The sequence below is a fragment of the Gallinula chloropus genome (genome assembly GCF_964237585.1).
Source record: "Gallinula chloropus genome assembly, chromosome: 21".
NCBI lineage: Eukaryota > Metazoa > Chordata > Aves > Gruiformes > Rallidae > Gallinula > Gallinula chloropus.
In genome coordinates, this window is record NC_140106.1 from 8,102,673 (window position 1) to 8,174,567 (window position 71,895).

The 71,895-nt window shown below is 45.5% G+C and overlaps 2 protein-coding genes across 2 annotated transcripts in view; both read right to left on the reverse strand.

Moving 5' to 3' along the window:
- BNIP3L (BCL2 interacting protein 3 like) overlaps positions 1-9,272 on the reverse strand; it is a 10,601-nt gene extending 1,329 nt beyond the window's left edge. Inside the window, exons 1-5 of the mRNA XM_084273801.1 lie at positions 9,099-9,272; positions 4,153-4,339; positions 2,764-2,836; positions 1,020-1,123; positions 61-210 (exon numbers count right to left, since the gene is read on the reverse strand). Of these exons, the coding sequence (XP_084129927.1) occupies positions 61-210; positions 1,020-1,123; positions 2,764-2,836; positions 4,153-4,339; positions 9,099-9,189 (605 nt within the window). The 5' untranslated portion in view covers positions 9,190-9,272. The remainder of the gene's footprint in view (positions 1-60; positions 211-1,019; positions 1,124-2,763; positions 2,837-4,152; positions 4,340-9,098) is intronic.
- A 4,037-nt stretch (positions 9,273-13,309) lies between these two features.
- On the reverse strand, positions 13,310-47,929 carry PPP2R2A (protein phosphatase 2 regulatory subunit Balpha). Its single transcript, XM_084273804.1, has 10 exons — positions 47,764-47,929; positions 45,315-45,389; positions 21,667-21,764; positions 18,947-19,112; positions 18,351-18,463; positions 17,937-18,114; positions 17,187-17,351; positions 16,459-16,628; positions 15,613-15,704; positions 13,310-14,384 (listed from the first exon to the last, which is right to left on the reverse strand). Exons 1-10 carry the CDS (start codon positions 47,768-47,770, stop codon positions 14,105-14,107), a joined length of 1,344 nt encoding a protein of 447 aa, XP_084129930.1. The 5' UTR covers positions 47,771-47,929; the 3' UTR covers positions 13,310-14,104.
- Between the last annotated feature and the right edge of the window lie 23,966 nt (positions 47,930-71,895).

The following is a 71,895-nucleotide window of genomic DNA, read 5'->3' on the forward strand; positions in this document are numbered from 1 at the left end:
GTAAAGTAGGAAGGCAAAGCCAGATGCAAAAGTTGAAGTCAGAATTAGATCAATACTTACCCTAGTCCCAAAGCCAAAACATGAGATATGAACAGAGATGGAATGAAAACCTTAAGAAATTCTGCAGAGAAAATGCCACCTTTTTTCATTGCTCCACTTTTTCTCATACTTAAAGAGACTGAACGCTTAGGATGTCTGAAATGGAATTCCCTGAAAGAAGAGGGGAGGGAGGGAAAATTCAACACGGTGTTTTTGGGTTGTTGGGTTGTTTGGTGGTTTGGTTTTTTATACACAAATGCACAGTAGAAACATTTTTTATTTATTTAGAGGTAGAGATCAAAGCAAGAGATCCCTTACACAAGGTAAGGAGTCAGAGAGAATAATAGGAGGTATTGTGGAGAGACCACTTACACAGACAGTACAGAGACAAAGGGAGCGGTTGCTGAAGAGAGAGGTAGGTCCGAGAGAGGGAAATTCAGGATGTGATTTGTTAGCAAGAGCCTCATTTTTTGTTCCAAACAGAGATACAGAAGTCTGCCAGATTTAGACAGCATCCTCTATTATAATAAAAATGCTTTGCATTCAAGGATCTCAAGGTTTCCCCTTCCGTGGATGAACATTACAGATTTTACATAGAAAGAAAAAAAGGTACAGAGGATTTAGGAGACTTGCTGAACACTGTCCCATTCAATATGCCAAAACTAAATCCTAGGAATCCCAGCTCCAAGTACCCAGCTCTCCCAGTAAGTACAATTTTGTCCAGAAACCTTGTAATCAGCTTGCTGTGGATTTGTAGTACTTTCAATAGAAATGCAATTCTGTTGCTATTAAGATTTTCATGCTTTGTTGTTTTGACTTTTTATAGCCTCCCCAAAGGAAAAAATCCACCTTTTTCTAGGATGAACTTATGTGGAGAGCCAGAATAATTCCATGCAGTTATAAACTATGAGTCTCTTCTCCTTCATATAAAAGGATACTCATTTAAAGAAAGAAAGAGAGAAAGAAAGAGTTTAACTCACTTGGGAGGAATGTTTTCAGGCCTACTTGACCAGTCTGACACCCAGTCAGCACTTTTCTTCAAAACTTCCAACTCCTTCTCTCCTTCTACTGCTTCTTCTTCAGACTGAAAAGACACATGGGACCAGCCCTGTAACACTCAATTAGCTTCTCCTTATGGTCTTATATTGAGAGCAACAACAGTGGTAAATTGATAAGCACCAAATGGTGGCACCTGATAAACAAGAGGTGTTCCTGGAGCACCACAAGAGATTTGATATGCTGACAGCAGGGCCTGCAGAAGCCAGCATGCCACATGTTTTATTACTCTATCCAGGACTCAGACATCACTGCAAGTTGTTTGGTTAGGGTTTATTTAAACTAACAAGGGATCCTTTTAATCCCAAATGCTATAAACCAGCATTATGCAAGAAGTACAATGTTTACAACTGGACAACACACCAAGCTGATGGCATTCTATGTAAAGTGTCCAGAATACAGACAAAGCCCAGTGAGACAGACACAGAGGTTTCAGAAGAAGTATCCTGACTTCTTTAAAGGTGTTATTAGTCATTTAATTTTTTTATTACTAGCAGCTTCTCCTGGGTGCATCCCAGGGGAGGCAGGGAAAGGCAAGTGCTCACTACAATTACCTTGATCCAGACATTCAACAGGACATCAGTAGATGAAATGTCACCATGTAGGAAAAAATACATTAGACAGACCAGAGACCACCACTGACTCGGGCACACGCTTCTCCTTAGCGCTAAGCCAGGTTTCTGAGAGACCCTGAGGGAACTGAGGTAAAACCACTGACACTGTCACCAGGAAGCAATCGAAGAGGAGGGTCACGGAAGGCAGGTGGCCAGCCTAACCCACAGCCTCATGCAGGGCAGAGCTGTGGCAGCCCTGCTGCTAGCCAGGTCTTTGACAAAATTAAATGCAAGGTTTCACTCTTCCAGGAATGCTTTTATTTATACTGCTGGAGACAGCAAATTCTATTGAGTATTCAAACTAAGAGCTCAGCATTCGTCTCCTCTCTGCTTCTACTATGGAGATTACTCACTATCATGTGAGCTGACTTCTCTGTAAGGCAGTAAACTGAACACCCTGAAATCTTGGGCAGAAGCACCACCTTTGATAACACAGAGCAGGTCTGACACACACAGTGCAAGCAGAGTGTTAAACAGGGACTGCTACTCAGCAGGGCATGTCTCAGTTTTAGAGGAAGCCTCCTTTTTCCTCTCACTCTAAAGTTATTACACTCTACAAGTCAAATTTTAATTAATGCACAATGTCAGCCTGGAAGGTTGCTAACCCTGCCTTGCTTTTAAAAAAGAATTCATTAAAACAACCTCTTAAAAGAAAAGATAATTTAGTTCACCTGGCATCGCTTGAATTTACCCATTTACAGGGAGGTACTATATAAAGTCCTAATAAAGACTGAGTAAAAACCTGGACCTACAAAGTACATGACAAGTAAACAGCCTCTTACCCAACTGGGACACCTCCAACTCTTGAATAACTGAAGTTTTATATAATTTATCTGCCTCTACTGCTAACAGCGACGTCGAGAGTCTCACAACAGAGAGGAAAAAAGTGCCAGAAAGCAGCAGTTTAATGCATTTTGGACACATAAAATATGCAACACTTGAGACTTTTTGACATGACAGAGAGCTTGCTCCACCCCTCAAATACTCCTGGTACTGATCTATATAAACAAATGATCTATATACAATATATTTTAAAGATTAATGAAGAAAATACCTGAGAACTACTGTCTTTACTTGTGTGCATTTCCACATCGAAGGTTATCTGTCCATCCTCTTGAGGCGAAGGGCTGAGGAAAAATGGATTTCATTGAGTCAGACTCTGCCACCCAAAGAATCACCAGTGCAAACAGCATCTCAGGAGAACCATTTCCACCTGCACACTATCCAGACAGGCTACAGACTATGCCACCCTTCAGATCACAAATATCAGTAGAAGAAAACCTTCCAAACCTCCTCAGCTTTTCATTGTTTCCCCATCTACAATCCTATCTTTCTCAACAGGGTTCACCACCTCTCCACTGCAGCAAAGGCAGCCTTGCCCAAAGCTTAACTGCTACACAAAGGATTTAGATCTCCTCCTGCTTTTAGGTAACACCATCAGTATTGTGAATTGCACCTCGTTTTTACATCGCTGCAAGTGGGAACATCACACATCACCACCTTTAATTGCTGGCAGGAACACGTGTTCCCCTTGTTAGTCTTACTTTGAATATTAAAAAATTGGTTATCTACTCAAGAAATGAATCCACTATCACAGGAAATACTGGTGAATTTAAACCAGGAACAACACAACACACTGAATGATGCACTGATGCAGGCCAGTCTCATTAAAGTGCTATGGGCATCTTTTTAATCTGACTTAAGCTTTCATAAAAAAGGTGTATTTTAAAAAGATTAAAAAGGAACCTGAAACACCACATTTACAAGCAACTTAGTGTTTAGAACTTTTCAAAAAGAATGCTAAATACCAAAGTAACACTCCCCCCCAGTCCTTCTTGTGTGTTACTTCAGCAATCAGAAGGGGAAAAGGATGAACCAAAAGTTAGTAAATGGAGTGGAAAATTAAGCTTAAAAAAAAAAAAAAAAGGGAATCTGCCTTCATTCACTTAAAACATGGGAAGTGACTGAAAAAATCCTGTGCTAGCAAAAGAAAAAGAAACCATCGTCTAGCAAACATCCCTGGTTGGACTGGGAAGTACTAACCTACTGAGAGCTGGTTTCTTAGCAACACAGATGTAACAAGATTTATTTTCTATAATCGTAACCATTCTATTTGAAACCCTTGTTTGGATCATCTTCACACAGTCTACTACATTAGTAATAACCACCCAGTAAAATTAGAAGGGTTTTTTATACCATGTGCATTTCATGACAACGTGAAATCTCACTGTGATGTCGGCGTGGGGTTCCCACTCCTGGGCTCCTCAGCTCTGTGTAGCAACCATGTATTTTTCAAGTCCTACTCGACAGCCAGTAATGGTGAGGCAGTGAGTACTCCAAACCCACGACAAACTGGAGCCTGAGGAAAAGCTTTACCCCTCCTTTAACACCTCCAGGATAAAAACCGTGCCAAACTCCTGCAGGACAGCAAGCATTCCTTTACCTGTCACAGTGGGAGCTACCTCTTGAACTGCTCTGTCCTGATTCATGCTGGGCATCCAGAAGAATCTTCTCCATGTCTCCGTTGTGGATGGAGGAGGACGAAGGGACATGCTCCAGGCCTCCGTTTTTCCCGTTGCCATTATCGTTGCCGTTGCCGTTGCCATTCATCTGTAACTCCACCCAGGAACCTGTTGAGCAGCCACAAGTCACTTCATCAAAAGCACTGGAAGGAAAACTCATTCTACCTTTATCGTTTACACACAGAAACAACCCACAGGAATATGGTGAATTCAGATAAGGTCGCTGCTGCTGGGAGAGCTCATAAACACGCTCTGCAGCCCAGAGTGACACGTTTCTTCCTCTCCCATTAACAAGAACACACACAAAAAGTTACATTCTTTGCTACCTAGCTTAGAGGGCTGGTAAAACAAAGCTTTCCCTCTCTCAGCTAGTGATATTTACTAGGCCACATCTCTCCCCGCAGTTTAAAGCTCCAGTTATCTACCTATCACTCAGCTACGCCCCTCACCCCACTTCCCTGTTCTACTTCTACGTCCCTTTCTGAAGCACAATTTTCACCCCCATGGCCCCGTTTCCCCACCTCAGTTCTATATCCTCCTCCTTCCCCCACTGCCAAAGGCCCCAACCCAAACCCGGGTGTCACAGGCTGGAGGCAGACTGCCCTTGCCAGGCCTCACACCCCTCCCACTCAGGGCCAGCTGCACCCCCCCAGCCTCAGCAAAGGGGTCACACTGCAACTCCAACCCTCGGGAGCTGCAGCTGCATTGAAACATCTCATTTCTGCTAAGCCAAACTACAGCCTGAGTAGTGTGGAAGACCCCGAGTTCCCACACGTGGCAACAGTTGGTAACTCCAGCACCATTACTCCAGCCTCTTCCTTTTCCCTGCTTTCCCCTCCTTCGCCAGGGAAGGATGCACAGTCGAGATTTACTGTCCCAACACCCTTTTCTTGGTGGTTACAGCTATGGGACAGTCACTCATGCACATGTTTCCCTCCATAGGCTTTTAAAAATATTCTTAACTCATAAACACACAATTTAACGTCCTGACAGGCAGAGACACAGATTCTTCGCGCTATCCCTTCCGAAATCTTAAACAAACTCCCTCTCCAACTGCAACCTGGCTTCTCACCAACAGGAGTAACAGGAATCACCTGGGGGTGCAGACACCGACTCCCCATCACCAGACAGGTAACGCTTTCACACACGTACACACTGTGTCACCACAGCACCCATGGAATCCAGGCTACACCACCTGCACACGGGCACTCTCAGGTTTGGTTCATGTTTTATTTTGTGAAGTTTTGACATCTTTGCTAATGAGGCAGAAATACTCTAGAAAAAGACCCCTAAAACAAGCCAAACCACACAAACACGCCAGCTGAAAGGGCTTTGCAAACACCCTCTGCACAGGTTCTAAATCTCAGCAGTGATTTCCTGACTCCCAAAACACACCTTTGGGTGCTGCATGTGTTTCTAGGGCAGGGCTTTGGCCCCAGGAGCTTTATTGGCAAGGCAGGGAGGGATGTATGCCCAACAAGTTCACCTATTTTCAACTTGATTTTGTGAAGCTGGAGCAGCGTTTATCCTTCCTACCAATTATTAATGAGGCCATTATACTGATGACCACGGCACCATCATGCTCATTAAGAGTCCTGGCGGTTTATGGTCTGGTTTCCCCGAGCTGCATCCACAAACAAGGAATTCAGGGTGTGCACAGAGCTCCTGAGCACCATCACAGACGTGCACAGCCCCGTGCTGCACGCTGGCGTTTGGGAGAGCCAGGTGTTCCTTGGGCAAAGGTAGACCAGGCAGTAGAGGGGACAGAGAGCCCATTATTCCGGATCTACAAGGACTGCTGGTGTCAGGGTTTCACAATGAGAAGGCCACGCTGTAGGAACCACACCAGGAGGGCAGATCTGCCTTGCAGCAACACCTTCACAGCAAGAGGCTGCACCTGCAGAACAGCACATGGCAACCGCGGGCAGGAGACAGGCTGGAGAGCTGCACCACCCCAAACCCCATGCTGGGGTAGGGAGCATCTGCTGGGAGAGTTATATGGCTCAGGATACACAGAGGCACTTGTTATAAAATCATCAACGTGCAGCACACAACACGCAAAGAGAGGGCAAAGGTGCACAGGGAGGTTTCCCTCCCACACAAGCACGGGCAGAGAAAACCCCAGCAGGAGATGACCATGGCTGGGTGCTCTCTGCAGCTACTGATACCTCCCCAGATCAGTCCAGATTACGTGCAAATCAAGATCTTCATGAGGATGGACCAAACTTGCTGTTTATCTAAACTGTGTTGTGGCTGCCGCAGGAAGAGCACAAATTACACTGTGAGTAAGGAGTCCCAGCAGGTCGAGCAGTAGTTTACATGGCAAGCAGCACGTTCTCCATCTGACCTCACTTTTAATGAGTCAAAAATACATCCAAGGAAGCACAATCTGACATCAAGCTAAAACATGCTGCATACTCCCACTGGCAGTCACAACCGGTTTGGGAGGGGGAGCCAGAGAGCCCTACTCAAAGGCTCCGATTAGAGGGAGGTAAACCTCCTGCCTTTGAAAAGATGCCCAGGAATATATTTAGGAATAAACTGCCCGAGTAATAGAGAGTGCTTCTTGCCCAGGGCTTCTTCAAAAACAGCTCAGGAAGTCACACGAGTCGCCCATAGAGAACTCCCAATTTCACTGTGTCTCCAACCTGCCGGTGGAGAGGCAGAATCCCCAGTGATGCAACTCAGGAACAGGGCAGACTCCTCCTCCTCCACAACTCAGCCCTAACACAGGCCTGGGAAGAAGGAAGAACCCAAACCCCACAGCTCTTTATACCACTGGTATTTTTCTTCAAAATCGTTTGAATTTTGGCCATGTTTTAGGGCTACTCATTTCACTGTGAACTGATATGCTGAACTCAGTGGTGAGTTTCCCCATAACTTGTGGGCTATTTCAACAGCAGCTAAACATGAGGGGGGAGAGGGGTCTCTCTTTATTTGTTGACTCTGGTTTCACCTGGGCAGGTGGGGGGATATCAAGAACAATATATAAATGATATACATTTTCATATGTATAAAAATACTCCAACTTGTAGCTCAGAAGCAGCCTGAGCCATGGTGAACTGCAACAAACTAAGAAATATCACTTTTACAGTGAAGAAAATAGAAACAGGGAGAGAAAGCAAGCTGTTCAGATCCCCATAACAGTAATTAATAAGCAGATTTGCCATGACAGAGCTAGATGAGCTCATGCCTGAGGTGGGATTTCTTCTTTTTTGTCAGTATGTAACCATGCTTTATAATAATTATAATGTAGGAAGCATCTAGAATTCACAGAACAAGGCAGGTTTTGTCCATTTGTTTCCTGTGAACCCCACAAGGCACAGGGTCAGTCACTGGTTTTATTCCCAAGTCTCCTGACCTCCCGTTCAAGCGCTGAGGGGCCTCTGAACGAGATGCCCTAAACACACACAAGCCACACACAGAACAAGGTGAAGGTGCCTACACTCGACAGCCTGGAGAGGTTCACCGGAGAGCTGAGAGGATGGCAGAGTGTGTACCTACAGCAGCAAAGCCCCGTGGGGCAGCCCAGCCTCCGAGGGCAGGGCTGAGCCTGCACAGAGGGATGGGTCGTGTTTGTTTGGCTCACCAAGCAGCAGGTACCAAACATCTCCCCTCACGCCTTGGGCTCCTCACCTTCAGCAATCACCCCGATTGTGCTGAGCTGCCTCGGACACAGGGCCTGGGTGGGCAGACCTGGCATGGGCAGACCCAGAACGGGCAGACCCAGCGTGGACAGACCTGGCACAGGCTCACAAAGCCTCTCCAGGTCCCGTCTTAGAGCAGATTAACGCGTCCCACTGAGCGAGTAAACACAGCCCCCGAGAGCAAGCAGGGAACACCGAGGGGCAGCAGCTGAAAGGTGGCAGTTCCCGGGCGTGTTGCGACTCCAAAGCGGCACAACAGTTGCCCGGGGCTGCTGTGTGCTGGCGACAGCACCTGTTTGCCGCTGTCCCCCGGTGCCGCCCCTCGCTGCCCGGCACAGCGGCGGCGTTACGAAACGCGCAGAGTTGTTTCCTCCTGAACGCGATTCCCCCCGAGTTGCGGGGGATCCGCCACCCAGCGCGCTGCCTGCTCGGCTCAACTTCGCTGCGAGCCGCGCCGGGAGCGGTTAATGATTAATGCGATTTATTCGCCTCCCCGCCCGCGGGGCCCTGGGCGGCCACGGGCAGGCGACAGAGCCCGGAGCTGTTTCAAGGAGGGGAAAGGGCCCGCCGGGCCGGGGGAGCCCACACGAGCCGCCGGAGCGCCCGGCGAGCCTTATCCCGGGGACAAAGGGATGCGGCAGCGCAGCCGATGCCGGATGCAGAGAAAAACAGCTCACGTCAGTGGCCCTGACTCAGCCGCCGAATGAACTCGTTCCCACAGCCACGCTCCTCCCCCTGCCCCGCTCTATCCCCATCTTGGCCGCCGGCACCGGCCACCGCACGAACTCGGCGCGACCACGGAGCAGCCCCGCTCCGCCCGGCCCGCGCCCACCGCCCGCTCCCCCGGCGGCGCTGCCGCCGCCGCGCCCGGCTCCCCTCAGCCCAGCGAGGGGCGGCCTGGAACAGGCGCCCCCCAGCCCCGAGGCCCGCCGCGCCCCGGGCGCCCGCCCCGGCTCTGGCAGCGAGGCCCCTCCGCGCACCCCCCGCCCCGCCCGGCAGTCCCGGCCCCGCCGCTCCCGCCGCACCGCGGGCCCCCGGCCGCCGCCGCGCCAGTTCCGCCCGCGCCGCCGCCGTCACCGCCGATTGGCCCCCGGCGGCTCGCGCGGCCCCGTCCTCCGCCAATCGCCGCCCGGAGCGGAGGGGCCGGGGGTCGCGGCGGCCCCCGGGGCAGGCGGCCCACCCGCCCCCCGCCCGGCCCGGCCCAGCCCCGCCGCGCTCACTGTTCAGGCCCGGCTCGGCGCGCGTCCCCTCGGCCGGCGGGTTGTTGTTATCGCTGAGTTGCTGCTGCTGCGGCTCCTGAGGGCCGGACATGGCGGCGCGGGAGCGGCGGCGACCGAGGAACCGCTGGGGCCGGGGGAGGACGACGACAACCCCGGACTCCGCTCCGGGGGCCCGGCCGCCCCGCCTCCCGGCGCTGCGCAGGCGCGACGCGCGCCGCTCCCGCCCTCCGCCGCCGCGCACGCGCCGCCCGCCCAGGGGCGCGTGCCGCGCCGCATGGCGCTCGCCGGCCGCGCGAGAGCGCGTGCGCGGGGGGAGGGGGGGGGCGCGGCCAGGGGGGAGCGCGAGAGCACGGCGGGCCCGGGCTGGGGCCGGGTCAGACCCAGCGCGGGCCGGGCAGGGCTCGTGTCCCTGGTGGGGCCGCACTGGGGCTGTTCAGCCTTGAGAGAAGCCTGAGAGGGGAGCTGACCAATGGGTATCAGCGTCTGAAGGGTGGGAACCAGGGGGCCATGGGCAGCCTCTGCTCAGTGTCTGTGGGGACAGGACAAGGGGCGATGGGCTCAAGTTGGAGCACAGGGAGTTCCCCCCCAATGTGGGGAAGAACTTCTTCCCAGTGAGGGTGAGGGAGCCCTGGGACAGGCTGCCCAGGGGGTGTGGAGTCTCCTTCTCTGGAGAGATTCCAGCCCCATCTGGCGTCTTTGTGACAAAGCCTGGCCTGTTCTTACCTGGGGTGTGAAAGCAGAGCCAGAACAAGTGAAATCCTTCGGATTCCTCAGTTGTACATGAGCAGCTTCTGTATCAGTTATCTGTTAGAAGCAGCTTTCATGAAGCGATCACATTCTCAGTTGCTAATTTCGAGATAAAAGGTAATTTTGTCTTGGCACTCAAGTGAGCCGGTTCCTGGAGGCAGCGTGGCTGTCACAGGTACCTGGTAGTGTGGTTAGCAGAACCTTGCTGCTCTTTCTGAACTCCTTTTTCATCAACATTCTCTACCAACACAACTGACCTCCTCAGATGAGTTTAATTCCCCTTCACAGCTGGAGAAGTGAACTTCACTGACTCCACGCCCTTTGACACCGCTTAAACTTCGAAGTTCTCTCCGAGGCCTGGAGCCCTTGGTGGAACTTTGTAAGGAAATTCCCATCTCTCACACGTACATGAGCATCTTGCTTCCCAACAGCGGTCAAAGAGCCTTTTGTATCGTAAACCCCTCACACCGGCAGCCAAAGGGATATAAAGTCTGAGTTTTTTATAACACTGTACTGCAGGAGGAGTTGGGTAACACCCTCAGACTGCAGTCACACAGCTGCATCTCCACTTTCTTTCGTTCTGCCCCCATTACACCTGTAAAAAATCTTTTTTCCTGTTCGTGTCAGAATAATTTCAAGCTTGAGAAGAAGCCTGGGTGAGTTTCGGAATGTTTTTCCCCTCCTGTCCATCTGTCTTGACAAGGGTCCAGCGCTGAAGAGCAGACATGTGAAATCTGCCTTTCGCAAGGCTTGACCTTTCCCACCGAACAGGCTGCACACCCAGCGTCCCGTCTGCGGGACACCCGGACGTCCCTTGGACAGCCCTGGAACAGGACGAGCTCCGTGCCCCAAAAACAAAGCAACAACCTCTCTCACTTAGTAAACCAACTGCTTATAGGTAGAAGGGCCCCAGACACAATCCAGAATGGAATCAGAGCAGTGAGCTACTCATGATTTTGAATAGGAGACGTGCCTGGGTAACCTGATCTACCATGCAACCCTAACAATCACAGGGTAGCATCATGAGCATTTGTCATCTCCATCATTCAGGAAGCATTTGCCATCATCCTCGTGGCATGAATATTTATCAGTAAAGTGGGATTATTAAAACATCTGAGTCAGAAATAAATTGATCAAGATTATAGCGTGAGTCAAAGGCAGGGCCAGAAATAGCATTCACAAGTCCTGACTTTCAGCCCTGTGCACTAACCACTATGCAGGTTCCTTAAGGCGGCTGAATGATGTAATTAATGTTTGTAAAGTAATTTGAATCCTTGGATGGAAAATGCCATGACAATAGCAAGGTTGGAGCGACAGAAAGCCACATGTTAATAGAGGAGAAACAATAGCTGTAAACTCCTGGGAAAGGTCTTTTGTACCCCAGCTGCAGTAAAAAGGCTTTTCTTCTGGAAAGGTATGAAAAGCCTTCAGGTTGAAGGAGAGCAAGTAACCAGCCTCCTGGTTTACCTCAAAGAGCTGAGCCCAGCTAATCCCACTGGTTTATTCTGTATGGAGGGAAGAGCAGGAAAGAAAAAGCCAGCTGACAAAGTGTATTCTATGCATACTTTTATTAATAAAATATAAGATTTACAGCATATGTCAATGGACAGTGTGCTTAGAGAATTACCTAGCTGAATAGTATGACACCAGAGTCAGTAGCTGGTTTCGGTGAGGATAATTAAGCCTCAGATGACATGCCAGGGAGCGCTGCTACTGACAGAGCTGAACATCCTTCCCAAGACTAGCTCACACCAGCCCGGATCCCATCCCAACATGCACAGCTGAGGTCTGAGAGGCAGTTTCTCTTGGATGTAGTATTGCTAGAAGGCTGCGCTGTGTCCTGCACAAGTCTCCTGCTCCGCTCAGCGCCATGTGCTCAGCCCGTCCTCGCTTCCTTCTGCCTGCGCTACGCAACTGGGCAGGGATTCTGTGTGTGGCTCAGGACAGGGGTACCCACAGGAGCAGCAGTCTCAGCGCCACGACCCTCAGTCCTCCCCCAGCAGCAGTGAGTGAAGCTGCTGTTCTTCACAAGGTGTGGATGAATCGTACCAGCTCTGATGCACATGAAGCGTCTCATCACCTCTTCACACCCTTGGGGTAAGAGTAACCCCTGGCCCTGATCCTGTCACACCGATACGCCTGATGAACGCTACTGAACAAGTTGGTTCCTGAACTATTAAGCAAGTACAGTCATCAGAGTAGAACCCGTCACACGCCGTGTAAGCAGGAGTAGGGCCTCCTGGTTTATTCACCTGTTGGAAAACAGTTGCTGTCCCTGGGGCAGGTAATTTTTTTTTTAACAAGGCTAACAGGTGAAAAAAAAAGAAGGTAAAATCCTTACAAAGGCTCATGGTCAGGCATGCATGTTACAAGACAAATACTGTATTCAAGAGAACCCGATCTAATAAATAGTAGAATTTTTACATTTTCAAACCACTGCACACAGACTCTTAAAAGAAATTAAACCATGGTTGCAATAGGCTTGTTAACAATCTCTAACCCAGCCATAATTTTACAGCAGAAACAGTATCTTAGTCGATCAAATCATAGAGGCATTATAATCACTACCTATAACTAAGCCACAGAAATAAATACAGGTAACTGAAAAGTGAAAATTCTCCCAGGCACGGTAAGTTCACGATGACTTTAAACTTCATTCTGAACATTCCCATGAAGGAAGAGTCAACCTAAAAGCACAACTGGCAAAAATACCCAGAGGTTAGAAACTCATGAGCCTTATAAAGCATCAATATCTAGGTCATCTTTGGATAAGCCTTATTTGCTGAAGAGTTTAAATCTCTCAAACGACTATGAACACTTATTTCATGCAGCTTCTGTACTCCACTGACTGCTGCACCAATTGACATTTCTGTAAGTGCAATAAACTCTGCAAAGCCAAAAGCCAGAAGAAACACTTGCATGGTAAAACTACATTTCCACTCAGGTACTGATAGCAGTAAGATACAGAGAACAGAGCATCTCCAAACGCAGCGGGGTAGGTACCCAGCCGTGCGGCCACGGGCTGTTTCGTGCTACAACATCACACCGCCAGACAAGAACTCAGACAACTTTTTAATAAGCCAGAGGGGACTTTGTACTCTAAACAAGGCAGTAAAGGTATTGTGTCCTAAAACAAGGCATTAAAGAAACCAGGATGAAGCTCAACATTAAGACCTTAGTCCCATAAGATGGGTTTTAAAACCTGAAAATTCTATTCCTGTTCCAATTTAAGCAATAGGGGGGGTTTATTGTTAAAAAAAAAGCGCCTTCAAGGATACTGGAACAGTAACTGACCTGTTCAGATGATGGCAAAACCTGACAGCAGTTTATGGTTTGGAAATGGAAGTGGTCAATGCACACTACAGCTGGTGGTGTCATCCATGAATGAATGCAGATACTTGTGAAATCCCTCCCTCTTCATTCCCGTGAAAAATAATTAATACTGGTTAAAATCATTACAAAAAACATCATTTTATTTTCATGCATCTAAGGTAAAACACAGAGTATTTGTATAAAGAGGTAGATTAAAAAAAAGAAAACAGATTCTCCATTCTTTGTCACTTTTATTCAGTAGTTTGTTTGTTTTTTCCTTATTTTCTCTTTTTTTTGGTGCCAGACATGGCAAGGAGTGATTACAGTCAACTGTTTATTAAAACATTTGTTGCAACACAGACCCCCTTTACCACTGACCCCAAACGGACCCATTTCATGTGCTTTATTTTGTTTGTTTTTCTATACACCACCACCAAGGCTAGGTGGAGGGGGATGAAGGGGAAAGGGGGAGTCCAGGAGGCCAGAAGGAGGAGGAATGCTACAAGCCACAGCAAGAATGAGCTGTATTTAATAAAAAAGGGGGGCCACGAATGATACAGTAATGAGGTTACACAATTAAATCCCATAGCATGATTGAAGGCTTTCCCTGTGTTTGACGTCATCACAATGGAAGGCATAAAAAGTGGAGTAAACCGATGTCGATACAGTCCAATCTAGTCCATTAGGCAAGATGGTGCAAGTAGTCATTTAAATTAAAAAGTGCCCTATCCTCACCTAAATGGCTAGCAGACATGGAGAAGAACGCAGTGACGGGGCGACAGAGCGCTCTCCATGTAGCTATAAAAGTGTGTTGTCATATGGCACGTTTTAAACACTGGAAAGGGGTGCCATAATGGACCTCATCCTCTCTCCTTTACAGGTACAAATGCTAGGTTCAACTATTTCAACTATGCAGGAAGTGGACTCTTCAGTTAGGAATGCCAACCCTAATTCATCTTGTCTTGAAATATATACAAGTTGTTTGTCGTGGCTACAGCGATGATGTTCTCCTTGGGGTGCCAGGCTGTGTGCAGGATCTTCTTGTTGAAGTCCAGGCTGTCGACGCTGATCTCGTCCTTCTTCCGCTTGCCGCTGGCGCAGACCTTGCGCGGCTTCAGCACCGTGCGGGGCTTGTTGTTCTCCCGCGACGCCTCCAGCGTCACGTCGCGCTTCGTGTTCCTGTCGAACATCCTGAAGAAGTTGTTGTAGGATCCTGTCATGACAATGCTGCAGAGGGAGAAGGGGAGAGTGAGGGTTTGGTCCACAACAGCCTCTCTGTTTGTTAAACCGGAGGGTCCCCGCCAAGGCCATGCCTCATGGGATCAGTGGACAGCAGGCACCCCAACCCATGCCTTCTAGAAACTGAGGTGGAACTACAACATCTGAGGTGGTTCATAGGTTAAAGCAACCAAAGGTATCTTCTTCCTTAGCTGGGCCTTTGAAGGTACACCCTCTGAGATGTCACTATCCAGTTTCCTCCTCACACAACTCAGGGAAGTGATCTAATGGAAACCAAACACATCTGATTTCCAGCCCTGCAGTTTCAGACACAAGTTGGGGGAACTCAGTTCCTGGCACACCTAGCTTGTGGCAATGCCTCATGACAGGTCCTTCATCCAGATCAGCTTTTCAGTAAGACCAAACACTTGTAAGCTTCCCTGTCCTTCCTCTGCCTCATAAAACATTTGAGCAGAGGGATACTATGTTAAACCACCCCAAGCTCTGACTGTACTGACAGGGATGCCACAAGCTGATAGAGAGATCTGGCAAATGAGCAGTTAACGACATGATAGCTGCCTTCAGTGGCATTATTGATTAGTCAGGCACCCCAGGCCAGGCCAACCTGACAGCTCCTTGTAAGAAAGATGACTGGGAGGCTTTTCCCCTGTGCTCCCCCTTCTGACAAGGCAGCCTAAACAGCAACACCCTGCCAGGTTCCCCAGCCCACTGCAGGCAGCACAGACCATCGCAGGGTTCCCTTGTTCCCATACAAAGCATTCCAGAGTTGAATCCTAACAGATGCCACAGCAACCCTCCCCCACAGCCACACACCCAGGAGAGATCAACACAAGGGATAAGGAACCCAGTGGGTCAGGGTACCAGTAGTGTTTCACCAATAAAGGTGGTGGAAAACCCTCTCTCACACCGTACTGCTTTGTGTATCTTTCCAGTTTGAGCAGCAGGAACACTGGTTGAATATTTCCCTCTGGGAGAGTGAGAAAATTTCTCATCCAATTCCACATCTCTCTGGAACATTAAGGCAATTCTCTATGGGCCTGTGCTACAGCATCAAGGGTTAAGAGCTAATGTACAGACGTTAAAGCCCCCCAAAAGGACTACAGTATTACCCAAGCCAGTCCATGAATCAAAACAGGTACTTGAGGCTGTGCTTCAGGCTGCCTGCTTTGAGAGTACCTGGGAAGAGTCTTAGTGCACAGAGAAGAATCAAACTTGCCTGTCTGATCCGTTCCAACAGCATTCAAATTTGTCAAAAATGCAATCGTTCTCATAGAGGGAGCAGAGTTTACTTCTGAGGTATTCATGCACCTGGAAAACAGCAGTGAGAGGAGCTGAATGAACACTGAGCCCACCTCCTGGTACAACCACCTGCACAGACCCCAGCTGTGTACAAGTCCTTGAGGACTGGCAGGGCTTACAGCCTTTCCACAGGAGCACAGGCAGCTCCTGCAGCTCCCTCCTCTGACCACAGGGGTAAAGGGCAAACTGAACAGCAGTGTCAATTTTCCAGTGAGCCCCAGCAGCAGCCAGTCACTTGGCATGGGGAACGAGGCATTTCCCAAAATGCAGCTCTGCAGAACGCTGTCCCTCCCCACTCTGTTGTCATACCCTCACTACCCTGAAAGGATTTATCAGATTTTGCTTATAAAAAAATAGTCATTCTTTGCTGCCTGATCTTCCTCCTGTGTGTGATGAAGATCCCTCCACCGATAAAGCAGCACCACAGCAGCTCCCAGTCCTGGTAAAGGCATTTCCTGTGAACATGTTTTACCTCCCACTTTCTCCAGGAAAGAACAGGAGGATATAAAGTCAAATGGCAACTCAGAGATGCTGCCTTATGTCACATCTCCACTGTGCAAGATGCAGGTCTTCCTACCCCAACGTGGGTTTGGGTTCTGCAATTAGCAAGATCCTTTAGGATGTGTGTGGAACCCTGGACCTCACTGATTCTTTCCCTGGACTTAGTGCTCTACAGGCAAACCACCGCCACAGCGACCCTGTGAGCACCACTCAGCATCCTTCAAGGTTCTAATTTCCTGCCCATATCACTGTCACTGAATACCTGGTATGTTTCCACAGGTCTGTTTTCCATATTTAAATCCCAGATCTTCACTGACAGGTAATCTCTAGTCATCATATATCGACCACTATGGCTAAATTTGACATCAGATATGGAAGAGATGATTTCAGAGAAAAATGATCTGTTGCTAGGGTCTTCTGGTTCTTCAAACACTGAACAAAAACAAGACAGACATTGCAAGAGGTGAGTTCATGTGTCTTCCAATACAAGATACAGCCAAACTGGCTTAGCCTTGCCTCAAGAACCTTCCTTGCCCCAGTGGGCCAGTCTGCCTCCCTTATACACAAGAACATTCACCTTCTCCTAAAATTGCACAACTCAAACATATTACTTTGGTTCTAAGTCAAGCCCAGCTTCTAAGTAAGCCAACTACTTGCTAATATTTGGAGTCTTCTCTCCCACCTGTAAGATACATCAACTACAGACCAAGCTTGACTAGTACATGGTCCTGCAGCCAGCAGAACACCAGCCCCTGCCCTGCTGTCCAGGCAGCCTCCCCACACTGCGCTGCCCAGAATTTCATTCACTGCTTTTCCCCTGGAAAAAAATCCATGTATTTTTAGGATATCTTTAATTTTAGCTTTTAGAACTACCCAATACACTACAGAAACCCAGCACACACAGTCCAGCGTTTACTGGAGATTCCTAGGGAGTGCTTAGCTCCACCTGACAGCAAGGTATCACACTACAAGCAGCAGCACAGGACTTACACTTCGAGTGCCTGTCACAGAGCGCTGACGCCCTCATATCACAGAGGCGAATTGTTCCTTTACTGCTGCTGTACACAAACGTGTTGCAGCTGTTTGGGTGGAACTCAGCAGCTGTTATCACCTCTGTGAGCTCTTCCATGTTGGCAGGCTTAATATCTACAATATCTGTAGCGTTTGGTTAAGGAATTTTCTCCCAGGTTTCATAAGATACCTGGCAGTTTTAAATGTGTTCAGCAGTGTGTCTTCAGTTCAAAGTGTATCTGAAATAGCCAAACAGAATTAACACAAGCCCATAACAAGCAAAATAATGTTCAAACTTTGGAAGGAGGCCAATACTTCCATGCCAAGCACTGTGGGACTCGGGCACCAAAAGCTCCAGTTCCCCAGTTTGTATGGAATGCACGACTGTAACCCTGCCCTCTGTACCAGCCTGGATACAGGTATCAGTTTAATTCTTACTGCCTGCAGCACTGGGAGGTGCCCACAGGAGAGGTCAGAAGCCACCAAATACCAGCTGCTGAGGTAAGGCTGGTACTGCTGACTGGCTTCTTATCCAGAGTCAAGACCTTCCCAGCCCCGCTGCCTCCCAGAGCTGCTCACCTCACCTGAAGCCTTTACAGCTGCTAGGGAGAAATAACCAGGATCTGGAGAACTGTGTTACACAGAGAGCTTTGTGACATGAAACTAAACCCAACAGTTTTGCTGTAACCAGACTGTTTGCATCACACAAACCACCACAAAAAAAGATACTGAAACTCCTGTCTGTAATTTCTAGGTGCCACAGGTTGATCCGCAGGTCGTCTGCAGACAAGTACGTTTCGTAGTCGCTATTAATGGAGATGGAATTGATGTGATACGTGTGAGCATTGGCAAATATTCTTCGTGGGCTAGCTTCAACCATGAGGTCCATGGGCCTGAATACTGGCACCTGCAGAAAACAAAGCAAGGGAAGTTTGAGACACAGATGTACCACTCACAGTCCTTCAGCATGCTAAGCTGACTGAAAATCACAGAACTGCCCCAGAACTACACGTGTTGGCCCACTGGCATCCCAGAAAACACTGTGGTAAGGATCTGATGGGGCACAGGCTAATCTGTGCCCAGGGAGGGGGGGAAGAGAGGAGAAATCACTTGTATATATCTAACTCAGAGTCAACTACTCACCCGTAGTGTTGTAACTGTAGTAGGATCCCTATACCGTCCATCTTCTTCCTTTAAATTATAACCCTCTGGTCTTTTGTCCCTTTCGCTGATTTTCCATAACTTTATTGTTTTATCTGAAAGAAACCAGCCACAGTTTAGAGACCAAAGCTCTGGCTAGCAGAGATCCTCATCTTCAGAGCTGATGTGCTGAAACACGAAGCCTTCAAACAAGACAAGACCACCCACATGTTCCCAAAAAGACAAAAATACTGCTGGGAGAAAACAAGAGGAATTAAAAAGACCTCCTCCACAGTTTGTTCTTTTTATAAAAGTTACAGCAAGCTTCATTTAGAGTCAGGACTGTTATGAATGACTAATGCAAGCTGCACACAGCTACACCAAGGTACTACAGAGCAACAGGCCAGAAAGAGCTCGTGCAACACCCGACGTGGTGGGGCCTCGGTGTGCAGGTCAGGCTGCAGCAGACAGTTCAACAGCAGCACTCCCACAGCCTGTGTTTAGCACAGGTTTCCTCCCAGCCTTCTGAAAGCACAGAGGGTTAGACAAGCTCCTGACTGTGAAGCTCTGTGCACAGCAGCTGTGGAGGCAGAACTTACCGTTTGTAGACAATAAAAACTGAGCAGCATTTTTCTGGGGTAACCACCTAATTTTATTGATCTTCTCTTCAATTTCTAAACTTTTCAAGTAGTCAAACTCTGGTTCATGGCTTTGAAAGGTACTGTAAACATTGTATTCTCCTCTACTGTGAGACTGGATTTTGTTCTAAAAAGAGAACAAGACATCAATTAAATATCAAGACAGGGATGCAACACACAGAATGCTCTTCAAGGCTGCAGGCAGAAGCCAGAACTAGGTGTTTATGCAGCAAGATATATAGGCAGGCTGCCAGGCAGCCTAAGAATAGGTTAAGACTTCTACACTCTCTTGTTGGCTCCACCAGATTTTCCTTTGGTGTACAACTTGCCTTATTTTAACGAGCCTGTAGAACAGATGAAATGAGCATCATCTCCTTTGCAAGAACTCCATTAGGGTTCCTACTATTTTGGCTAAGAAAGCATCAGAAAAAAAACAATTTTTCTAACTGCTTTTGATTCCTAAAGCTTCCAGAAACTCCCATCGGCCACATGAACAGTGTCTCCAGCAAGTTGTCATTAATTCTGAGCAGCTGAATTACTCAAAAATCTTCAGCATTCCCCTTAATTCTTCCACCTCTGTTTTGTTTTTTTTTTTTCTTAAGAACATTCTCCAAGAGAACTACACAGCCACACATATGGCAAACCTTCTCTGTGGGCAGGTTTGGCTTCCTAGGCACACTACAAAAATCCCACATCACCTCTAAATTTATAGAAGCAGCTCCACTATTCTGGTTTGTAATCTCCACCTTCCCTGAGACCTTCTGAACTGCTTAAGCTGCTGCTTCTTCCTCAGTCTGGAGATTAGAGGAAAAACCTTAAGCCCTCTTCTGAATACATCTTTGACAGTAGAAGGCATACCTGCAGTTAGCCTGTTCAGGATGGGACTGTTTAGAGAACTCTAAAACCTCCAATCTTCCAGAACCTCTCTTGTTGAAAGCTTGGCTTAGGCAGTGGTTTCCTAGCACTAATGCTGCACCACACAGACTGACCCTAAATTCCCTGGAACCATTTCCAAAATAGCATTCACTAGGTGTACTTGAAATTAATTCAAGCTTAATTCTGCTATATTTATATGTTCTGGTTTTCCACCCATTTCAAGGGGTTGCACCATCAGATGCCTTTCCTGTGACATGTAAGGTGCTGTTAGGAGCATTCCCTCAGCCAGGAAAGCCCTGAGCCCCAGGGTTAGTGTGGCTGCTACTTGGCTGCCTGGGGAGGTTTCAGGCCAGGAACATCTGTCAGCTCTCACAGCTTTGGTTTGGGAGCTATTGCTGGATGTTTGGCATTTTGGGAGGTGGGCTGTCATAGTACCTGAACATGAAGTAAAGGCACTGTTAGGACAGGTCTGTTCCCGTGGCTAGGAAAGCCTTGAGCCCCAGTTTCACTGGGGCAGCTGGTGGGCTGCCTGTGGAAGTTGCCTGGCATGTGTCCCATCAGATACCTTTCCCGTGACACAATGAGGGACTTGGCTCCTTCCTTGTCTCATGTCTTGAGTCCATCCATTTGTTTCATCCCTTACTACCTCACTACACCACACTCGCCGATAGGATACTCACTAGCCCACACTGGCCACATTCCTCACATGGCTTTCTCTTGCTTCATACCCTCACAGGAACAGTGGGAAGGAATTCTTGTATTTTACAATAAGCAGGCAAACACCCTGTACCATACCTGCAATTGTACTGGCTTGGCTTCAGCTAGACCTAACCAGTTCAGCAGTCACTGCACAGAACCAGCAACTTGAAAATCTGTTGTGCTTTAGGAAGCACTGGCTGTCATTCTGGGAGCTTTCCTTCAATTCCATATTGACCCATAATGACTGAGACTTAAAACACTTCTTGTCTACTCTAGTAAAACTCTACAGGACCAGAACAACATAGAAAAGCAGTAACATATGAACATCCATCCTTGGGATAAGAGCAAAGCTTAAACCACCAGACCATCTCACTGCACTCCAAAGCAAAACAAGAAGAGGTGTTGGCCCAACTGCTTTATGTTAAATTCCCATTTAGGTAATTACAGGCTGCCTACACAAATTCCTCCTTCAGTTTCAATCAGATAGAGTATTCATTTCCTGGCTGGTGCCTTGCAGAGGGGCTGCTGCACACTAACCCAGAGGCGGCAGCATCCAGGCAGCAGGTGAAGCTGCACCAGCTCCTGTAACTCCATACAGACTGCTGTGGTGCAGCCTTTTCCTTCTGGTGTGTAGGGTCAATAAAGCACTTGAATGCAGTGTGGTAGAAGGCAGCACATAATCCAACCCACACACCTGTCTGTTAGACCCCCCTTTCATGTAAAACCTGCTGCAGACAGTTGTGCATACAGCGTGACCAACTGCTGCACAGGGGGGGATGGAGTCCCCGTGAAATGGAAAGTAACCACAACTGAGTAGAGCAGTTGTAAAACAACAGACTTGTGCTTCCCCAAGGTATTATTGTGTTCTACTCCCCCCTTTCTGTTTTCTCTTTTGGCACTCTAGACCATAGCTGAAGAGTGTTTAAAGATAAATCGATTTCTACCAGTGTCACCAAGTTAATAATCTATTCACTCTTAAGTCTCATTAATCACTTACTACACAGGTATGGGCTTTGTGTAAAGCTTCTGAAAGCATGTGCCTTTTCTTTGAAGAGACTGGACAGGAACAGAGAACATGAAACACATTTTATGCAGTTAGCACTCACCTCCTGCTCCTGTTGAAAGATGACAACTCTACCTCCCTTGTCTCCCGTTGCCAACAGCTCTCCAGAATGGTTAAATTCTACTGTAGAAATGATATCCGCTGCACAGGAACAAAAATAACCCCACAAGTTCGTTAATTAAGTCTTCTAAACACTACCAGCCAAGAAAGCTACGAATTAAGTAGAAAACCAAATGCAGAGCTGGATTCAGTGTAAGTATACTTACCTTAGAAGTTACAAGCAGGGATGTCTCCACATAGAGGGGAGAAGTGTTTTAGAGCTATCCATCTGAGAGCCAGCCACTCGCTCACCGTGCCAGTTACCAGTTCAGTGCTGTGCACCAAACTGTTCTAAAAGGTTTTATATAGTCACTCCTCAGAATTGGGTTTGTTGTGACTGCTGCTCTAGCACAGGAATGGATTTTCAGCAGGCACTCTAACAGCAGGGGCTGGGTATATAGAGTTCTACCTTTATTTTCTCCGTTCTTTCTGATGGAAGAGTTCCACACAATCATCACCCACGACTGCAGAGCCTTTATTTTTACTTTTTAAGGTAACTGCACACCTCTGACAACTTACAGTTTGCCCTTATTAGGGTGGAGATGTTCAGACATCAGTGCCTGAGGCATGTAAGGATGTGCAACAGCAGCAACAGAAAATGAGGAAATAAATGGCCTCTAAAACCAGACTATCTCCTGGATGAGGAAGGTTTACACTACCACAAATACTTTTCTGTGGAGTGCTACAATGAAATTGTGGATGTTCATTGACAAAAGTCACGCTCAGTATCAACTGGACCTGGTCATCAAGCAAAAAGGGTGAATTACAGCTTACGCTCAAGGACATGAGTTCTCATGTTCAAACACCCACACCCCCCTCATCCTTTCCAATGGAGGAATTGGAAGCTGAACCATTCTTTGGGCACCACCTTCAAGTTGCAATAAAACTGATTTTCTGCAGCAAAAAGTACTGAAGATTTTTACACAAGAGCCTTGAGGCTATTCCCTTTGGTGCCAGGCTAACACAGGTAAACAACCTGTCCAGTGGAAGGTTTTCTTCCTTCTTTGTGAGTTGAACAAGGTCTGGTCCCTGCCCTACAGACCCAAAGTGACTGCTAAACTATCACCACTCAGTGTGAATTTGAGCAGACCCCTATCACAGGCAGCGAGGGGGTGACTTTGTGTTGGAGAAGTGAAAGGCAGGATGTTCCTCTGATGAGAAGGCTGGGAGGATGTTAGCAAGCCATTCTTTAGGAACTGCACCACACAGCAGCTACAGGCAGGCAGAGATGTGTCTGGACACAGCACAAAAAGCCCAGAGGAACAGGCCAAGCTCGGCCACAAACTCCCCAGGCAGCACTGAGAGGCGCAGAGTCAGACACGCAGCACGGACAGGACGCACAGCTCAGCTGTGTCCTCTGATACACAGCAAACTGCCACATGAGGGGAAACACACACCACCCACCACACCTCCATCCACAGCCCGTGCCATGGTATCAGGCACTGCTGAGCACAGGAGGCTGAAATGCCTCAACACTGTGTTAAGGACCGAAACATGACCTCAGCTCGTGTGCTGACAGACCAGGATCCGGATCACAGGTCGGAAAGCCTGGATTTCAGTGCACTTGGTTTCCTTCCTGGAGGGCAGCAGTTACCTTAGCCCTTCATTAACAGATTTGTTAACACAATGAAGTGGTTTGTCTCCTATCTGTAAGGCTTAAGACTGCACACAATGCAGATATGGCACTCAGTATGTACAGCCTTCCCAGGCAAACGAGGTGTAAAGGTAACATGGAGTTATTCAAACCCAATGGAAGTACAAAGAGTGAAGTGTCAACCAAGCAATCCCAGTATTCCCTTCACTGCAATCCATGTTGCAATCCTGAGAGGAGGAGAGCTAAGGCAAGTTATCAAATCAAGGAAAAAACAGGTAACTCACCACTCACTAGTGAGATGTATACAGAGTAATTATTATTTTGGAAAACCTTTTAAAAGGTCTAACACTGCCAGCTAAGCCAGACTTAAAGCTGAGAAGGTAATACAGCAAATTCTGCACAGATCTAAAGCAGTGCATGTATGTGGAAGGAGAACAGAAAAAATGCCATAAAGATCATGTATATCCATCTAACAATAGATGGATACATTAATCACAGCACTTATTTGGTGAAAGTCACAAGTTTTACAAGGTCAAAAGCCTTAGACTGGAAACCTTACAATTAGAACAGGCAGCAGCACAGCCAGGAAAGCCTGAAATTAAGGGATAAACCCTCCATTGTCTTAGGTCTGCAAGGTAATATAGATGAGACTTGTGCAATTATTAAATACAACACTGCAGAGAGCAAACCCCTTTTCTGTAAGGGTTCTAGACAGTCTCACTTTGTACAGTTAGTTCAACGTGCAAGATCAGCCAAGCCTGGTATCAGAGCTTGCCTAGCAGATACAAATCCCACTCTGTCTCTGGGCTCAACAGCATGAAGGAACTTCCAGGACCGAGGTCACAAGGCACTCCAACCATCCAGCACCCGATGGGCACTATGCAGAAGAGCTTCTCAAGTACCTCCATCAATTTTGAATTCCCAATAAAACACATCCCTTAACAGCAATCACAACAGAGTATTATTAATTAGGTTAGATTGACATACAGCTACAGAATCTGATGTGCTTTCCACACTGTAACCCTGGACTGTTCCCTCCCCAAGGGCAAAACAAACGTGCTCGAGAAGTACAGAGAAAAATTATTTCTGCTTAAGTCATCTGGAACCAGGGCTGAGAGGCACATTGTACACAGGTATCAGTATGGGAGAGTAAAGCAACCCATCATACATCCAAAATCCAGGAACTCACCATTCAGAACATCCCCATACCTTGGTCAAGGAAGGAGACAGACATGAAGGCACTGGTGTTGGACTGGGGGGGTTTCACAGCCTGTGAGAGCTGACAGGGGAAGCACCTCATCCTCAGCAGTGCACTGACTCGCTGGTGTGTTTTCATCTGTATGAACACCCTCGCTGCCAAATGACATCAAAGCAATCCTTTTCCTCCCAAACCCAGACCCTAACTCCCGTGGTAACTGCATGGAGGGTTAATTCAGTCCCCCAGCACCGCACGGGCAAACGAGCACCTACAGACCGGCTGCCTCCTCTCTGCCTCCTCCCTTTCGTGGGTGTTATTTTTGCTACAGTCTCTAGGTGGGAGTCTTGCAAACACAGAGGGCTCTGCTCACTGCCCAGGAGCTTGGCAATGATCCCTTCTGAGGGAGGGGCAGACAGATAGACACTCTATTGTCACCAAAGGTTTCTGGAAGTATGTTGTGTTCTACTGCTTACCTCTGAAGTAGGCACACTCTCCTCTTCAAGCACCACTATCAGAGATAAAGAACCACCAGAACCTTATCAGATAACCATAGCCATCCCAGGACACAGTTAGATAGCATTATCTGTTAGTGCACTTCCACGAGTCACCCATGCCTTGACACCCATTTGTCTCTCTTCCCTTCGCCCCAGCCCAGCATCTTAAGTCATCTTCGATGTCGAGATGAATCATGACATTTCAAGTGCTGAGATTTTAAAACACTACCAAGCAGCACCACACAAGATGAAGACATTCTGACAAAGGCAAGCAGCAGACAAACGTCTATCTAGGTGCCTGCAGTGTACCTCCAATACCTGTACTCAGTTTCTTCCTCTTGGGTAACTCGGGGCAGCAGCTCAGGGGTCACCCCAGCATTTAAAGGTATTTATTTCTCTGCACCAACTTCTGTGGCTGCCCTTTAGTTCCACTTCAATATCCCTTCACAGGCACTTACTGTTAACACTCTAGAAACACTACTGAGACTACTAAATATCCCAAATAATGGTGTTCAGTGACCTGAAAGCAAAGCAGAGGGAAACAAGGGAAAAGTCTCCTCCACAACCTGAAGCCCATTTGCTGTTGTTCTGCACGTACATCACCAAGGGGAGATGGTTCTGCAGCAGGCTGAGCAAAATGCTAGGAATCAAACCCAGAGCTACTCTAAGTGTTGCACCCCTACCTCAAAGAAACAAAACACTACAGCCAAACCTCACCAGTCATCTTAAAGATCCCACTGAACTGTCCAGAGAGCTTTCTGGTCCCTGAGCTCACACCAATGGGCAGTCTGCTTCCCCAGCAGCCCCCAAAGCCTCCTGACCATCCTCCCACACACAGCAGCTAGTTAGCTTCTTGCAGCTGCTGCTGAGGTTGATTTTTCTTCTGCACAGGATCTACTTTTCACAACCTGCTCTAAGCTTTTTATATCTTCAAGAGCTCCAACAGAAATCCAACCCACAGCAAGGTCTGGACACTCATCTTCACTAGATTCAGGGAAGGCTAGCTTTTCCCATAGTATGGGTGGGGACAGGAACCTGAAGAACCAAAGGAATCAAAACAAGGTGCCCAGTTCAGACAGAGAATGAGCCAAGGGAAGGACAGTTATCTCCAAGGTCCCATAATGCTCAAGCAGCATGTTCACCACGTGAAAAGGAGACCTACCAGGAGCTCCCGAGAACTCTCAACCAGGGGCAGACACACACTTCCATTAATCATCCTGAAAGGAAACAACCACTCAACACAAACGTAATGTTTCCTAGTGGGCTTTTGAAGATAAAAATCACAGTTCTGTAATTTTTAGTCAATATTTATTACACCAACATTTGCTCTTTTGAGGAATTCCCCTGTCACGTCTGGCAGGGTTCAGTTTGAAACCCTGAGGCCATGGGGCAGCACTCACAGAAGATGAGCAGGTCAAATGACAACGGGCAGGTTACACAGTTCCAAGACAGGTGAGTAAAGGAACCTCCAAATGCCTTTTCCCCCTTTAAAGGAAAACAACATTTTAAAGCAGAAACAAAAATAATCCATGACAGATACTATGTCTGGAGCCTTCCACACGTTCAACTACTGCTGAGCAAGAGCCACACGTGCGTTACTGTGAGCAAGTTCTCTGGAGTATCAGAGAAAGGGCTGTGCTCAAGCTTTACCACTGTCGCCATGTCTACAGAATAAGGGAATAAAACAGCTCTATCAATACAAACAAGAAAAAACAATCCTGTAATCCAATGACTTAGTTCCAGAAGACCCACTGTGAGCCCGAAAAGCAATTCCGCATTACAGTGGTTTCCAGTAATAGAATAAAAGGTATTTTATTAGTAAAGAAGAGGCTATCTATTCTAATGTACCATGAACTTCATATAAACTCTGCTTATTAAACATGCTTGGTAGGCAAAACATGTCACCTACTCTCCAGCAGCAAGTCAATCATGGCAGGGAACAAAGAGAGTCTTTATTTCACCAGACCCAAACGGTTTCTGTGCGAGTTTCTGGAATCACGTTGATCTGCTGCCTAGGCAGAGAGCAAGTAAATCAGTATGTTTACACAAGTGGAGCAATCTTCTGATGTTTCCAAGGGCTGAACAAAGAATAGTAGCATTTAAAAAGCATTTTGGTACTTCTGCATTGTTTACACTTCTTCCCAGTGGCTCAAATACCATTTCTGGAATTTTCCAGAGGAGCAACTCAAACAAATCTCATCCATAACGTAGAGCAGATCGCTCTTGAGTTGGTAATCCTGTCCTGAAGAGTAAAAGGACAGTTCACTGACCAAATGTGCAGCCCACTTCCTCAGTCTGCAAGCCTTAAGTATAGAAAAAACTATTTTGATCACTAATTGATCATTGCAAGGCTAATTCAGAAGCTGGCTGGGACAGAAAACAGCTTTTACAATTATTACAGAAATCTAAGAAAGCTCAAAAAACCTCCAACTGAGGAATCAGCACAGGAATGGATAAATACCTAGAGGCATACAGACAGTGAAGTATTTGTATTCAAGACACAATTGCTGGCATACCTGAGACACTCTTCTGAGATTGCCTCCGAAGGTAAGTACAACTTGCTCAAAACTGCCAGACCTGAAGTATCTGGAACTTCCTTGCAAATTCTCTGGTCCTTTCTAATTTGGGGTGAAGGAAAACCTTCCTGCTTCAGCCTACTGAACAGATGCAACTTCCAACAACTCAAAGTCACAGCTAATGCAGAAAATAGTGACTTTTAATGGGGTTTTCTTGTTTCCAGTAGTAATTCTGGAATGGAGTTACATACTATGTTACTGGGGGCGGTGGGGGGAAACCAACCAAAAACACTAAAGAAAACAAAAGCTCCTCTAAGGCTTCAAACATTCCAGGAAGCTCCACAGAGCCCTCTGAATGTCTGAGTCACCCCAGCATCACCCCATTGTTTGCAAGATTTTGATTTACCATGCTTATCAGGAGTCCTGACATACAGTGTGTTAGTAAAGTGCTCATCTCAAAGCGACCAGGAAGGCTGTTTGAGGAAGATTTAGAAAGAGTGACTGTACAGATGTGTGTGCAGAGAGCTCCCAACACAGGACACCCCAGCTATACACACCAGGGAAAGAATTAGAGAGTAAAACACCAAGCACTGTTTCATACTGATGGTATAAAAGAGAACACCCTCTGCATCCCAGCCTCATCCCTAATTTATGTATGTAGCGAGGGGGAAGGGAACACAGGATTGTATACTTTAAAGTTACCATGACCAGCTTTACTATTGACTTCATTTCCCTTCTCTCCATTCATTTCAGAGTGACTCTCTGCATTCATTCCGTCTCTCAGAAGTGACTAGGCAACAAACCCAAAGGCAGCTGGGATAAGGCATTCCTATTGCTCAATTTACTTCAAGAGTCATTCCAGAAGTCCTTTTTAAATAGATCTCTTATTTACTAAGACAGGGCATTAAAATTATATGAATTGCTCAAAAATCTGGGGCCAGCATGGAACACACACAAAGCAGAAATCATGACAGGGGTCACCCCTGGAGCAAACCTCTCCCTCCTGTGCAGGAGGGCACTGCCAGAGCCAGCTGGTTACTTGTTCTCCCCTCAGTACCACCCTGCAATCCCACTGCACACAAAGAGCACACAAAGCTCCCCTCCTCACTGGGAGCACAGGGGAATCTGCATGGTGGCCAGGCAGCCTCACACTGCTGCTGGCCACACCAGGGTTCCCATTCGAGGGGCCGGGGAGGCAAAGGGCAGTCATTAAGCTGGTGGTGTTGGCTTGTGCAACTCTGGGACACTTACACACAGGGAGAGAGACTCACAGAGTGTTCTCCAGCATCCAACAACCTCATGCCAAGTGCTCCAGGGCCCTGTGACACTGAAAATAAAACGGGATCATCATGAACTCCTTGTTTTGCCCACTGGTTCTGCAAACATTCTACCCCAGCTCAGCCACACACCTTGAGGCGCTGTGACTCTCCCAGTGGTACTTCCATGTGTATCTCTGGGTAACACACACACACCAGACACCAGCCTCCAGAGAGTAAACACATGGAGCACTTACCATTTGAAGCCCACTGCAAAAACTACTTACCCTAAGTAAAATAACCAAGCTTAAACCTTGCCAAGTGGTCCTAAACCCCTTATTCTGCCCTCCATTTTCTGGACTTCCCTATACTCATTTCCTTTATTCACTCCTTCCCTTGAACTCTGCTGATCTTTGAGGAAAAAAGATCGCTTTCTAGAACATGTCAGTCCAAGTTCAACTTCGGATTTGAAAGCCTGAATGATTTACTCATTATTATTATAATACAGCTTATTTTTAGCTTTCTATTCAGTTCCCTAAAATAAAGGTTGGACCCCTCCTGATAAGCTTTTTCCTGCCGCTTCCTAAGTGACATTAACATGACCGATGACTCCTTTGCAGCTCTGGGGGGGTTCAGAGGGGCTGATAGGTAAGCAGGGCTCACACAGTACCCCCAAGTATACCACATCCTTCTGAGATTACTCTTTATGCTGCCACATCTAAACACTAGCAAGAACACTGTTATCACCAGCTTTCAGAAGCAGCAGCTCTAATTCAGTCACTTGTTAAATGGCAGCAGGAACAATACAAGCTCAGGGAAGGAACTGGTACAGCCAGGCAACCAGTTCGTGGTATGTATGTGTATTGGGATGGCTTTGAACTTACATATGCATTTATAACATGGTCTTAAGATAGTCTAGAGATAATGCAAGGCTAAAAAAAGTCCTCTGTGGTTTTGTAGCTTTATGCAAACAACTAACCCTCAGGACTTGTTAGAAGACACAATAGTTACTGAGCAACAAACTTCCATCCCCCTGAAATAACACAGCGATACTAGCCTTAACCTTGTTGCCATAGGTGGTATGCAAGGCTAGCATTTCTAAACAGCTTTGCTAGGCTCAGTGCTCAGAGAACAGTACAACTCCAAATCCCTCTACAACACTAACTGCTCCTGGCTGCAAAGCAGTCAAGAAGATGGCATCAGAACAGCAGAGAGCAGAACTCTAACACAAGCGACCCTCAAAACCCTTACAAGTTGGAATAATGAGCATGCAGATTAAGTGTTTTCCAAAGGTAACAGTAAAGCAGGGAAGAGAACCACCAAAATACAGAGGCTCTTATGTGGAAAAGCAGCTCCTTACACATCCAGGAATCCTTATGTGATCCTAAGTTAAACATGATTATCCAAGCAGCTTCCTCACTTAAACACCACTCCTCACAAGAACCCTCTGGTCACTAGTACCATCTCAGCTGCATAGGCAGTAGCATTCCAAACGTTTTCATTCTTGTGTTTGGTAAACAATCCCTGTGCCTCACTGGGCAACTGCTGTTTGTGGGCCAACATTAGTGAGCTTCAACGTGTCCACTCAGGTCAAGTTTTCACCAAACTCATCACCGGTCTCCTCTGAGGGCCATTTCTGGACCAAAGGCAAGAGGCCAGCCAACAAGCACTGACTTTCAGAAGCCACTGGAGGGAACAGGACAATCAACACCTCTGAGACACGCTACCCCAACCTCACACTGCTGTGCACGATCCCCAACACACTTCACACTGAGCAGGTAGGTCTCTGCTAAGCCAGCAGACTTCGTTAAAGAAGGAACTACAGGCACTATATAAGCCAGTTTGCTGGGGAGCAGGGAGGGGAGAGGCACCGCAGGGCGTGCGCACCAAGGAGCATCACAGGAGCAGCCCCATCTCCACACAGCACAGTTGTATTTCTAGAAGACTGTCAAGCCCACAACCAAAAATGCCAATTAAGCATGTCCCTGTCTATCTGTACACAGCCTCCCCAAGTCCACAACAGTTCCCTGAAGCAGGTCAGGATTTGGCATGGCCAGAAGAGAACGGAAACCAATTTAAACCTCAGACCACGGGCTTCCTGCCTCCATCTATAGTAGGAAATTCAAAGTCTCCAGTACTGCAGACACCTGTGGTGGCACAGAGAACACAGATGACAAACAGTAGCAAGTCAGAGCACTCTGAAAACAGATGTTACACACCCATCCCTGTGAACTGACCCTTCTGTGCTTCCTGCCGCTTAAAGTGACACAAAATTGCTTCAAAGCTCCATCTCTGTGAAAGGGGTTAGAGCATTTACATGACAAATCATGAGAAAGAGCTTTTACACCTTAAATTAAGACTGTTATCCACCATGGAAATGGTGGCACAAGACCTGTACCATACCTGGGCTATACCTGAGTGCAGAGGTTGCCTTTCTGCTCACTGAATGTGATGCTGCATTCTAATTACTGTCATGCAAACTTCATTGTAAACCTACAGAAGAAAAAACCCTATAAGGCTGCCATGTGTTACCTGAAAATACCCTTGAAACTCTCTCATCTGATGAGAGAATTTGGGGCTTTAATCCAAAATTGGTTATTAATAAATAATTTCCAATATTACTACCAGAAAATCCTCTTACATTAAACTCCTAACAGCAGCAGGTAGAGAAACACTCTCTCGATACAAACAAATGCAGAGCTGCGTGGTTTCTGGATAGAAACCATTAACCCTCATCACCCTGATTAATTACTTTCTATTTTTAAACCTTAAGATTTTCTTCCTTTCAGAACACATGCGTAGGAAACCAATGGGCAAATCCTTCCACGGGGTGAAAGAGATGATGTTGACTGCAGCAGCATCTGCAGTTCCTGAGGTGCCTCAAACCAACAGAGCTCCCAGCACCTCAGCTTGTCCCTCAACTAGACATCACCCAGCTGGGAGGGCAGAGTAAGGAGCAGTCAGACTCTTTCAGAGAAGTGGGAAGCTATGTACATCGATGACAGAGCAGCCCAGGTGCAAACACCACAGAAGAACTGTGGTTTAGCGTTTTTCCCCTGAAGAATGCCCTCAAGGACCCATTCAAACAAGTGAGATTCTACCCTACTTGATTAGTTCTTTAGAAAGACTGAGGGATATAGGTACATTTTACTAGGGGGTAAAAAAGCAAGTGATGAGCATTTAGTTTTAGTCTCTCAATACACATGCTTCTGGAAAACTCAAGTATTCCTTAAAATACGACAGGAAGTGCCTATTTGCTTTTCCTATTCACACTAATTCAGGTCTATTGTTGGCTGAAACAAAGGTCTTTCAACCTGCATCACCCGTTCCCAGGACATTTGACACCAGTTTATTAATATCATAAACATAAGAGCCATAAGTGGCAGAAGTCCAGACCACTCCTGGTGCCCATCTTAAATAACCTTAGAAAGGAGGGTGAATAATCTCACAGGTTGTGGAGCTACGACATTTATTTGAGTAGTTAAAGGTCACAGCTGCTCCTTGAGTCCGTTCTCTGCAGCCACTGTGATACTATATAATAACTGAACAGCAACAAACCTCCTCTGCCCACGAGCACCACTCACTCCAAATGGCAGAACTGCTCTGCTTTTTAAACAAGAATATATCCATAGCAAGCCAAACATCTCAGCTTTTTAAGCTGCAGCCAGCTGTTCAATGTGAAAGCCATCAGAGGGGTTCAGCATCCTGATCATCACAAAACTCAGCTGCCAGAAGCTTCCAACCTGTTTTCAGGTGGGGAAAGGGGAAGAGCCTACACTGTTCTCCTAGACAGAGCTGACATGAGGGTTAAGTTCAATCTGTATTGTGTAGAATTCAGTTGGGCAGTTACTCATCATTTTGGTCCTTTGTACCACCACATAGAGACCACACATATCTAATTACAGGGGACCAAATTAACTCCAGTAGGACTAACTTCATGCCCACAACGCTTCATCCAAGATCCCCCCCCTTAGGTGCCTGAATGCTCTGTCACCATCACTCACAGAACTGAGGGATTTACTGAGAGACAACAGAGACAAAAAGGATTCTAAACACTAGATTTTATCATTTCTGCTCTGATACAGCACTTGTCTGGAACATGACTCCTTCCAACACACTGTCTGCCTGCAGAGCTTTACTGTACAAGGTGTCACCTCTAAAGCTACAGCAAAATACCTCATTTCCAAGAAAGTGACATCTCAACCTTAGCACTGCTGAGGACCAGAGTTCAGGTTTACTGATTTTCCAGAATAAACTCTATGCTGGAAGAGAGAAATTACACAGGCTCCCTTCAGAGGGGAACTGCGCTGCCGCTTCTGACCTCTCTGAAAACCTTCCCTACTGACCACATGTAGAGGGAAGATGCAGGAAACCAGAACTCCCCCACAAGCTGGAAAACCTGTATTTTTAGAGCTAAGTCATAGTATTACACACTCCTGTAAATGTTATGTATAAATCCCAAAGAAGTGCCCCATAATCCTCATGAGATACCGTGTGAAATCCAGGTTACACATAGTACAAGGATTCCCAAAAATGCATTAGAAGTATTGGACTAAGCTTTATTGAAGCTTTATTTCTTCCCATTGCTGTAAACATATTAGAAATGCATCCATTTTCCAAAAACTCTCTAATTATCCCTTGCAGCAGAAGCTTTACTGCATGGCCTAGCTGTTATTACCTCCATTTTCTAAGGGAACTGTTCTCAGTAGGCCTGGGAGGAATGAGAGAGAATGCTCTTTATAAAAAAGAAATCTCTACAAGTTCAGAAATACCATCCAGGCCTTAAAAAAAGAACCCCCGTGTCAGCAGTTAAGCTGTTCTTCCTGCTAGGTTACACCCAGCTGACAGCACAGCCTGCCTGCCTGTGTGGGCAGCGGGGCTGATTCCCACACCAGTCCCCACAGAAGGGCAGATGCTCCTTCTCAGGCCATTTCAGACCTCATGAAGCCCAGTAATTCCAAGCTGTGGGTAGGTAAACTCAGACCCATGCTCCTGAGCCTGGAGCATGAAGGTTCATTTTTATAAGCACCTAACAGAAGCTATAGGTACAGGTATTTGCATTTAGAAAACACCCTAACAAGCTCCCAAGATCCTGCCAGGCATGTTTCTCTGTGATCCCATCCTCACTCTGTTGTGACAGCTGATAAACACATTTGTCTGATAACCAGGGGCTGAGGAGGACACTGAAGAGCCTACCACTCACAGCACAAATCTTACAACTGCCCATGTTACTTCCATTATCTTTGATTCCTTTTAAAAGGGGGTTTTTGCTTTGTTAATATAAATATATTTAATAGCAAGAGGACAGTCAGAAAACCAGCCCCATGAACTGGGCAAATCAGAAGCATCTGCTCCATTCTTCTAATTCACAGAATGTTTACAAGCTTCTCCTCAAGATTACAAACTACCTTACACAAGATAACTTACACCCATTCTAACTGAACACATCTACACCAGCGCTGCCCCTGTATTATTTATACAGGAGGATGTTCATCTACATAGCACTGGAAAATCTGCACTACCAAAGTAGCTGTGTATTAATTCACAGAACCAAACCTCTCACCAGTAAAAATTTTAAGAATGGTTTCAATTTGGATGTCTGTTCATTGAAAGACTAGATCATTTCTACTTCAAGTTGTATTTATTTGTTACCTAAAGTCTAACGTGATTACCTAATGACTTATTTAAACCAAGAAATATCCGCCCCAGCTTCAATACTAAAAGGATAACATCCCTACTTCTGCTTAAATCTGTTCATTTTTATTATCCTTTTCCCCCCTATGCTCAAGCCAGGTGATTTACAAGTCCTTGAAGCTCATTTGAATCAGTATTTACTTCTCCATTCCTGCTGACAGCCCCCCCACTCAACCCAGAGAAACATTCCTCACACACACCGTGGTGCCCACACCGAAGTGCAGGTATAAGAACTGGCTGAGCAGTCCCCTCAGAAGACCTTCCTTCAGATCTGTTCAGGGGCCTGTTTGTGTTCTGAAGTAGCACAGAGCTATTTATGGAAAAATCTCTGCTGGAGTCACAGCCAGAATTTCAATGGGCTCCACAGCACGGAGCAGCCAGCGGTTGGCTTTCTGTTTGCAAATAACAATATATTGGGAAATAACACACTGTGCTATTGTTGTGCATGCACACAGAAGCCTCCAGGCCATGCCTTCCTTGGTTTCTCACTGAGAAGGCCACCAAGAGCCCTGGAATACCTCGATCTTCTCTTCCTGCTGAAGCCATTCCAACACACACACTGCAAGTTAACAATCAGGAACTGTCTTTCAGAAATAACACCCAAGTTTGGCAACCCCTTTCAAAACCAGCTTCCAGAATTCTGTGACCTGGTGTGCATTTCTGCTGCAGTATTAAAAACAACCCCCAGAAACTATCCTGCTGCTTCAGGCTCTTCTCATGCATCCTCTGTCCACAGCTTGTATTTCAGGTGCAAAAGCTAAGGCCAAAATTGTCCAAGGCTTTTAACCTTCACGTGTAGAACGCAACAGACCATTGTCCACCAGACAACATGTAGAGTGCCTCCTTCTAAGGAAGGAAAATGAAAGCAAAAAAAAAAAAATCCCTCTTACCTACCCAAGGGGAAGGCAGGGAGGGAGGCATGCTCACCAACTGGATGCCAGGCAGCTGGCCCGAGAGCACAGCGCCCGTGAAGGTCACAAGTACAACTGAAGTTTCCAGCAGTGATGAATACACAGTTCTGACTGTTAAGCAGCCATGGAATAAAAATTTCTGATTACTTCACCCATTATGGGTATTGAACTACTTCATCAGTTCATTTTAACACTTGCTGCATTTGTAGTGGCACTGGGAAACTTCCCTTTGCCATTGTCTGGGGTTTCTCCCCCCACTTGGCAAGCACTCTCCTATGTTGCTATTCTGGCCCCAGAATACATGCCTCAGCTTCTTTAAAAATTAAATAATTTATTCAACAGGCCAGTACTAGGTTCTGGCCTGGACTGTCAGAGATTCTCCACACTCACTTCTCCGATGCAAAACGTGACCTACAAATCTTGACAACCCTAAGGCAGACACAGGTACTTTTATTTGTGACATCTCATATAGATCCTCTATTAATTAAACAAAAAATTGACCTTTAAGTTAATTATTTTACACCTCTCATTTTCCATACCTATAGATCTTAAGCTATTAAGACCTTTCCTTTGGATTTTGACAGATTTGCATAGCAGCTGAAAACAAGATAGAGAATTTAGTAGCATTACTGCCATGAAAGGATCCAGGTTCTTTGCAACAGCTTTTAGAATTCCTGGCCCTTCACTTTGGGGTAGAGGCACTGTGGTGTCACAAGTAGGGAAAGCAAAGCACCCCACCAACATCCCCTCCCATAATTAAACTTAAGTCTAAACTATGAACTAGGGAAAAAGTAAAATCATAAGAACACCTTTGTAAGAAACTGGAGCCTCAGTCAAAAGGCACTGGTAGGAAAAACATGAATGGGAAAGTGCCAAACAACTTCAGTGGAATATTTCATAATGGTAAAACTTCTGGAAAAAGCATTTCAACATCTACATCAATGAGCTTACAAGTCCAAAGAGGGCTGTGTACACCAGCCTCTCTAGATGATTTCTTCTAAATAAGACCAGGACAGAAGTGCTCCCAGACAGGATGCAACCACTGGGTCGTGTCACCACTTCCAGCCATGTGCACGCTTAACAACCTGTGCACAGCACACTGGGCACAGGGCAGACATCACCTAGCAGCAGAGTTGTAGACAGCAATTTAGATCATACTTCCCTGGACTTGCAGAGAGATGAAAATGCTACAGAAACAAGTAGATGTCTGTTTTTCCCAGGTTGGTATGAGCTTCTTCAGGTCAAATCACAGAAAAGAACCTACGAGCTCCAGGGAGCCAAAAACCTGATGTGTGGAATCCCCAAGTGGTTCTTTTTTGTTTAAGTGTTCTCTGTATTCTGTTCTCAACTATTTCTGTAAATTAATCCTTATACTATGCACCAAGAACAGTACCTGAGAAGTTAGGTGTTTGTTAGGTAATCCCTTTGGAAAAAAGTCCAGGAACCCTCAAGCAACTGTCTGAGAATCATCATATATTAATGAGTTGAAGCTTGCAGTTCTTGTCTACTGGACCAATCTACTTCACAATTTAAGTTACCTGAAAAAAATGCTTCAGAATCCATTTAGAAGCACCACAAAGCAACACAGACTTGTCCTAATTTCTGCAAATCATTTTTTAACCTCCTACAGACAGGACAAAGACCAGCTGAAATCACTGCTTTTAAGGATCAATAAATGGTCCCAGGAATACTTTTCATATTTATCAGGGAGAAGGAAGACACAGCTAGTAGCATTTAACAGACACTCAAATGTTAAAACTTACTCCAAATTTTAAATAAAATACAGTCTGAAGTCATAATTATCTAAGTGTTCCTCAACAGAAGGAAGCATCTTCTCAACTTCTCAAACCCAAGAGTGCCAATTGAGCCCGTGTGGAGGCTGCATTATTCCCAGAGCATGGATTTAAGAACTGCAATTGAAAATGCAAAGAGAAACATTCCTGCACAGCATGCATCATATGTATCTGAGAAATCAATCTTCCTGTAACACAACTCTTTTAAAGCCTCCTCTTTTCCTGACCCTAAAATGTTCCTCCAAAATTAGATGCAAGTGTAACTGCCTGAGGGGTTTAACATGTGACCTAAATATGCTGGTTTTCTTAATGGTGCTATCACTTGTGGATAGCTAAGAGGAAAATACACTTTTATAAAGAATAGCTGACCAAATTAATAATTTCTCCTCCACTGCTCAACAAAAGCCTAAGTTAGAAGATAGAAGCTTGCAGCCACTTCAGTTCCTGTGACCGAATTAGTGATGCACAGAAGCCCCAAATGGTTATTTTCAGGTCTGTTATCAACTCCCAGCAGCAATCCCCTACCTGATGTCTGGATAGGCTGCATTCAAAGACAAATGGAACCCCCCCAAGCCTTCCAGCCACAGAAAAGGCAAGACCACCATGACGTACCACTACCTGCTTCCCAGAGCAGTGTCCTACAGCAGTGCCACAAGCAAGACACAGTATGTTCAGTGAAGGAAGCCCTGATGGATAAAATCATTACCAAGTGCACACACATAGGAAGCATCAGAACTTCACCTCTTAAGACCAGACACCTTCTCAGGCTTCCCTCTTTTTCATGAGGACTCACACAGCAGCATAAAAGGAGGACAACGTCCTTTCCATTCCCATTTTACCTGCACACCAACCCTACAGCAGCAGCACGTTGCTAGCACATGCTTTAAGAGGTAACTGGGTGATAAAGCAGTATAACAAAGCTATAATTACATGTATCCACTGGAGTTTAAAATCTAAAGAACTGTCCAGATGTAGTTATCTCCACTCTAAGACCCACTGCTGCTTCTTGAGACAATTCTAACTTGGTTTGGATCAAATATCATGCTTCCTGCACTCTCATCCTTTCCACAGAGAACTGGTAACCATTATGTCTATTCACAACACAAGTGCCTACCTGTGCCAGGACTCTTCAGTCATTTCAAAAATCTTCCTTTCAATCATTTTTTGTTTTAGGAGAAACCTCAGCTTCCCATAATTACTGAACACTGACTCATTCTGATAACTTTTTGCTCTACACTAGAACAACTGTCGACACAGTGACAGCAATGCATATTAGAGGGCATTGAAAATATGAAAAGAGGTCTGGAAAATACCCTTAAGGCAGTTATAAAAGCATCTTATGTTCATGAAATTGCTTTGGGAGCACAATGTTTCCTAAAGAGGAAAGACTCAGCCTTAATTTGGTACCACCAATAACTGATGTTTTTACTACAGGAGGTATAGTACACGGCAGATTTAATGGTACACACACTTAAACAGCATCTAAAACCCAGGAAGCCTAATTCTACAGCATCTAAGTGTGAGACAATGCATTAGTTTGGGTGAAGTCAAAACCCCAAACAAGGGACTAATTTTTTAAATCATATTAAGAGTGGTAAGACACGATACAAGCAGATTATCATTTCCCAGATTGTCTTTTCAAAGTGCTTTACAAAAGCAATCAGTAAGTAATCCATGTCCCAATTAAGCAGCATCCTTTCCTGCAACAGCTTCCAAGAACTCAACTGTATTATTTATTACATGAACACATATTGACACAGCTCCTTTTGCTAACAGCTACCAACAAAGCTAAACAAACCTCACTGCCACACGCTGCTTGTGTGGACAGTGAAGAAGAAAACCCATTTCACCTGTACCACTTTGCTGCACAGGAAGGACAGAAGCACCTCCTCACCCCTCCAGTGTCCCCACAGCCACAGAGCCTTCGGACCAGGGATCCCATCCAGCTGCAACAGAACCCAGGGAAAACCTGCAGGTCCATTTGTTCTCAAGAGCAGCACAGATCACCAAGGATGCAGCAGCTCTGTCAGGCATTACTGCCCAAACCTCCAGCTCTTCTGTTCGGCCAGCTGCTTGGTTCAGTCTCACATCACTGTCACAGTATTGATACTGGATGGATTCTATGGCTGGTGTTCAGAAAGCACACATTCAACTTTATGTATCTTGAACCACAGAAGTTTAAAGTCCTTTTCATCAGTTGCTTCTACCATCTGAAGCAGCACAGCACTTACAGATCAGCATCTTGTTTGCCTTTACATACAGTCCCATAAAGGAACCAACCCTCTGCCAGAGTTCCCCACGTTCCTGAGCCACTCGCTGGCTCTCCACACTGTGCTGGCACAACCACACAGGGAGGCTGAGAACCAGATCAGGGTTCAATGCAGATGAAAAATAATCCACTCAAGACCACAATTTTAAGGATTTTTCAGCTGGATCAGCTTCCCAAGCAAGTTCATTGTGCAGCTACAGGAAAGCTTGTGCCAGCAAAGTGGGAAGGAGTGCCTCTTTAAAGCAGAAATGCTGCCAAACATGTAGCCATGGCCTAAATAGGCAAGTCAGAGGAGAACAGAGAGGGGGGGCAGGAGGGGGATGGGGAAGGCAGACAGCACAGCTAGGAACACCCAGCTCTTAATTCTTACTTCAGCCTGGCATCCATCAGGAGTTTTATTCTCCACTGTAGTTCTTACAAAACACATTCTACAAGGCTACAACTACCACAGAAACCCATTTCTAGGGCAGAAACAGCCCAACCAGCATGGTTTAGGTAGCACCTTTACAATTAACAGCTATGAAGCTTCACAAACCTCATCTAGATCTACAGCCCATCAGGACTTGTACTGATAGCCAAGTCACATTCCTTCGTGCTGCTGGAGTCTGATGGCTCCACCACTGTAACTGCTGGCTTTAAGACACCAAACACTCACTTCTTGTCCCAACTGATTTTTAATTGAAGCCAAAGCCATTCTAAGAGCAGCAAAACATTACAGAAGTAATAGAACAATAGTGGTCAGCATGACTGACAAGCCCAAGTGCCCCAGGGACCAAAGCCATGTCAAGAGAGTGCCCAGTATCTTCCAGGGAGCTGAACAGCCACTTACTATTTAGCCCTTGGCTAAATGCTCTTTGTTTTGGGGGACTTCACACTGAACATGCTCACTTTAGTCCATCTAGAGCAGCAGTTCCTAGAACACAGTAGCCTGTTTCTCTCTCTAGATACAAACAGTCATTCTACAAACTGCTGAAGATAAAGAGCTGAAATGCAGAGGCAGACCAGGAACACAGAACAGGACTATAACCTTGAGGCTTTTTATTTGCCTACAGCGTATTTTAACTACCCCTTAAAACCCAAACACATTACTAGTCCTTATGCATATCTGATAACTTGTGAGCACACAGAGTGTAACCACAGCCCTCACAATTAAGCTCCCTCCCACAATGACACTCCAACCTTTCTGTGGCGTTATCGCAGCTCAGTAGAAGCCCTTCTTCCCAACCCATCCCAGAAACATCCCTCTATCTAAAAAGTACTGTTTGTCAGTTGTTTATAAGCCTCCATAATGTTACTCCTGGTGGCACAGTCTGGTAGGACAGAGCTAACCAGCTTTCTGAAGAAGGCTCAATAGCTCTAACCTACTACTACAGACATGTAGTAGTTGACAGAGAAAACTTTCTCCGTAAGGCAGGAGAAGATGGTGAACTCCAGACAGTGGCCAACTGCTTTTTACAGCAGTTCTCACTCCTGGCTTCTGCCTTCCTCACCCTGAGATAACTATTTTTGTGCAGTGAAGACAAACTACCATTACTGAAGCAACAGTTCCCATAGCTGCTCTGCAAGTTTGAAGGCTGCCAAAAATAAACATGAAACTACACTTGAAAAATACAACACACCTAGAATCAAGTGCAGAAAGCATCCCTGAACAAAAGTCCAATCTCCTTTACATTTCTAACCACACACGAGCTGGCTACAGACAGAAATGTAAGAGACTTCATCTGTTCATCAGATGCACCAGCTGAAGCAGACCTCAGCAGTGTTTTGGCTATAAAAGAGGAAACCTGAAACACATCGTAGATTATTAACAGAGCAGCACAGAATGGTTAAACATCACACTATAAAGCTAGGCCAGTAGTCAGCACCCACAGCAGAAACTCCAGTACTTCTTTGAGAGACAATTCAGACACGAAATAGTTAAACAACTTGTCAAAGATGAGAGGTAATCACTCAGGGTTAAAGCTTAGGATTTAAATTCCTGGCTCCCAGCCTTGGACCCAGACTATCAGACTTCTACATATCTCTGGATTACACTTGAAAGAACATTTAGATACAGCAGCTTGACTCTTTTCCTTCTGCCAAGCAATTAAACAAATTTGACTTAATTTGTTCTGAAGTACAAACTCATTCTATTAAGCAAGTGTCTACTGTTCAGAAACAGTTTAAACTCACAATTCTTCGTTTTTTTCCAACTGGAGTTGCCATTATGCCACATCTTGGAGAGCACAACAGCAGAGGGGTAAAAACACATCCCAGAGCAAGGAAACCACTGCAGAAGATCTTTGTAATCCTTTTCTGTAATCATTCCCATAAAGGAACCTTCCACCAAGAAAACACAGTAATGAAAACGTGGCAATGTCTGCTCCCAAGTGTTTTTGGACACTCAGTCTTACACAGAAGCAGAGATGACACAGAAGAAAAAACCCCATGCAGCACAGATGCCTTTGATAACCTGATCACTGAACCTACCAGGGACAATGACTCCGTGTTCCCACAGGAGACATCCTGTCTAATCCAATGTCCTGGCTGTCGATTCTCCAGGGTACAAACACGGAGCAAGTTGAACACAGATATATCACAGGACTGGCTAAAACTAAGAAGGGAGGAAGAGGTCTGTGGAGCAAAGAATCAGCTACTTGAGAAACAGAGGCAGCACACACACCTCAACATCCTTGTCCTCATGCAACGGGCTGCTGAACCTCAGGAAAGCCCACTTCTGCCACCAGGTAGAATTAAGGACCCAATCTGAAGCTGACACCCAGGTTTCAATTTGTAACCCAATTTCTGTGCTTGACTTTGTGATCTGATAGAGCCAGGCCACAGCTTACAACCAAGGATAAATTCCAAACATACCAAGAGAAGAGAGGCTGCATTCTCTGCCCCTCACATCCCTGCTCCTCCAGCAAGAGCTCTGCCACAGCAGGACACAGGCAGGCCCCAGATGCAGACCCGCTGCCACCCTCTTTCCTCAAGCTTCAGTAGCAGCTTTCCCCCTTCTTTCCCTTCCACCCTCATTAGCTGTAAATGAAACATTGTCAAATCCATCAAACAGTCCTCAGAAAGCCAGAAAATTAAAGCCCAGGTATATCAGAGTTCATGTTTCAGCCATCAAAGCCACCAAATATTGACTTAGTAATTGACAGCCATTCTAGCCTAAGTATCCAAGGAATTATAGCTTACACATATTATGTGAAGTTTATTAGGTCAGCTTTGACCTCAAATACACTCAAAGCCAGGTACTGGGGCTCTTAGCAAGCTTTTTCAAGTCCCTGTTACCTCCATTGGCAGGTGACATAGGCAACATTGTAGAGCCCACTGGTTTTGCATCAATTCCACTAAGTAACACCCCGAGATGGCAGTTTGTTTGGTTGAGGCTTCCACTGTTTGGCTTAGGCCAGCTTCCCAAAACAAGTGTTGCAACACTATTACAAAAAGGAAGAAAATAGAAAGTGAAACCTCCCGTTTCTTTCAGGTTTCTTCTCAGTGAAGTTTCAACATTCCAAGAGCATGAGCTCTAGAGCCACTCAAAATCCCAAATCCCCACGCCAGGTACTGCCATACACAAACCAGCACTGTCCTCAGTCACAGACAGGATCAGAGGCCACACTTATTAGCTTGCAGACCACAGCAGTTAAACAGTCATTTCAGTTTCAGACAGCAGGAATTCCTTTAGCTTTCACCAGGGTGCCTGCCACAAGCAAGCAGACAGAAAAGCAGGAGGGAAAAAGGCTCCTCATTCTACTCTTAGAGCCACTGCAACCTGTCCCTGGGGATTCTGCAGGAGGACCAAAACCATGCCAAGCTGCTGTTCCAATTTTTCAAGAACCACAAAAGGCTCAGCTTCATTGAAGTGAACCTTACAGCCAGAACTAAGCAAACATGAGACTGGCCTGATACGTTATTAACCCTTCCAACAGTGTCACAGGGAGAGATCGCTGAGCCTAACGAGAACTTGGGTTGCACTCTGACTCTGGCATCCAGCATGAATTGTGGGTGCAGAACACACAGAAGAGGAGAATCAGCTCAACAAACTCATTATCCCCAAATATAGCACCGAGCTTGGGAGCTCTGTCCAGGGTGTAGGCATTTAAACATCAGGATGTCTTGCAGCACATCGAGGCACTGGGCTCTGCACCGTAAGGCTCATCCAAAGGCAGCTCTAGCTGACAGTGAAATGAAACGTCTCTTTGCTCATTGGGTCACTACATCAGAAGGCTACACTTCCCATAAAATCAAACCCAGACACTCTTGCAGTTGTTTGGAAGCCATGCTGACTGGCTTGCTGAGACTGAAGCTCGTTAATGCACTCAAGAGGGAAGCTGCCCTGGGCTCCACCCACCACAGCTCCAGCAACACTCAGCACAGCTGCTAACCTGTCAGGAAGCATAAGGCTAGCAAGTCATCTTCCTAACATGAGGTACCATACTTCAGAGCAGCTAAGGAAGTTACAGACAGACTATTTCCCGACTTCTGCATTTCCAAACCCCTGTAACAGCCACTTTACCACACATCTGTAGAGTTTATTCCTATTACACACATGTCAACACATTTATTTTAATGAAAAATTACTTGCAAATACCTGCCACACAACTCCTTCAATATTCGGACTTAATCAGAGATTTAGTTGGATATGTAATTAAAGATTACAGAATATAAAGTTTGTCGGGGAAAAATGATACTACACTTAGCAGTAGAGTCCAAGCTTTAAAATAGTCTTCCTAAAGAATTTAAATTTAAGCTTTAAAAAAAATTGTGACAGCTCCCTTGTTTCCAAAAGCCATCTCTCAGCTTGTGACAGGAGCCTTTGGAAGCGCATCACTGGCCACGTGCTGCACCTCGTAAATAAAACCAAGTCACTTACACTTATGATAACACGTGTGTGTTCCCAGTTACTGGGCTTTGGCCTTTGGAAGTTATTTTGAACCACACATCAAATGGGGAAGTGACAGAAACAGTAGTTACCGCTTTTCCAAATACAACATTAGTCTTGTTTGTAAGCCACAGCATCCAAGACATGTAAAAGGAACCCCCAGAAACTATAGGGGCGACAAGGCCACCCACTTGCAAAGGATGAAGCTTTAATGGTGACATCCCAGGCCCTGTTGTGCAAACAGCCTCCACGGCCAAAGAAATGGAAGAATCAGTGGGACTTCCCTCAAAAAGAGATCAAAGAAGCAACTTTGCTGTCTAGCACAGCGCTCGAGCAGCACAAAGTGTGCTTCCTCTAACCACCCCCAACCCAAGCACAAGAAAATCACGAGCACATATTCTGCAGTCACCAGAGGCAGCCATCTTAGTGGAAGGTGACAATTGTCACTGCCAGCTCAGAAAAGTTTGGGGCAATTTCCAGTAGGATTTCAAACACACACACACACACACACCATTTACTTAAGTAAGCAAGCACAAATAGTCAGATTTCTTCCCCTCCTGGTTAATAGGAGCAGGAAAGATTGGGGCATTTACTTGATCTTTATCTAGTACTTAGATCTTCAAAGGGTACAAACATGATTAATTAATTCTCACACCACCTCCCTGTGGAATGCAAGTATCACATTCCCCATTTTGCAGATTAGGAAAAAGCACAAGTCAAAAGCTGAGTGGCAGGAAAGGCTTCACAGTCTTGGAAAACAATTCCAGCAAAATATTTAAGCAGCCTGAATTCAGCTCTTCCTAAGAGCAGGCTGAACAGTACTCTCCAACCATAGTTTAATCCTGAACCTGGGTATGAGAGCACATGAAATGCCTGCTTGCTTTGCTCACACTGCACAGGGCAACGCTGAGCTATTTTAGGACCATCACATTCATGTCTCCCTGCGTAGGGAGTAACTAAAGTCAGAAAGCATTCACTAAAAAAACATTGCTCTTACCTTCTGCTACATCATCGTCTACAGCGCCTTTCACCTGAGAAAAACACCACTGAATGTCATTTCCTCCTCCAGCTCCTAAAAAACACAATGGAGAGCGTGAGACCCCCCCGGCACCACCAGCACACACAATAGTCCCCACTGGAAGCCCCAGGCACGGCCCACGCCCACTTCCCCAGCAGTGCTGTGCCAGTCCCAACCCGCCCCTCCCCACCTCTTCCCTTCGCAGAGATTGTTTTGCCATCCGTGCCGTGCCCAGGACACCGTGAGCACAGGCAGCAGAGGAGGGAGACGAGCCTCCATCACCCAACCCCTCTGGACCGAGTGCTGCTGCCAGCCCCAACTTCAGCCGCACGCGTAAGATGGGAGCGCACCAACACCCCCTTCACACCCAGCTTCCTCCTGCTGGAGAAGTCAGAACCCTTTACAAACACACACCAACACCCCAAACAGCAACTGTCAGGAAAGGCTGGGATGTGTGGCAGACCCCAGCCCCTCGTTCAGTACAAACCAATCACGCACATCTCCCCTCCACCCCCCCAAAACAAGAACACTGAGCGTAGGCACTGAAGGCTAAAGAGCAAAGATGTTACCACAGTTTGAGTCTCTCCACAGAAGGAAAGCGATTATCAGCCTTTAGAAGGAAAAAGCAGCAAGCCCCAGCAGAACAGCACACAAGCAATCCGACGCTAACAAGTTCTACTACCATAGAAAACGGATCGAAGAGAAAACTTGAGGAACATTCCTGGCTCGGCGGAAGGCGGTGATTCATTTGAACCCTGCCACCAGCACACACAGCGCACCACCACCCATCGCCTGTGCCTTCCGTCCCGAGCAAATCACTGCAGGGCTGAGCCCGTGCAGGAAGAGGCTCCAATGGGCTTGCCTTTTCTTCTGTTTGTTTTGCTGAGAGCCTCTGTCAGAATGGAACTTTTCCTCCACACAATTCAAACAGGCGGAGCAACAGATGGCATTTACACGTTAATCCAGAGGGCTGCCACGGCTTTTTGGGATAACAAAGAATAGAGAGGAGACTTCTCTCTCCTGCACTAAGTTAAGGGGGGCAAAACGTCAGAGATGGGGCAGTCTGACGCCCCACAATCGTCTTTCCAAAAGAGACCAAGTGGCTCAGAATGGCAAGAAAAGGGCTGGAATACAGTCCACGGGTTTTTTTTGCTTGCCTGGGTTTCTTTTCTGAAGGATTACAGACATCCAAGCTACACAACCTGACAAGGTGGAGACAAGCACAAGCAGCCATCTATGCAAGAGATGTCAAAAGGCTTTTTGCAGATACACTGGGCAGGTTTGCCACACGCAGCTCTACCCTTCCCCACAACTCGTACAACCCACTTTCTCCCTCCAGCCTCTTCATTTCTCATCTAGCAGCTGGCACCACAGAGGCACTGAACAGGCACAGCTTGCAAGAGAAATCACTCCTCTTCCTACTTCAAGCTAAAATTCTATTTTTCATACAATTTACTTGAACCAAGTTGGCACTTTCCAACACCCCCCCACCACCACTAAAACAAAAAGAAGAGGGTGGAGCATGGGCATATGGTGTAGAGGGAAAAGGGAAAGCACAAGCCTAATACAGCCTCTGCTGCTCGCTCCTCTGAACGCCAAGCGCTGAACAGACAATTCACTTGCAGAGGAGGGGGATGAATCTATTTCCAAATTTAGAAATCGCGAGGAAAAGTAAGAAGGAAGAAACACCTTGTGCACACACGCTGCCAGCCCACCGAGAGCGCTTCGGGGTGCAAAATGGGGAGCGAGCACAGCGGGGAATGAGAAAGAACACTCAGTAAGCCCCGTACGATTGAATTACACCCAGTTCCACTCTCGTTCGCAGGTGCCTGGGAGCTGCGCCCTGCAGAAGGGAGCAGCTGTACCCCCGACACAGGCACGTCTGCACCCAGCCACCTCTCCGCGCTGCCCTCGCCAACTCCACCTGAGAAGCCAACGCAACAGACGGGCACGTACAGCGGCTGCGGGGGAAGGGGCACAGGGCGAGGGGCCGGCACAGCACGCCCAACTTCCACACGGAGCGCTGCCCCTCGGCCGCCCCTGCACCTGGCTGCGCCCGGGCTCGCGTTATCCCCCCCTCCCGATGCAGGAGGGAGGGAAGAAGGAGGAAGGGCGGCGGGTGGGAGGGGAGCGCGATTTCCCAGAACGGGGAGAAAGCAAATTAATCAAATCCGGTAGGGCGCGGGCGGAGCGGGGCCGGGGGGCGAGGCGGGCAGGGGCCGCCGGCACCGGCGGCTCGGCAGAGGCGGGCGGCGAGGCGTTCCGCGAGCAGGGGCGCAAAGCCCAGCCAGCCGGGCAGGGAGGCGGCGCCGCCCGCCGCCCCCGGCCGGCCGCCCCGCCGCCAGGCCTCTGCCGCAGCCCCACCTGCGCCCCCCGCCCGGCGGCGGCGTCAGGGGCCGGTGCCCCCGCGGGGGCAGCCTCCCCTTACCTGCCATGTTGGGCTCGCGATAGCGGCCGCGGCGGGTCGGGCGGTCTCGGCGCTGCGCGGCGGGGCCGCCGGTGCCGGGCGGGGCGCGGCGGCGGGGGGCGGATGGCGGCGGATGGCGGCGGGGGTGCGGCCGGCTCCGCTCCTGGGGCTGCCCCCGCTCCGCGCCTCGCTCCGGCCCCCCCCCGAACGCTCCACTTTCAAAATGGCGCCGGCCGAGCTGGGGGTGACGTCACCCGGCGGGGGGCGGGTGGGGCGGTGCTCGGAGAGGGCGGGGCGGCGCGACAAGGGTCCTCGCCGCCCCCCCCCCACCCCGTAGGGCCGGCCCGGCCCGGCCCAACCCTCCACGGCAGCTCTCCGCGGCCGGGCCGTTGTGGCGGCCCGTCCCTGGCAGGGAAGGTCTCCCGCGAGGGGCCTGGCGGGCTCTCGGTGCCCGGCTCCGTCCCCGAGCCCCCTCCTGCTGGGCGGCGGCCGGCTTTGGGGCCGGGCTTCGGGTCGCTCTTCCCGCCCCTCGCTTCCTTCTCCTGCCATTTCCTCAGGCAGCAGCCGCATAGCCTGTCTCCTGGACGCTCTCCATAGCGCCTGCGTCTCGGGCTCCGGGTTCCCTGGAGAAGCCGAGCGCGCAGCGCCGCGCTCACGCTGTGCCCTGTACGCCAGCCATGCTTCCGCGCCGGCTCCAGCCCGCATCCCCCTTCCGCGCTGGCAGCCAGCGAGGGCTGCAAGGAACGACTTCTCGGCGAGCCGGGCCTGGCATAGCTCCTGCCAGAGGAGGAAGGCTCCGTTGCAGCTCGCTGGCTGCCAGTTCAAGTCTCAGCTGTAGTTAGTGTACAGGACTCGGGTAATTGACTCAGCACCATCTATTTAAGATCTTGTGGAAGGTGTTTACTTCGCAAGCCGGGTGAAGCTGATCTGGACTTGGCTTTGAGGCTCCGGAGCTCATCGTGCAAACCCCGCGCTGCCACAACTCCCAGCCTGCCAGAACCCAGGCTCACGAGACACCACGTACACTTAAATCCACATTTCCTGCTCAAACCACCCAAGAGGCTTTTCTGAAATCGAAGACCTGCCAGTCAGTACAGCACAAAACATGGGGCTGGGGCAGGTGGGCACCTCTGAACACAAACACAGCCAGGCACCGGGTGTTTGAGGGTTAACACCCAAACCCCACAACTGGCCCAGGTTAAGGCCGCTTTGGACAAAGGTATCTACATCCAGGATACAGATTGCACATACAAATAAAAACTATCTTGGAAACAACAACAAAGTAACACCTGAAAGAGAATCCAGCACCTACAGGGCATTCTAAAGACCACCTCACCAAAGTCTGGGGATATCTGGAATCAAGTACTTCGTTTAGTCCATTTTGAGAGCAATCCAAAGACCTAAAACCAAACACACTGCAAGGTTGCAAACAATCACCATCAAGGCAGGCTCTTGTTGGATCACTAGAGCGTTATGGTCCTTCTCCTAACACCCAGGCCCACATTTCCCAGAGCTCGAGAACAAACTCGCTGGATTCTACAAATCTCCAGCCATGTTTAGTTGATACCAAATTAAGCAGAAAGTTGGCATTTCTCTTGTTTCAGGATTCCTTAGAAACATCATTTTCAACCTTAAACAGAATCATTCTGCAGTCATTTACCAGGAAAATTCGCAAGTGAAGTCCAATTCATCCATTGCCTTCTAGAGAGTTACTGCAGAATCTGGCCCTCCTAATAACACAATGAGAATTGTTTAAAATACTGCTGTTGCTTAAAGAAACCCCAAAACCAAACCCACACCAAAAAACCAACAGCAGCTACAATTAGCTCCATAATATAAATTAATGAAGCTTTAGTACATACCTCATAATTAAAGCAAAATCCCTCTTAGAAAAGATTGACTATCACAGTGCCAGAAGGATGGATCACAACTCCAACATCTCAGGTTTTTGTTTTGAGCTAACTGAGCTACAGAATAGAATGAAGTATAATAAATAATTAACAGTAAATCACAGCCAGGGTAATTAGTAAGACACCTTGGGAATCACAACCTTTGCCTGGGTGTTCACTTGCTTGTTAATTCAGATGACACAAGTATTCACACTCGTATGAATGGCTGGTGCAAATCAGCCAGAGTGTATTTCACAGCTCGGATCTGAAGTTTGTCAGCACAGATTTGTGCCCCATGGATTTCAGTGGAGTGTGAGGATTTGTGCAGATGCTCTGGGGAGATGGTAGCTGTAGTATGTTCAATTTATAGGCAGCCACCAACAGCACAAAGCTTTAATGAACATTTATCTATTCCCATCATGCTTTAATTACTAATTCTCACTCTCCAGACAACCCCTTCAGCTCAGATTAAAGAATGTCTCCAGGAAATGGGAGGGATGTATAGGACAAGGATCCACAGAAAAGCACTTCTGGTTGTATTTGTTAAAGGCCAGTGAACTACATACAGAGCAACCAGTTCACAGCAGCTGGAATCAGGAGCTGTGGAAGCTACAACAACGTAAAAATCAAAGCAGAAAGTGTGACTGGCAGCCAACAAAAAGATATATATTAATGTCAGATCACTGATCAAACAGCTGAGGCCCTGAAGAACAACTCTATCAGCAACTCTTTTTGTATCTGCTTCAGCTTCCCAGTAGGCAAGATTATAATGACTTACAAGAATTGAGTTTAGAAATAAAGGGAGTAATTATCACTGGAATTTGGTAATAGCTGAGCCATCTGAGGTCATGTGCAGGTTAACATCAGGACAAAGTAATTCCCTACAGTGTGCTCTTCTGTACTTCACTCTGTCTAGCTTAAAGTGTCTCAGCAAGAGGCTTCCACTGCTTTTTGGGAGAGCGCTTCAGAGCCTAACAGCCTTTGCTCCTAGATAATGTTTGCTAATACTCACCCCGTGTTTCCCCATTGTTAATTTCACATAATTAACAACAATTATCAAAACAGTGCTGAGTCACATCTTAATGCTGCCACACGGAAGTTCATGTTAAGAAGTCAAACAGACCCTGGTTCTGAAATGAGTTCAAGGAGACTCACAGCCCCAGCCAGCCTCGCTGGAGCAGGCAGGCCCTTGATGCTATCCACAGGGTGCCAGCTGCTCAGCCAGGAGCTGCCTGTGGGCATGAGGAACTTCCACTTGCTTTTCCCAACAGTCAGGCTTCACTCACCTGAGATCATCTTAACCAGGTCCCCACTGTAGAATCTCAACTGCCAGCAGCCTGAGATTTTCTGCTAAAGCCAAGGTTCACCAAAGGCCTGAGCAGCTCCAGTTCCAGCCTCACTACCCTGAACTTGAACAGTATATACAGCTCCCTACTTCACTGGAGCAGCGCCACTGAAGTCACTGGGCCTTAGTTTTGGAAAGGGGAAAATTGAAATGAAAGCTCTCAGCAGTTCTGAGTATTTCACCAACAGTGTGACTACTCAGAGGCATGAAATGTCCTCCCTGGGATCCAGGCACTTCAGTTGCAGGGTTAACAACAATAAAAAGCAGAACAGGATGGTACATAACTTTCAGTTCACTTTGCAGCTGGCAGTAATTTTCTAGAGAGCCATTTCCCAAACAAAACAGCGTAACTGTAGTATCTAATGGTTCTATAACTGATTGCCCCAAAGTATCCATCACTGAGCAAACTTATGCAATGAAAGATCACTAATTCTGGTAAACAACCAGCCTGTGTCATCTCAAAAGTGTAAAGTTCATTGGATTAAAGCTCTGCTGTTACAAGGGGAAGCCTCAGCTTTTCCTTTCAGAAATTACTAAGGCTTTTTTTCTTAACTTCAGCCTGGTGTAAACAAACAGAAAACCTCATTAGGTTTGGAAAGAATTTCCCATATTCATTACAGTAGTGGTTTGCAGAGCCGGCTTAAAACCAGCTCCATTTATTTAGAGCAGATCTAAATTACAATGATTGAAACAACAATTTGCAATGGACTAGTTTAATGGAATAAAGCACAATTTGTACAGGTTCCATGCATCTGAATTTTGGCAGAAGTCTTACTTTAAAGCAAGGGGAAAACACATGCACATGTACAGGGAAGAGAAGGTCTCGGAGGTAGGCAGGAAGCCCCAGTTGGGAGAGAGGAAAACAAGTATTTTTCAGCTATGAGGACTTGTTTGGGAGGGTAGAAGGTATCCTAGTATTTTGGGGTTAAAAGGCAAGAAAAGAGGGATAACTTACACAGAAACACTGTTATTATTTTTAAATCACTTCCTCCATTTTTTACAAACCATAGTTAGTTCTACAGGAGGATGTTTCCAACCAAAAAGTAAGAGAACTGCTAGGGGAAGATAACAATCCCACTGAAACTAAGACTGCAGCCATAGGGCAAAGCCAGGAGGATTACAAAGCCTAGATTAAGCCCTGCTTAAAATTTAGTAAATGCAATTAGTAAAGGGTATAGTTCTGGATAACCTGGCAGTTTGAATCTTCCACCTCAGGAATACTTGGAACTCCAAAACCTACTAGCAGTAGGGGAAAAAAAAGTAACAAGAAAACCCCACAACCAAGATGAAATCATCCTGAACTAAGCACCAAGAACACAAGCCAAGGCACTCCAAGCATCGGGGGCTTGGGGTTTTTTAACAAAAAAGATTAAATACTGAACTACATTGCAAAAAAAATTACATTTGCAGCACATCCACTCCCAGGCACTTTTAAGAGTAGATTAGATAACTACCTCCTGGGAATAGTCTAAGTAGAGCTGCTCCCTGCTTAGGGCAAGGGATGCCTTAGTCCTTTCCAGCCCCAGTTTTCACCATGATACAGAGGAACAACATTCTTCAGTTTGAAAACACAGGTTCTTTATACCAGTGACAAAAACAAGACATACCAAACCTAGTAAATCCATACTCAAGAGAACACTTATAAAAGGAATTAGAATTTCCTTCTATTAGACTTTAGAATGGGGATAATTAACATTCCTCAGTTTATTTAAGTACACTGAGGTCAATGAAAGGAACACAGCAGCACCACCAACAATTGTAATAAAAAGTTAGTTACCTTCAGGGAGGGGGGAACAATGCTTCATGCAGCAACCTAACAGATAACAAGCTGCATCTCTAAGAAACCCAAAGTAACTCACAGGTGAAAAGAACCTCAACCCTCACCACCTTTATGAGACACCTTGCAGGAAGAGGAGGAGCTAAGGTATAGAACAGCAAGGGCCTTGATAGTGTTTGTTTGGTTGTTGGTTGGGGGGTTTTTTTAAACCTCCAAACTCTCATGGCCTATATACAGACATGGTTCTCTTGGGGGAAGGGTTGCAGTGTTCCTGAATGTTCATTTTGCCTCGCTAATAAACCTACGTAGGTGATCCAAATAAGTGAAAGAGAAGCCTTAGGGACTTTTATGAAACTACTTCACTTAACAAAATCAGGGAGTTGAAAGCCAGTGCTTTAAAAACCTGCTGTCTACAGGGTTTCCCTGTTATTTTTAAGAGAGGTTTAGTATCTTCTATTTTAGACTCTTACTAAGGCAAAGCACTTTTATGCATTAATTAACAAGGTATTATCCTTTCTTAAGAGCTGGAAGAATTGCTCCTGCACAGGTTTATTTCAAAAGGGGTATGTAAATACAAGTCTTAGCTCAAGCCCTGTAGTTATCTTGTATGTATCACCGAAGTCCTTGTTACTAAAATACATGTAAAAAGCCAGCTGATCAAAAAGAGCATAATCAGCTCTTTGGGATCATGTTTTGGTACTTTGAAGAAGCCTGTAATTTTACTAGCATTTGGCAGCAAGAACTTAATTGCTGTCTCTGTGGGGCGCTAACAGGGTGCATGAACTTAGCACATCAATAATCTGACTTTGCCAGGAGAAATGTTCCTTAAAAATCATGGACTGTGGGAAGCGATGATTAAATATGTAATTTGGAATAAAATGCCACTGTACTCTTTCAACTCAAGCATTCTTTCTGTTGCTCTGAACACTCTAGTCAAGTCTTGTATTTTCAATCAGCTTGGTGTTCCTAACTTCTCATGGTATTTAAAGGGTGTGAACAGACCGATGTCCCAAGCTCTGGAATCACAGAAAGACATAAGAAATTCAGCTGCTACTTTTCAAGTTTTTCGCTTTTGGTTCCAGAGGGAATTGTGAAAAGGTGATTTCTAAAACAAAACAAAAAAGGAAAGCAAATGCTAAGAGCCTAAAGATATCTCTTTAAAACCCAATTCTTAATGTGCACTGGAAGTATTAGTAGTAACTTATTCTGAATAGTAGCACTATTGCTGTAGTACAGCTTAAGTCACGTGTGCAAAAAACAATGTGTGCAGGTAACTAGCACGATTAGTTTTAGTCATTCATTAACTTACTCCTTGATGTACAAGTTCATCTACCTTTTGGTTTCATTTTTCATTAACAAGAGCACAATATTTCTCAGGCATTTTTTAAGTGTTTCAAACTTTCCTTAATTTAGCAAATATTATTCAAGTATTTGCAGCTGAACCTCTTCTCAAACATTCTGTCTCTGCTTTGCTTTGTCACATATCTCTTCTGGTAACAGGTTTGTAAGATCTGAAGGTAGTGCCAGGAATGAACTGAGAAGGGAAGGAAGGGAGGCTGAAATAGCAGAATGAATTGTTCCATTCACATGGCTTTTCTGCTAGGGAATAAGTTAACATTGTAAACAGGAGAGAGGTGTGGTTTGCAGATCGGACAGGAAATCCTTGGTTTTAATCCTTGCTGTGTTGTTAATTCCCTTGGAGACCTTGAGCAAATGCTTTCTGTTCCTATTTTTTAAATTGGAAATAAACTGGGTATGATAGCACTCAGCTAGCTCACAGAGGCAGTCTTTCAGTTAAAACATTTATAACATGCTTTAAAAACAGCTTATGGCACACAGGCTTGAAATCAACTTGGCTACTTGTCTGCGGCTATTTCCTTACCCTGCTCTGAGGACCTTTGGGGGCCCAAGGCACCAGTGCGCATGTACAGGCTTTGTTTTCCTGACTTGTAACAATGCAAAGCAGGTGTTTGACAGGGACAGAAGGAAATGCAGCCTCACAGCCAGTAGCTGCTGATCTGAGGTCCGTCTGCTCTGCCACCCTCAGCACTCGCTGGGCTGCGTTCCTCCCTGTCACAAACACACCTCTCAACCTTTCCCCTGGGGTTGTGGGGAGCACACCTGCTGGGTGAGACCCAGAGCACCCCAGAGCTGTGTGAGACAGGATTATGGCTGAGCAGAGCAGGTTCTTTAGGAGGACTCTTCTGCTTGTCAGGCCCTCATGAGAAGCCAGATGCCCCAAATTCAGCCATGAAGTTTTATACATATGGAACTCTATTCTCTTTTATTGCTCAATTACAAGAATCCACCTAACCGGTGGGAATTTCCCTGCTTAGTCCAAAGACAGCTTCCAATGTTTGCAGGGCTCTTTTTCTCATGCTTCTCTATTCCTTCTTACGTGTTTTCAACATATTCCCCTACTTCACTTCTTCCCCTTCAAAATCCAAACCATACCTTTGATCCTCAGAGAAGCAAAAACAGAACAGAAGTTGCAGCAGGTCCAGACATTTTTGTTTCCTTTCGTCTCCACTGTGCAAGTTACTCAGCATGGAAGCACCGGTGCATGCAGGTGACCAAGTACCTCTGGTGCTTTTCCAGATCAGAACTCAAATCTTTAAATTACATGCTTCTGCTTTACACAAGGTCATTGTCATCTTGGCAAATGGGAAGCTAATTACAAGATACCAATGAAAGAAACAGTTATTTAGAATTAAGCCTGTCAAGATGTCTCAGTATTACTGCCACTGCTGCCATCCAGGAGGAAAATGCTTCACTTTCTTCAAAAATTCCAGGCTTGTAATGCATCCAAGTCCCTCAGTAAAAGATATGGCTTAAACTAGCTGTGTAAAAAGAACCCCTGAGAAACAGAAGAAGGGCAAGTTGTTTAACAGTGATACTTAATTGGCCTACCATAGAGACTATTTAAAAATCCTAGACAACGGTAAGCCCTAAATCACTCCCTTATTGCCCTTCCTCCCTTTCCATGCCTTCATCTCCTTTGTACTTACTTCACTACCTAGAATAGAACAAATATTCTTTTGAGGTTCCCTGTGCATACTGGTTTTGTCATGATCCCATTTCTTGCTTTCTCTGACAGTGAACAGAGAGATCTGGGGACTTCTATCCCAGGGGAAAAAAATAATAATAAAAAACCAAACCCAGAAGTTACTTTGTAAAAGACTCCAGGAGGGCTGGAGGAATAGAAAAGTGAACAACTGTTTGACTGATTCTTGATTATCAATTCATTTAAACTACGTGAATCCCGTTGGGCAAACGCAAGAATGCAGAAGAATGCTAGAACTTCCTGCTGCTAAATCATGAGATTAACAGCTCCATTTTTATTATTGTTATTCTGTTTCTGTTCTCTGTTTGATTAAAGCCAACGTACTCTCAGAAAGTCATACTCAACATGATGTAGAAATGCTGACACTTTTGGCTAATAGCTGGCCCTCTCAAGGAACCACATCAGATCAAACATTTGGGTTCAGGCACAAAGCTGTTCCTAACTGGCACACAAGCAGCTTAAATAGGAAGCTGGGGAAAAACAGTGGAAATCTACATCCCTCTCCCATAGGGCACTGGTATTTTCTCCAGCTCCATCAAAATCTCTTTGCTTGTATTTCAGTACTCCTCATTCAGCTGTTGGTTACCCAGCTGCACAAACACGTGAGATATGTGCTCCATTCCCTTCCAGAGATCAAGTCACAGAGAGTGGAGATGCACAACCCCAAGACCTTTCGGCACTGGGGCACCATAGTCATTTATGATCTATAATTAGACTCCCACCTTCTCATCATTGGATCATCAGACACTGATTTCAGAGTCTGTTGAAGGGGGAGGTGATGCTTCTCTGAGACAAGCAAAGACCGGGCAAATGAACCTTAATTTTTCCTGATAGAATCACTGCTGCAGTGTTCACTTAAACATGAACATGCACTAAAGTTAACGTCAGAACTAGAAATGTTAGCACTAACCTAGCAGAAAAGTCACAATGATTTATGTTGTACATTTTGCCCACTCTCACAGAAAATATAAACAAATATTCATTGGTTTCAGTGACCTTTAGATTAGTCTTTAGGTACAAATCCTGCAGACAACTTGAATCAGGTCTTGATAGGTGAGCAGGAAGTTTTGCTGAGGTACAAAGAGGGAAATCATGGCCATGACTCTACATATATAGGTGTAAGTATTGCCATTTGTTTCAGTTAAGAACCACAAAGGTTTTCCTATCTATGGCATTATCTATGTGACAATGAGAAGCACAGTACACAGGGACAGATAGATCATAAAGGCATCCAGGTAGCATTGAAAAGAAGCTGTATAAACTGTGCAGGCTTCAGAGCTCAGTCACACAAGGACACAAGATCCAGTTGATGCACCTAACAAGTCACTGCACTGAGATGCAATAATTAGTCACATAACATTTGCCTTGTGTGTTGCATGCAAAGTGAAATGAGTTCATCTGAGCCACTAGTGAAGGTTTAATTATTAAAAAGTGGTTCAAGTTGACTCCTTTTACTTTGCTTAACAATAGATTAGCACGGAGCTAGAAGTATCATTTCTAGCACTAAGCAGACCCCCAGGCTACAAGAGAATGCACATGAGTAACCAGTGCTAGAAAATTACCTTCTACCCAAAGAGGAAAGTGTTTCTTTGGTTAGAGAAACTTAATCTTTCCAACACTTGGTTACAATCCCAATTGTAACAGCAACTAGAAATATTTCCCACAAACTCTGCAGGGGCTCTGGGAAATCAACAAGGCTTATCAGTTGCATTTCCAATAGCAAGCAGGAAATTACCAAGAACATCAATTCACTGAGTCACTACAGGGGTTCCCATTATATCTGGCTTCCCACAAAACTGTCAGGATAACAGTCTTGCTGTTAAACACCCTAAGCCTTTACAATCCACATCTCTAAACTAAACTAAGCAAGGTACTGGCTCCCATTGCAAAGGGCTCAAGACACTTCTTGTTCCACAGATCCTGCAGAAATGCAACTCCGGTTCTTCTGACCGGTCTGGATTCAGTAGAAGGAAGGTTGTGATTGCATGGATGTTTCTGACAGTAGCAAGGTTCTGTGCTCTGGGTCACAAAACACTTCTGTTGTCACATGGGCACACAAGAAGGGGACAGGAACAGTAAATCCCATACAGGAAAAGCACCAAGGCTTATGGAGCTGCAGCCAGCAATGTTTCAAATGCAATGTTTGGGTCTCAGTGAAACAGGGTTTGGCTTCTCAGAGTATGTTTAAGCATTTCTTATCAATACTGTGAACACAATGGTGAGTTTATTCAAACACATTCATAGCAGTTGTATTGTGCAGTATCTAGACAAAGCTAATTATTCCATTTTATTTCAAGAAAGGATGTAATCTCCATGAAATGATCTAAAATAAAAATATAAGGTACAATGCTTTGGTTTTATTTTTCCTAGTAAATATTTCTCACAAAAGACCAAATTTAAGTTCTTGTTCTGCTTGATTCTGTCCCAGATCTTGAACTTGGTCTGTCACATTGCAAACAAGCACCCTAATTAAATTTGTTGCTGGCCATCACTAGCAAAGGCTCAGTCTCTTTCTCTGTACTTTGCCAAACATCAACAAAAGGGGTTTGAAAGGCCTTAGCTTTTCACTACACTGTAAAAAAGAACATTTTAAAACTTGGGAAACTCTTTTTCCCACAGAGTAAGAATAAAATGCAAGACTCATAAAATCTTCCCTGCCAACTATCCAACACTATGGAGACAGGCTGATTATTTAGGGATCCAGTAGATCTTGCTGGGTGGCCCAGCAAGATAGTGCAATGACAGAGACACTGAACAGTGAAGTCTTGAGTTCTCCATCAGGTGTCCTACAGAGCTGTGCAGATGTTTGGAGGGGGTTAACAGCCAGGAGCTCAGCTGAGCTGCAAGGTGCTGTGTGTTTTGTGAAGTCCTGCTTTGAGTTGACTTCTGTTGTAGGTTTTGAGCACTTGAAAATCTTCCATGTGGCTACACAAATAACTTTCATAATTCATGGGAAAGGCAAGAAGTGATCACAAATAGTGTAGTCCTTTCTTGGACCCTTGTCTCTCTTCTCTTTGGCTCGAAAAGATCCTTTTATTTCTTAAATCCTCTATTTACCCACTTCCATTTTCCTATTTTCCTCATTTTTAGCCATGTTTTTGCTCAGTGTTTCTCTCCTTGTATTACATAGAACATTGCATAAAGAGGCAATTGTTTTCTTAAAGCACTGTATCTCTATTGTTCTTTTATAACAACAATGATGATGAGGCAACTGGCCTACCACAAAAAATGAGACCAGCCATCACAGAAAATGAAGCTGCAGTGTTAATTTCCAGAGGTGCTTCCTGCAGCAGCTCAAAATAGATTCTGTCTCTGCTCTTTCTTCTGACTTCTCTCTGTAGTGCCAGCATCAGCAGAACTGTTGCAGGCATCCTGGGTGTAGGACTAGTTTCAGCCAATGTGGCCAAATCTGCAGTTCCACAGAGCCTGGCCGCTCCTGCCCTCCCAAGTCACAGGCTGGTTTCAGTGTCATGTTTGCCCTGCACACAGCAGAGCACTCTGAACAAAATGGGACCCCTGTGGAATATGTACCTTGCTTTCGGTGTGACTGTCATGGGTGTTGTATTTACCGTCACCATGAGTGAATTGGTGCATCAACCAGATTCCTCTGTAACTGGTGTGATGTTGGTCTGGAGGGGGAGGCTGGGGAAGCAGTGAACAGTGGATTGGAAAATACCTTCCACAGGGCCAGCCTGACAGCCATCTATTTGCATGAACCAGAATGATGTTTATCCAGTGTGACTCCCTGCATTTAGGAATGTGGTTTTGGCCACGAAACAACTCAAACCAAGATCTCCATAAGGAGCATTCCAGCCCACCTAGGACTTCTGTTGATGGTAGTAACAAACCATTAAAACTCTGTTTTCTCAGTGTCTGATGTTTCTGGGACTCCTAAAGAGGGTACAGCTACATGCTCTGTTAAATATTGTTGTTCCTCATTTTTGTTCTAGTGCACATCAACAGACCAAAAAAAATACCTCCAGCTAATGTTTCCAGTTGCATCTTGTCAAAAATCATTCCAGAGTTTAAGGTAAAAAATGTTACCTGATCTTGGAAATGAGCTTTATTCCCTAGTGATCCGTAATCCAAATGTCAATGTAATGTTTTTTAAGCTGAACCTACCTTTTTGTTGCTTTACAAGTTGTATCAATTGTAGGATCTGTTTCACGTAGCACTGAAATGCAGTCCTTTCTGGGGCAGGTTTTGAAATCTGTTTAGTGAAGAAGATTACAGCACAAATCAAAAAGGGACAGATCCTATATTTTTTCTTTATAAAAATCCAGGGTAAGTTCTTAAGTAGAAGACTGGCAAGGAATTTAAGGGATCTGGACTTTGTTCTGTTTCACATTTGCGTGAGCTAAGCAAATAATCTAATTTCTTCCTTCCTTTTTTCTAAAAGCAGGAACAGTAAAGGTTTCTTTAGCTAGGTTCATGCACCTGACTAACAGAAGGAGCCTGACTTCTATTTGCTACATGAATGAGTCTATAATTGCTATTTACTAATACCTGACATTTCTTGGATCTATGTGGGAAACACATGCTGGATAAGTTTTTATGTGATGTTAGAAAAATTGTAAAAGAAACCAAAATGAAAACATCAACTAAAACTGTCTGGGAAATTAAAGGCAGGGAATAATTACCCTTGGTGGAATTTGGCCAGGAACAAAGAAAATAACTCTCTGAACAATTGTTGCTAAGATATGCTGGTATTGTAAGGTCTTCAGAAATACCTAATGTGCAGGAAAACAAAGTCATTATCCCTTTAAATGTATACAAGCAGTCGGGGGTTTGTATTTTAATTCCCATCGGAGAAGGTGTAGAATTTCGCGGGACGTGCCAAGCACGAGGACATGATGCTAGATGGCCCCAAACAGAATGGACACTTGCTTCGTTATTTTTGGACACATGAGTACTTCAGTCAATGACGCCAGTGTTGCTGCTGTAACAAAGAGAGGCTTCTGTCTTGTTGTGGAGAGAAAACTTGAGTGGATGCATGGAGGAGGGGAGGGAAAGAAGAGGAAGACTGGATGGCATGACCCATATTACACTTTGCTAACAGCATTAATTCATTGTTTAATTAAATAGTTAATTACGTTCAGTGTGTGGACTAGATAGAACAATTAATTGCGGGCTCACTGCTTTTTACAATTTGTTTTAAGGAAACAGAAATCAATTTGTCGTCACTCCCTGGATTCTGCTGACCTCAGAAGCCACCGATCTATCAGTGTGACAGGCACTCGCTGCGTGTTGTAGTGTTAGTGGGTCATGGTGGAAGAGACTCCCACGTGCTTTGGGGGAGCATTTAGAAAAGACTTGGAAAATGTACTAAAATAGGAATGGAGATTTGTTTCAGGTTCATTTTTTAAAAAGGGAATTTCAGTGTAGTAGCTGAAGTGGGGAGGAGACTAAGGAGAAGAGCTTGAGTGGATGGGAATAATGAAAATAAAAAACCACAAATTAACTTTTAAGAAAATCTAAAGGAAAAATGCAAATGTTCTCTTATATTTAAAGGGAATGTGGAGTCTTTGATAAAATGCAATGAAACAGGGAAGCCTGGGTGGAAAAAGCCCCACTCTTTCACCTTTGAATCTGTGTTAAATCCTCCCAGGACAGGCTAGTCAGGTCTCTCCCACTTACATGTTCACAAAGGTATGTGGCATTTCAGTTAATACTATCATCCAGGAATACTTCCAAGTTCTTCAGAGCAAACTTGGGGTATCTGTCTTTGATGTGCCTAAGGTTGGCATTTGGTGTGCAGAGTATTAGCTATATCAGGAGGGCAAGGAAGTTTGAGATGGGAGTTCAAAAGTTCCGGGTAATTTCTATTCTAAGTCTCAGTTATCAAATGATGAGCTGAGACAGCCTGTAGAACAGCAAATGTCTTCTCTGCAGGGAGAAGTACTTCTAAAAGTATTTGCTTATATTTCACAATTTTCTCATTTTTTAGGATGAAATCAGCCAGGAGAGGGAAGCAAAAGCCTAACCAGATGAGGCAAATGTGAAACAACAGAGTGAAGAAATAGGCTGCTTCCTTTGGGATGTTTTTTACCAGTATCCTTAAAACAAGATGTGAAAGGGTAAGCAGGAATTCAGAATTACATGCATATATAGATTAAGCAGAAGCCTGGGTAGCTGAGGAAAATCAGCTCATAGATTCTGCCATGCAGATTGAAGTGGGACACTAGCTTTGTTTACAGTTCAACGTTTTGTTGTGAGTGTGACTCTGCTGGGGAGTAACCCCCTAGTTTTCTCCTCACATCTATGATCAGCCACAGCACTGCATGTGTGTGAATGCCAGTACAACCAATCTGAGTCTCACAATGAAAACTAAACTGCACCAGATGAAGCATCATTTGTCATACTTTAACTGCATTGGCATTGGAGCTTTTGCTGACCTAGTGAGTAGTAAAAGAGAAAATACCATGTCAAAAAGCAGGAGTTTACTTAAGGGTGCCTGGTGAGAGCAACTATACAGGTAACAGTAAAAAGACGGCCCTATCCTTGGAGGGATCAGAATTCATCACTGGCAGGACTTTTTCTGTTGTGGGCTGCATAACCTCAAAACCTTTCCCTAATTTGCTCACCTGAAAAAACTACATATTCTCAAGGTTTTTGAAGATAGAGTATGCATTTCCAAAGCTGCTACTGTTTTTAAAATATAGGTGATTCCTGGTTATGCTTACCAGAGGAACTGTGCAGCAATGGTAAAATTCAGAGCAATATAATGCCTGTTACGTGGATGTTAAGGGCATGTAGCCAGATTCTTCTCCATTGCTGTGAAAAGACTGACTTCAAAAATTCCTAAACTTCAGATAGGTTTCTGTGTTACTATATACAATGGGAAATGACATTGGCTGGAAAAGGTGAGCTGAAGAGTAGAAAAAAATCCATTTTATAGTTTTTTTCTTTGTCTTTACAGAACTGTTCAATAAAATTTCTGGTTTAACTTCTAAATCAGAGCCAGATTAATAAATTACTGCTGGTTTATTGCTTCAATTTTGGGTGGGAAATGTTTTATATAACTGCATTATGTCATGTTTTCAACTGAAAAAAGAGACATTACTTTGTTCCCCCATTGTCCCAAGAGATCTTCTGACCCATAAAAATGATGTTACATTACACTCTCAGACACGCTGTGAAATATATTCACGAATTGTTTATCTTCCAAGCAGCTGAAAGATGAGTGAAATTATACACTACTTCTTCATCACCTTTCTCTGTCCCATATCTATCCCCTTTATCTGTAGGGACATCAGAAAACCTAAAAAATGAGCACTGGAAATCTTTTCTGTGTGATGATGACACCATAAAAGGTCTGGTCCTAAGTCAGATGCATCCCACTATGTTGAGTTATATGGCCTTAACAATACCTACTGGTTGTTGGAGCAGTATTTTGAGAGTATTGATGTCCTGCCATGGAATGTCCATCTTTTCGCTTCAGGCAAAGTTCATTTGGATGTGAAACAGCTCTGTAAAAAAAAAAAAGAAAAGAAAAAAGAAACAAAGAAAGTAGCTGTGTTGATCTCTCTCTCCACATCTTTGAAGAAGTAATTCCCAAACACACAGAACATATACTATCTTTTCCTTAGAGCATGGTGTGGGATGTGCATCTAGCAGTGTAATCTGAGGAAGCCTGCACTGTTATATGCACTGTAGCTATGAGCAGGGAGCTTTAGGCTGCAGTCACACCAGTGCTACAAATGAACCCTAATTTGGTGGTGGTTGCTGATAGCTTTGCACAGGGATTAAAACGACTGTTAAGCAGCCCACAGAATACAATACAGGCATATAACACAGGGATGTGAGAATTACTGAACTGTTCCCAACTTGGGAGCCATTTCATGCAGCACATTTCATGTAATGTCACAATCCTTAGAAAGAACAGAATTCTTCCAAGGTAAAGACACCCCTAAGATGACACTTATGGCAAAACTGTGCTTTCACTCTCAGAATAACTCTTAACCTTAATAAAGCTGCAAGAAAAGACTGTCTTTTTTGGTAGTATCAGGCCTATTCAAACCTATACATTAGCAATACACATATCCAGTTCATTAGTAAGCCCTGCATGGATGCACTTACAGCATTTCTACTGGATTATTTTTATTCCATCCTCTAGGTCTGTATGTCTGCCCATTCTGGGTGACAGCGTTGTAGAAAAGCAATTAATTCCTAGAAGGTTTTTCCCGTAAGGGAGGTTTCTATTGACGCTGCAGCAATACTGCTGCTCTGTATTTCACACTGAAACTTTGCAGTAATGCTGCCACCTATGGAAAATTCACAGGCCTGACCTTTGCAGTCTGGCTGCAGCTGTGAAAACAGGATTTGAACATGCACCTCTGGTCTGCTGATAAAACTCTGTATTTTTTTGACTGGCTCCCTGTTAATCTAGACATGAGGTGGCTCAAACTCTCTTCCTTCCAAATAAATTAGTTTTGAAATTGAAATTGGTCCCGGAAATTGGGCCTTAAGACAATATTTTTGCTTAACAGGCGTATCTCAAGGCCCTGATGTAAAATATCACTGCCCCACTATGCGAAGTACTTCAAAAACATCTTCGAGAACCGGGCAGCACTTCCAGCCCTCATCTTTCCTCACACAGCTGAGGAACATGTCAGGAAAATTTCCTTTTTCAAGGATATACCTGACTTGCTGCACATATAAAATGCATTTGCTTTGTATGTGCATGGTGGGGCTGCACTACAGAGCCCTCAGTGCCTTTCAGTGTGTCAAAGTAGGAACCTGACAGGGATGTTGTGTGCTGGGTGTGAGGAGAGGCCATGTTCTAGGAGCACAGTGTAAGGGTGCAGTGCTAGACCATCACTGCAGGCTCTACCATCTCAAAGCGTGTTTTAGCATTACTGTCCATTCCCCACCCAGGGACCCACAACACACAAAGCAAGATGCTGGAAACATTAAAAACACGCTGAAAATATGCTTTTTTTTCTGCTGAGGGGAAACCAGCCCTAAAGACCTGCAGTAGAACTGTGCCTGCAAATGCCTTTTCCTCAGAGAAAAGCCCATCCCACCCTGGCCGTGGAAAAGATAATTCTGAGAGAAAAGTGAGTAATATATTCACATTTTATGGTTAAGGGCGGAGGGACACAGCTTTAAAGGCTGTGAGGGAAGGAAGGGAGAGGTTACCTCAGGTGTGAGTGGTTCCAGGTGCCTCCAATGAGCTGCTGATTGTGAGTAGCCGGGGGCTGAAGAACCTTCCAGACTCTTCCAGACTCTTCCAGAGGGGGGCAGTCGTTCCCGCCTTTTTGGGGCGTGGTCTGTGCGCCTCACACAGGCTGCCTGGGGCTTCCCTCAGAAAGCAACCGCTGGAGCGCGTTGTCCAGGTAGGAGAGCATTAAGCTCGCTGGCGTTTACTTTTTTTGGGTTGTGCTTGAAGTGTTTTTTAATTGTATTTTATTTTCTTCTGGTTACGGTTGATGCTGGCTGGTTTGTAGCCTGTGGTCCCAGCTAAGTGATGGTGTTTTTCGTTAGTTTCTCTCATGGGAGGGGTTGTGCTGCCCTGGTTTTTTGTGATAATGGCTCATTTGTCCTTTTTGTGCTATTTTGTGTGGTAAAGTTGTTGGTTCAGATGTATTTACTGTGATTGATGTAATGATGAAATAGTAGTAAAAGTTCCTCCAGAGTGTTGGTGTAGATACTCTGAGGTAAGGTGCTCACCGTAGAGTTCACCCTAGAGGGGTTTGATCATAAATATTCACAGATGTTTTGGTTCTTTGGTTTAGGTTGCTCTTTTTCTCAGTAACTATGACAAACGTTAACTGCTTTTATTACAGAAAAGCACTTATGTGTAGGGTTGTAGCCACTGTACTTTGCTTTGTTAACTTGTCCATATCCGTGCTAGTATTTGGTTGTGCATAAGCCATTACTCCTGATGTTTTTTCTTATCTGTTTCCCTGGGATAGTACTAGGAGAAAGGATGTTGTGCTAAAATAGTTTTGAGACTTAAACTGGTACAGATGGGTTGTGTTTTTCCCTTGTCCATGCTGAACAGAAAGTGGGCTGGTATTGCATAGAGAGTTAAGGCATGAAGGTCACACAGCTGTAGGATGGTTTTCTCTAATAGCAGGTGCAGGATTTCTACTGCACTGTGGAGGTGTAGTAGGTTCAGTGGGTTCTTCTTTGCATTGTTTTAACCTGTTTTTCACTTTTTAAAAGCAAATATGGTCTACTTGTATTTGCTCAAGAAGGGGTTTCTGCTGGTTTTTTGAGTGAGCAATCTCAACAGTCCTGTTGTTTCCTTCTCATCTGAGTGCTTGTAGTTGGTGAGATGAGAAGAAGAAAATGGAGGTATAAAACTATTAACTCTTTTGGAGACCCTCCTAGAGAAGGAGTATTTATTGGGGCATTAATCCTGCAAACTGTTCAATGTCTCCTGAATTAGATACTCAACAGTCTACACTTCAGCAGCTGTTCAGCTCATCTGTAGGGTGCTATTGCTATAAGAGCAGGAGCACAGGGGAGTCCAATCTGGTGTAAATGAGGGCATTGCTGTTGCGCTGTCTAGCAGCAGAGGGCAAAGGTTCAAATGTTCAGGTGATGCTTGTAAGGCAAGGTTCAGCAATCATTGTTACCAGCAGTAGTGTAGTCTTAAAATCTGGTTCTTGGTTGCTTCAGGTAAGATTGGCCTTGCAACAGTTGGGTTATATTTTTTCTCTTTTTGGGTGGCTTGTCCAAATTCTTTTCATCTCTCTGTTTCTTGTGGGGGAATAAGATTTTAGTTATTTCCGATCTTTGTACATGCTTAAATGCAGGATAAAAGCTGCAGACACTGAACTGTTCTTGAGTATGCTGCAGTATGGCTGTGACCTAATTATGTCTGACTTTTAAATGTATTTCAGAGAGGGTAGTTGTTCCATATGTTTCACTTTTGCACATTGAAATATTTTAAGCAAGCTGTTTGTTAAGACAAGTATCTAAAAGTCCAATGTGTTATGCAGAAATGTTACAATAGTTGATGTCTCCTTTTATTACGGCATAACAAGTTGGGTTTTAAAGCAATTACTCTTTTTCTTAGGTTTTATTTAGAAGGCTTTAAAGACTTAACCAGACTAAGTTTCTGGTTAAAAACGTAATGATCTGAGCTACTCTATATTATATATACATCATCTGAGACTCTCAAACAAGAATCAGGGCCCTGCTGAGCCAAGGGATGTAAATGCAGCTAACAAAAGCATGCAGTATCTTGTAATGTGTTTTCCTACCTCATGGAGTCTCAGCCTTGTTGTTAAGCTAAGAAAATGTTTATTTCATGCTTGCTGCAAGGACTGCATGAAGGATGAGTGTGATGCTTCCAAGTGTTGTCAGGTTATCTATCTAGTTTCAGTGGGAAGTCTATGCTGTGCAGGAGCTAGGGGCTGACTAAGGCTCTTTTGGTTTGGAACTGGATGTAGCTGCTTCTCTCTGGAATGGAGCAAAGTATATTTCCGGGTATGAAGTATATCTGGTATTATAAGTGTGGATGTTTTGAACGCTAAGCAGTGCCCAAAAAAAGGCTGAAAGCTGTTCCTGGCCTGAAACCTCCCCAAGTAGCCCACTAGCAGCCATGCTAACCTTGGGGCTCAGGACTTTCCTAGCCCAGGGAATGCTCCTAATGGTGCCTTACATCACTTTGAGAGGATACCACAGCCCATCTTACAAAACAGTAAACATCCGGCAACAGCTCCCTGTTCACAGGGCATGGTTTTCTACCGCAGCAGCAGCATATAGCCACACAATAGTCGACATAAGTGGTAGACTTGGACCACGTGCTGAGCACATCTCATTGACCATGTGTTGCATACTGCTGCATGCTGAGGCCTGGACTTTTTCTGTAGTGTGCAGAACTTAGGATCCTACTGCGTGTCACAATTCTGTACTGTTTCCCCGATCATCTGTTTCCAACCTGATATCTGGGGTGTTGGCAAGACTTAAGTTCTCCTGAGAATCTTCCCTTTTAACTCTGGTTCAAGGACTCATCTCAGGCAGGCAAGTTGTATGCCCAGGATCTCTAGGGGAGCCTCTTGCCTCTCCCTCCAATGAAATAGAGCCACTGGTCTGAAAGCCTTGGTGAGGTCAGGTAGTGCATGATCTTCTGGTAAAAACTGTGTCTGCAAGGGTCCAGAGGAGCACTGGAATGCAGCCTGATGGATTGCAACAAGAATTATTTCACTGAAAAAAAAAAAAGAAAGACTAGACACATCTCCTGGATTATTGTGTAGCAAGTCAAGTAGTTGGTGAATGTGTAGATACATGCTTGCATGTCAGTGTCTTCTTAGCCTCAGGTTTTGGTTAGCTGTGGTGTGTGGTGTAGCAGCAGAGCAGGAATTTTCAGACTGCTGTTTGAATTGATACATTGGTTTTGCATCTAATGGGGTCTGAGGCCAATGCTTCTGTGAGTTGGTGAATTCCTGAGCACTAGAGATTGTAGTAGAATTATTTTTACTGCCAGGTCCTCAAATGCATCATCTAAGATGTGATTGTCTGGTTGGGGTTTGTTTTTTTTTTTTTTGGAGTTTTGAATACATCTAGAAAGAAATATGAGAAAATATAAGCATATAGCAAGAGTCAGACTTACTGTACTGTTACCGGTGCTGCTCATTACAACACTTCCTTCTTGCAACTTGTTCTGTCAGATATTTACAGTGCTCCCAAATTAAACTCAATTCCTATACCATAAGGTTAATTTTCTCCCAGTAAATGTTTTTAATGCTAATAACTGCACAAATCCATGTTGGTGATGAGGATCCTATTGTGTTAAGTGTACTGTGAATGCTGTAAAGAGACTATAGCGTTTGCAATTTAGATGGTTTTACATGTAGTGTGTGAATGTGGCAAACACTAGTGGGCTATGGGGGAAAGACTTTATAGGCTAAAACTTTCAAAAGGAGCTCAGGGGAATAGGGTGTTCAAATGCTTACAGAAATTGGACCCTGGAGCTTATCTGAGTGAGAAAACTGACAGGAATGACTAGATAACTGTTCTTAATCACTCCCAAAGCAGATATTTCCAGTCCAGAAATCCTGGTTTATCTTGATCTGCTTTGGAGAAAATGAGAACAGTCGTTGTAAAATGGCTGATTCTGTAATAAAACATCTCAGTTGTCCTTCCCCATAGAGTGTGGCCTCTGTTATTTCACTAGCAGGGTTCGGAAGCTGTTCCACATAGACCTGAAAGAAGCAGCAAGGTGAAAGAGGAAGAAAGACAGTAGCTTTTGATATTTTTGGAATGAGTTTGACCGTGATGTAAAACTCTCTGAGGTCTGTGACTATTTGGCAAATGTAAGCTGAAATGAGTAGCAGAATTTCAAAATTAACCGGTAAAACAAGTATAAAACCAGCAAGGTAGCATGTATAATCCAAATGGAGGATAGAATTGTGCCTCTGAGGATGATGCTGTGGGCTGTCAATGTGTGTTTCTTGGAAGGTGTGGTTTTGGCTCTAATGTTACCTTGAACCAGATTTGTGTTGGTCACTGCAGGAAAACATGCTGCACTTGCTTGCGTGTACTCATATCTGGGAAAGCAGCCTGGGTTTACATCATACAGGATGTCTTTGTTATATCAGTAGCAGATATCCAAAGTACCTGTATTCCTTTATGGCAGTTTCACATACATTTTTTCTAGTGAGTCGAACTGAATTTTGCAATAGTCATGTGGCCAAATATGCTAACTCTTTTTTTGCTTGTCACCTGAGGATCTTTAGTCACAATGCAAAGGCACGATATTAAAAAGTAGAAAGGAGATGGACATGCTACGTGTTGTACAGCGCATAGTGCTGCCTTATTGTACAGAATCATATCCTTGAAACAGCATGGGCGCCATCTTACAGCCAAAAGATGTGCCTTGAACTGATCACAGAGGTTGCCGCTAGAACTCCCCAGAAGGACAGTAATTTATATGTGGGGTTTGTCGCTTTTTGGGGTGGTTTTGCCTTTTCACCCCCTCCCCTCGAGGCCAGCAGCTAACCAAGTGCTTCGTGCCTGCAGGTGGTGGCCGCCTGGCAGGCGGTGGCACCAGCGTTCTGTGGCAGGCAGGAAGCTGGCTGGACGCGGCGATGTTTTCAGTTTGTGGAGGATTCCCTTCTGGGGTGCTATTTATTCCTCTGCCACTGGTGCTGCCGTGACTCCGCAGTCTGGTTGCGTGGAGATGCTGTCCGGGGAGAGCCTGGCGGCGCGCGCAGGCAGAGGAGCGCCTCTTGCAGGGAGGTGCAGCGCTCCCGCGGCGAGGCCCGGCCGCCTGGGGCAGGCCACGGCAGCCCCCGGCGTTGGGCGCGGGGCCGCGCCGGCCGCAAGGTGGCGACGTTGCCCCGAGAAACGCCACGCGCGGCTCCGCGGGGCTGGGCGGCGCGTGCCCTGCGCGCCTGCCGCGCGAGGACCGGCGGCCTCGGCGCGTTCGCGGCGTTCCGGGTCTGCTGGCGAGAAGTTGGGGCTATTTCTGTCCCAGTCGGCTTTCTTCTCCCCCTCCCCGCAGCCTTATCTACTAAGCAATTCGAATTAAGTTTACCTGTCCTACGAGAGGACCGAATGCTGCTGTGCTCTGAACAGCTCTAGGAATCGGGATAGCAGGGTTGAGTTCCTGCCTTCCCGTGTCATCTCAGGCAAGTGGCTGAACTTCTGTGGACCTTTGCTTCTGAGAAGTAAGCTGGGAGTATACTATTCCAGCATATGTTCTCCTTTCATTTGCTGTGCAGCCTCTTCAGGCATGGCATGTGCACACAGTCTCAAATTCACTAGCATCCTGTCTCCTCTTGCATATTTAAAGCACTCTTGTAACCTCTGTAAGGTCAAGAGGTGCAACACCAAAACATCTTTCTTTCAATTTTTGTTAATAAAATTGTGAGCTGGATGACAAGGGCTCAGTGGAGATATGCAGCAGTGGGCAGCCCATATTTATATGGTGCTGATACCTTTTCCTTGACCTGTGGGCTTGAACCATGAATGAACCTCCATACTCCCCCCCTTAATAGCATTTTGAAGATCAGGCTTTGGTCTTTCTACCTGAGATGTCAAGGCTTTTGGTGTAGGACTGGGATCTTCTGCCTTTGTGGGCACATTGATAGCTGCCATGCAACAAACATATGTAAGAAATGGGAGGATGGGAAATCAGTGCAGGTGTTAAAACATGTCAGTTTAGTTCCTATCTTCTTACAAGGCCAGGTGTGAAACAGTAGTTCTGTTTACTATTAAGACTTGTAAGCTATATTCCTCATATGAGAGGGGTGGAAGTGGAAACTTTCCAACTCTTAGGTAGCACTCTAGTTTTTTATCAATATCTGAAGTTTTACCTCTAGTGGTAAACTAAACATATTTTTATATATGTTACAAATGTATGTATGTCTGTGCATACTCTCTATGTGTTGGACAATGTCAGTGTGGTAATTCAATTTTTATCTAAAAACTCTAAATACAAGTGAATGTGCTTGGCTCATTTAACCAATACTTGGTGGAAAGGCAAAGGTTGTCTTGTTCCCAGCCCACGGCATGTTCCTTAAAACAGATGTTTGTATCTTGGCTGTTGATTTCTTGCTTCTTAAATGTTATTATTTTGCAGGGTATGTGGCAAATGTGCCAGTAATTGAGCCTAGGGGAAATATTTTCACGTTTTCATGGATCGCTTTGTCCCAGAATCCAGGAGCTCATGAGATCCAATCCCATCTCTGCAGCAGACCTGCTGCAAGTTTGAATTCCTTGAGCTCCCACTTCCTCCCTTACTGAATAATACAACAGCATTTACCTCATGCAGGTGCTGAGAAACTTGCCTTGGTGCTTGTATACTTTTGGTGGCTGAAGGCGTTTGACATAGATGCGAACCTGACTCTAAGGAAAAATTGTGAGGACGTTGGGAAAGTGTGTGTTATGCTTGGATATTCAAGTGAGTTTTGCCAGCTTGTGTGTAAATAATGAAGAAAGAACCCATTAGACTATTGCGCAGTTGTACTTTTATGGAAACCAGCTTGCAATGGTCAACAAAAAAGGACAATAAAGAAATTGAAACGTAAGGGAAAACTAGAAGACATTAACTGAGCCAATTCTTTTACAAAAAAAAAAAAGCTCTCCCAAATCGGACTAGTCACCGAGAAAACTTGAT

Bases quoted from the DNA above. Each gene is read 5' to 3' on its own strand.
- PPP2R2A (XM_084273804.1), bottom strand. The intron at 18,115-18,350 runs GTGAGTAGTTGA...TGTTTTCTGCAG, and splicing joins CTACAGTTACAACACTACGG to GTGCCAGTATTCAGGCCCAT. The intron at 14,385-15,612 runs GCAAGTTTGATT...CTCCCTCTGCAG, and splicing joins TGTTGGAACGGATCAGACAG to CATTGTCATGACAGGATCCT.